Source organism: Eucyclogobius newberryi, unplaced genomic scaffold, assembly GCF_026437365.1.
Source record: "Eucyclogobius newberryi isolate DKJ021-1_F unplaced genomic scaffold, fEucNew1.0.hap1 SCAF_2, whole genome shotgun sequence".
Taxonomy (NCBI): domain Eukaryota; kingdom Metazoa; phylum Chordata; class Actinopteri; order Gobiiformes; family Gobiidae; genus Eucyclogobius; species Eucyclogobius newberryi.
In genome coordinates, this window is record NW_027315834.1 from 9,058,951 (window position 1) to 9,119,898 (window position 60,948).

Here is a 60,948-nt window from a genome sequence, read left to right on the forward strand (position 1 = left end):
AATAACTGGCTTTAGTCATTTTCTCCTGGCACAGTTTCATCACATCATCATTTTATAGCATTACAACCTCAACATTTTACTCTTACTTTAGCGGCTGGACCACATTAAAATGCAGCAGAAGACCCAAAAAAGGTCTGAAAATCTCTGGGGGAAGGCCCCCAGACCCCCCCTGTTCATTAGTTTAAACTGCTAATGTGGCTGTCGACCCTTAACGCCCACAAATACGCCCAAAAACATATCTGGGATGTGTGTTTTTTGTACAGGGAGTAGAGGTGATGTCAGCGGAATACCAAGTTGCATTGTGGGATTTAAGTTATCAATATTTGAGCTTGTGAGGTGTTGAGAATAAACTAACTGGCAAACGGATGCCCTGGAGTTTTGGTGCGCTTTGTTTGCGTTGAAGAAAGTTCCCATATGTGAATTGTTTACTAACAATGGCAATAAAACTGATTCTGATGACGTGGTGAGGGGCCCCCAAAAATGTTTTCGCTTAGGGCCCCCTGAAGGCTTGGGCCGGCCCTGTTTATTCTCAACACCTGACAAGCTCAAATATTGATAACTTAAATCCCACAATGGAACTTGGTATTCCGCTGACATCACCTCTACTCCCTGTACAAATAACACACGTCCCAGATATGTTTTTGGGTGTATTTGGGGGCATTAAGGGTCTACAGCCACATTAGCACATTAGTTTAAATGAATGAACAGGGGGGGGTCTGGGGGCCCTCCCCCAGAAATTTTCAGACCTTTTTTGGGTCTTCTGGTGCATTTTAATGTGGTCCAGCCGGATAAAGTAAGAGTAAAATGTTGAGGTTGTAATGCTATAAAATGATGATGTGATGAAACTGAGCCAGGAGAAAATGACTGAAGCCAGTTATTAATACATTATGGTACTTAATTACTCAATACAATATTGGCTATGAAAAATAATTATGATCAAATTGATTCATTTTAACTGAAAATGTAAAAGTATTAGTTATCCTTACTAATTTATCTTTTACAGCTCCCAACTTTTCCTTCTTGCTAAAGTGACAAAACAAGTTATATTAAATTAAACAAATGGCATAAGCATTGCTTGATAACACTCATAAAACTAGACAGTGCAAACATGTTATTCCCAGAGAATGAACAGAACGAGAAGTGAAGGTCCAAACCTAGCTATAGTGAAGAGACAGCGTTTCTGCAACTTTGCCACTTTTGTATAAAAATATATAGTATTATTCTATAACAGACGTAATAATAATATGTCTGGTTATTTTTCACTATCAATTTATTATAATTTATAACAAATAGTCTAATGATGCTTTTTAAATAAATTGAAAAGTTTTATTGCTCTATCAAAAGTTAATTACAATATAAATGTTTGTTCATCACACACTGGACTCTGCATGAAACAATGCTGCGATGTGATTGGCTGATGGACCTTACACGCATAAACCTTTACGTTCCTCTTATTGCACTTTAAGAAGTCAAAGTAAAACAGACATCACGAGTCACGATTGATCTCACACATGGTGATGTGAGAGAGGGACACAAACTCAAACCCGCTCATCTCTAACTGAGGCTGCACAGGGGCCCGGGACAGGGGCCCGGGGCAGGGGCCCGGGACAGGGGCCCGGGACAGGGCCCGGGACAGGGGCCCGGGACAGGGGCCCGGGACGGGGGCCGCACACTGTTCACTCCAAAGTCTCACGTCAGAGGTTCTGGACGAGACGGCGCTCGTCCGGACCGGATCTCCGCCTCTTAGTGACCCGGGGCATAGACGCCCCTCACCGGCCTCACCTGCAGCTAACACTACTGGGCTGGTGTGAATGTTAATCTTATTATCTTTCATTCAGACACATATTGTGCGCGGGGCAGAGCTCTCGTCGCCTCCAGTCTGAGCGAACTAACGTGACAGAATCGTGTTGTTTCAAACAGCAGCATTAACCGTCTCTTTGTAAGATAAGTTCAATACCTGGAGAGTGTTGTTGAGTTTGCAGTTTATTTACATCGTCAAGAAGTTTCTTCTTTTGTTTTTCGGCACCAGGAGATATATTCCTCTGGACATGAGGACCACGCAGGGACCACGTTCTGTTGTGTTTATGTTTAGCTCTCGTTCTCCTCGCGCACAATGAAGTTGACCAATCAGCGCAGGTTTGGTGCCTTGGTTGCCAGATTGTCATTACAAATAAATGCGGTTTGTGCGTTATATGTTACCGCTGTGTGCGCTGCCGCGCCAGCAGCACTACTACACTAGTGGCGCACGCTGCGCTTGCACTTCGCATACGGCGGGTTGCCAGATTAGGGGGCCCTCTTAACGCCTCGGGGCCCTACGCGGCTGCTTAGTTCGCTTATAGGCTGGGCCGGCCCTGTCCTCGTGGCGTGGATAAATCATTTGTCCTGCCACGTATCAATCATAAAACGCACCTACCGCTCACCTGCAGCCGTGTCAGGCTCGTCCCCACGTTTCCGCGTGCCTAAGTGCATGGATCTATCATAATATAGTTCCCTCAGTGTACGGGGCAAAATGAAGACGGAGAAAGACAGTTCGAGCTGACGCAGAAGTGGACAGAAATCTACGGGAGACGAGCGATGCGCTCCGTTGCGCTAATAAACAAATGCACGTGTGTGTTGTATCAGTCCGCACGGGGAGGCGGAAAAGAATTGTCCATACCGCCTTTAACATTTTGTAAAATTGAGAACTGTAAATTGCCCCTAGTGAATGAATGTGAGAGTGAATGTTTGTCAGTGTGTCTGTCTCTGTGTTAACCCTGTGTTAACTCTGTGTTACCTAAATAGGTCAAAATTGCCGTAGTATCCGACATTTCTGCAAGCTGTAGGAGGCCTGCCGAACGCACGTTTCCGTTGTATTGCGCTCTGGGGGGGAAAGGTGGCGTTAATGTAACAGTTTATGGATGCCAACCGCAATAAACACCAGAGAATAAGAAGAAGCGAGGCAGTGCGAGTGTTGCCACACGGCTCCTTGCATTTGAACCGGAGTTACGGGACATGCGATATTCTTCAATGAAAAAATATTGTTTTATATTGGATTCAAAGGGAAAGGGATTTAAAATACATACATACTTTTATTATATTTTATAAGCCTATGGAGGAGGACTATCGGTCGGCCCCAAAGAAATTCTGGAACACCGTTGGGCGCCTGAGGAGGGGGAAGCAATGCTTCACCAACACCATTTATGGTGCGCATGGAGACCTGCTGACCTCGACTAGGGATGTTGTTGGACGGTGGAAGGAATACTTTGAGGACCTTAATCCCACTGTCATGTCTTCCGAAGAGGAAGCAGAGACAGGGGACTCGGAGGCTGGCTCCTCCATCACCCAAGGTGAAGTCACTGAGGTTGTTGGCAAACTCCTCAGATCCGCCTGGAGTACCTTAAGTCTTTGGATGTTGAACTCCGCCAGGGCTGCCCTTTGTCACCGGTTCTGTTCATTGTTTTTATGGATAGATGTTGACAATGTTGTCCTGATGGCTCCATCAAACCCAGACCTCCAACATGCACTGGGACGGTTTGCAGCCGAGTGTGAAGTGGCTGGGATGAGAATCAGCACCTCCAAATCCGAGGCTAAGGGTCTTGTTCAGGAATGAGGGAAGAATGGAACGTGACTTATTTATGACCTACAAAGCCATAAATGACATGGCCCTATCCTACATCAAAGATGCTGTAGTACCATATTATCCAAACAGAGCTTTTCGCTCTCAAAATGCTGGCCATCTGGTGGTCCCAAGAGTCTCTAAAAGCACAGTAGGAGGTAGAGCGTTTAGCCACCAAGCTCCTGTGTTATGGAATCAGCTCCCTGTCCAGTTTCTTCATTTAAGACCAGACTTAAAACCAGTGGCGGCTGGTGGTATAAATTATAGGGGGGGCTATTTGACATTAATTTTTTGTTTTTTTAAATGTCCAAAATAGACATTTTTAACATTGACTGTATGGATACATATTTTAAATGCACATTTACAACTGAATTAATTAAGTAAACACACTTTATTTCCACTTTTGTTAATGATAAGTTAGAAGTTAAGCGATACTTAATGCTTAGCGTTAGCCTTATGCAAGTAATAAACAAAAAAAAACGGCGTGTTGTCATGGTAACGTAGCACGGGGTTTGACAGATCACATGTCTCGGCTCGGATTGATACAAAATCAGCCGCTTTCAACCCGAATAAAGCAGCAAACAGTTGAGCAGCTCATTTTGAGTCGTTTTGGACGTACCTTTTGTCACAGACGTCTGTAGATTCAGTTTTAAGACGTAAACACGGAAAACAGGGCGTGTGCGCGCACATGTCTGTGTCTCTAGCGTAAAAAGTGTAGATCCATGGCTGGTGGGCGCTTTCAGTCGCTATTTTCCTATGGAGAAAGCTATAGTGACGTAGTCACTTTTGATTGTGATTTGATGGGCTAAAAATCCCCATTGCTTTTCCATGGGGCTCTGGGGTGCTATTCAAACCGCCTCACGGCTATGTAGAAAAGTGACGCAGGCTACGCCAGGCATCAGACCACGCGCCGCACAAACAAAGTATACATTTATATCTATTTATAGATATACATATATATATGGATATATATTATTATTTTACACTAATAAGAATATACGATATTTTTGAATAAATTATATTGTTTTCAGACACAAAAGAAATTGATGTAATTGGCAGATGGACCAGCCGCTGCTGCTTAAAATGTTCCTCTTTGAAATCGCTTATGGTCAGGCCAGTTACTCCCCGCCACTCCACGGGGGGAGTGGGACAGGCACATCGATGATTTGAGTCCCTGGAGAAGCGGTCTCTACTACATATGGGCGGTTCTTCATCTGTCTGGAAGAACTGGTTATTCTCCTAAGTGACTCCAGCTCCACTGTCTATCGTCACGTCCGCCTGTCTGTCTGAAGGATTCAGATCTCTCCTTCACTGTGGAACTCCTCCAGGCTTCTACTTTTTTCCCAAGGAAGTTTGGTAGTTTTTCCTGGCCGAGAAGGAGGGTCTAAGGGGACCCTGGGACATTGCCAAGCCTCTATGAACATTGTCTAATCCGTTTTTCACTATCGCCCTCCGAGGCAAATGCTGTTGTGATTTTGGGCGTTACAAAAATAAATTGAATTGAACTGAATTGAACGTGAGATTGACAGGCGGATCGATACAGCGTCTGCAGTGATGCGGTCGCTGCATCGGACTGTTGTGGTAAAGAAGGAGCTGAGTGGAAAGACAAAGCTCTCAATCCACCGATCAATCTATGCTCCTACCCTCACCTATGGTCATGAGCTTTGGGTAATGATCGAAAGGACAAGATTGCGGATACAAGCGGTCAAAATGAGTTTCCTCCGCAGGGTGCCTGGGCGCTACCTTAGATATAGGGTGAGGAGCTTGGTCACACGGGAGGAGCTCGGAGTATAGTCAATGCCCCTCCACGTCGAGAGGAGCCAGCTGAGTTGGCTCGGGCATCTGTTCCAGATGTTTCCTGGGCGCCTCTCTGGGAGGGTGTTTCGGCCATGTTCCACCGGGAAGAGGCCCCAGGGAAGACCCAGGACATGCTGGAATGGGAGGGAAGTCTGGGAGTCCCTGCTCAGAATGCTTTCCCCGTGACCCGGCCCTGGATAAGCGGTAAAAGATGGATGGATGGATATATTTCATAATTACGTTTTTTTCCCCCCAAGATTGACAGGTGAGGCGCAGAACCTGCCTCCCCTGAATGCACATCACTGAATTACAGTGAGAAAAATAAGTATTTCAACAACTTGCTATTTTGCAAGTTCCTCAACCTCAAAGCTCAAAGTCAATTTTGCGTAATACATGTGTCTTTTGAAATATAATACCTGAATATGTATTTTTTAATGTAATGGTTACTTGCGATCCATGATTGATGGTCTATGGCAGGGGTCGGCAACCTAAAATGTTTTTAATTGTAATGGATCAAGGAAGACAGCTGATCGATTTAAATAAACAAATAAACAAATCTTCATAGAGAAAAAAAAAATCTGAAGCCGCTAAAAATGAAAAGCCTTATATAAGCCTTATATGAAGGGAACACATGAAGTGTATATTAGCTATTTTAGCCTACTGTCAAAATGACTGCTAAAATACATAATGAGCATTCCTCATTAAATGTTTATTTCCCTGCCGTGCACCCTGGAGAGATTGACGCAAATATGCTGTACTATATTTGGTGCTTTAAGTTTAATTACATTACAATGTTAATGTATTATGTTTTGTTGCATTAATGAAAATATAGAAATACAATCAGGAAATCAGATTTTTGGTGTAATTTTTATTTTTAGGATTTGAAAAAAACAAAAACGCAGTCCACTTCAAACCTCAATAACAATACAATCTTCTCTTTCCCCCATATCTGGGCAACAGTGGAAATGAACACATGCAATTATATTTTCAATCATTTCTTCTTGCGCACATTACACAATTCATCACAGGAAATTTAGTATGTTGGAGCTGAATTAATGTCCTTGATTTGCCGATTGGTGATGTTGCCTGCCATTTTAATGACCCTTTCCTTGAGTCTGTCTTTGCAGTGTACTCACCATCTGTGAACGGGTTTCCACACTTTAGGTTGCAACAAATCTAGCAGCAGTAGTTGAGTTTGGAGATGCAAATCGCACAATCCTTGAATCCGGCACTGCGACGCCCATGTGTGCCATGCTGAAACGTGTGTCGCAGGCTATGATGCAAATCTTCGTTGACAGAAATGTCGAAATGTAATATTTATTTTAAACATTTTTACAGCATTGGAAAACGTTAATGTTTGCGTCATGTTTGTCCTACAGAAACCATATTAAAACAACAAATGTATCCCCCCCTTCTATTTATATTTTCATGCATTTTTAAAAAAAGCTCCAGGGAGCCACTTGGAGAGCATTAAAAAGCCGCATGCGGATCCGGAGCTGCGGTTTGCCAGCCCCTGGTCTATGGGGGACTAAAAAAGGCACCTTTATCTCAGCAGGCTGAAAATGAAGTGTAAAGCTGCCTGTAGCAGACAGGCAAAAATAATTCTGTTTACCTTTGATTCTACTGGCTGTTTTCTGAATATGGAATGATGCCCCTCTCCCAAATGAGCAAGAACTATCTCAAAATAGGGGAGGAAGATCTGTGGCCCTAAATAAATGTATTAGGCATAACATATCATAATAATTCAGAATATGTTATGCTGTGAAACTATACATTTATGCACAACTATTGTGGATTTGGAACCATGGGATGCAAGTCAACAGGCAGACTCAATAACATGCACGGATTAAGACACAACTGAAGCAGTTCTGTTAAGTTAATTAAATTATTAATGCTTCTCATTTGCATTAAAAACCTGAACAAATACAGCCCATAGGCCACATGAGTTTTACTTTTATGTGTCAGTCGCTGGGGTCAAGCGGGACTTCTGTAAAGGTGCACTTACCTATGTTTCTCGGTACCGCTGTTCCCCTGTTCTTCAGTGTGAAGCAGAGCGGCCCCGGGGAATACCGGGAACTTTTAAAAATATTAGGAACCGTTGTTTCCCGGTACCATAGTTCTCCTGTCCATAGAAAATGTGAAACAGCGGTACCGGGGAACATAGATACCGAGGAATGTAGGTACGCACCCGGATGATAAACATGAGTTGTTTAGAATACCTTAGATTAGAAATGGGTAGGGCAGGACATCCCACTAATGACCATTATAAGGGAGATTAAGATGTAGAAGCAGGGAGCTATTTATGTCCATATCGCAGATATTTCCACTCTCTGTTGTCTAAAGGACAAACCTGTCTGGTTTTCAACCAGCGGGAAATGCAGTGGAAGTGGAAGGCATGATTGCAAACCCCCCAAGCAACGGGGCAATCCTCAGATGTAGCAGATGCTTGATTAGCTTGACACTCTATACAGAGGTCCATAATGTGGTTCCTGCAGACGGCACAATTATCCATCACAATGTCCCAGGACCACAGCACCACTGCGTTCCACTTTTTGACCTCAAATCGTTTCTTACTTGACCCACTGTTCGTCCCGCTAGGAGTATCAATATCCATTGCTGCTGCCATCTTGACTGTGCGAATGAAGTAAAGTTGACACTGTCCAAAAAAGCTTGAAACCCCCTCTCCTCCAAAAAAAGTTCAGGCTGCCAAGTGAATGACTGCAAACGTTTTCTCCTTTAAAAAAATGGCAATGGCAATCAAAAAGTAAAATATTCTGTCTAGTTAGTTGAAACTAAGTTAGTTAGTTGATGTCCAACACGAGCTGACTTCTTCTTTGGTGTTTTATGGCGGCTGGTATGCAAGTTGTTGTTGTTGTTGTTGTTGTTTTATGGCAGTTGGCATCCAATTGTTGCATTACCGCCAGACTTTATTCCTCAGACTTTTCGTAGTCCTCAGACTGTCGTTGTTGTTGTTGTTGTTGTTGTTGTTGTTGTTGTTGTTTTATGGCAGTTGGCATCCAATTGTTGCATTACCGCCAGACTTTATTCCTCAGACTTTTCGTAGTCCTCAGACTCTGTCGTAGTCCGTAAAAGTACTCCTTCCACCGCTTTTCGTTGTTGTTGTTGTTGTTGTTGTTGTTGTTTTATGGCGGTTGGCATCCGAGTGTTGCATTACCGCCAGACTTTATTCCTCAGACGTTTCGTAGTCCTCAGACTCTGTCGTAGTCCGTAAAAGTACTCCTCCCATTGCTTTGCGTAGTCCGTAAAAGCGTTACAGTATCGCCAGACTTCATTCTTTAGACTTTATTCTTTAAGACTCCAAGTTGTATGTCTTCAAAGCACGTGCCACACCAGCAGCGCAAAGGTGCATTTTCTACTGCTTTGAAATGTGATTCAAAGCGCTGATCACATGACTTTGATGGTTCATGAAGCTTGTCACGTGACTCAGATGGTTCATGAATTGCTGTTGTTTCACGGGTGTTTCTCTTAAGGGATTTTGTCTCGAGGGCTTTAAAGCAGAACTTCTCAACATGCAACAATTGGATGCCAGCCGCCATAAAACAACAACAACAACAACTTTTTTCTGGCATTTGGAAGATGAAAAAAAGTATCCCCCTGCAGCCTCTGGGACAGCGCAGAATTGGCGCTTCAGTGTGGTAAATACGCCGTTTCAAGGAGAAGAAGCGCTTGTGTTATTTCTCGTCACTGTGGATCATTTTTACCACTGCAGGTCAACGACCGTCACACACAGACTGCTTTCTGCGGTGCTGACTCGTTGTTGTTGTTGTTGTTGTTGTTGTTGTTGTTGTTGGTGGTGGTGGTGTGGTGGTGGTGGTGGTGGTGGTGTTACTTTTAATGGCAGTTGGCTGCCAACTGAAAAGGTGCATTTACCACCACCTACTGGATTGAGTGCGGACAGGAGATAAACCGTTGTACCAAAAAGGATTGTAGTGTAACACTACAAAGACGCTCTTAACTCTATAATCTTCCAATTAATTCTGTGTTATATAAGTAAGCAACTATTGCCTTACATGATTTTTGCGACTGGATTGTAAGAAGATTCAGCAGACTGAATTCCTTCTTATTATTTTGAAACCATAAAACTAATTCAGTTCTCTCTCTTTCATATGCTTTATAGTGAATCAGCACATGCTCAACAGTTTCTGGTTCTTGACAGTGATTACATAAACCGGTAGGATGTTTGCCTACCCTATTCAGAGACCAATTCAGTCTAGTGTGGCCCATTCTCCCACGAGCAAAGGCTCTCTCGTCCCCGCGTTCCTAACCATGGATCTGCATGGATCAAGTCTACTTTGTATCTGATACAGATGCCATCAAGTATCACAAAGATTCCAATAATCCTGCCAAAATTTACATACATGCCTCTTAATAATAGTCTTGATTTCAGATTGATTTATTTCAACTATTACATCAATTGATGGCAGATTTAGGGATTTTTTAGCCAGCAAATTAGCCATTTCATTACCCAAATGAAGGAGACCTTCACACCTTTCCTGGACAGAGAGAATCAAATAGAAGATACTATATATAGACTGTCATGTCTACAATCATATTTTCCAGATGTAATGCAGAGACTGTCAGAAGCTAACACAATGTTGTAGATTCAGCCCAGATACGTGAGGCTTGGGCTTGTTATACATCAAGTTTTTTAGGTTAGTTTCAGCTGAAGACAAGCAAGCAATACAGCTCTCATAATAGCCCAGTAAATGTAATTCTGCTAGCTCCCCAGACCTTATCAATGTATATATATATATATATATATATATATATATATATATATATATATATATATATATATATCCATTTTCTACCGCTTGTTCCCTTTTTGGGTCGCGGGAGCCTTTAGGTGGCCTTGGGAGGGATACACCCTGGACAGTGGCCAACTTGTCGCAGGGACACAGAGACATTACAGACAGTTCACTCTCACATTCATTCACTAGGGCCAATTTAGAGTCATCCTCTACCTAACACCGTCTTTGGACAGTGGAATTGAACCCATGAACTCCTTCTTGGGAGGCAAGAGCATTTACCGCCTTTGCCACCGTGCACCCCTTATATATATGTATATGTATATGTATATGTATATGTATATGTATATGTATATATATATGTATATATATATGTGTATATATATATATATATATATATATATATATATATATATATATATATATATATATATATATATATATATATGTATATATATACATATACTTTTATTTTGAAGCGTGCCTATGCAGTATTTCACCAGTGTTTCCTGTGCAGGTTTTACAGTCCCAAGATGGCGCCGGGTGCTTCTTCTGTGACCCAGTCCGAAGACCAAAAAATGTCTAAATCCAGCACTTTAGCAGATTTATTACCCAAACATTCATACTGGTTCGACTTCTGGACCTTCATCCTGTTCGACATAGCGCTGTTCGTCTTCGTTTATTTCATAGTGCCGTAAAAAAGGTAAGAAAGTCCTCCGTAAGTTTTCGGTGAAGTTAGAATGAGAGGGCGGTGGCTACGGAAATATCTGCATTAGTGCCAAATAATGTGTTTATTGATTATTATATTATATACATTTATATATTTATTTATTCTCTATCTGTTTTGTTTGTAGTTTATTTGAGGCAGTTAATTGCTGTCCATCTTCATAATTGTGCCAGCTGTTTCCCCCCATTAAAGTGGTGTTACTTTGGTCACGTAATCAACGGGAAACGTGACTCTGAAGGGAGAGGTGTGGACTGGGCTAGTTTAAATATTTATTCAACATGTGATACACTGATAAGTTTGTTACTTTCTATGATTAGCCCTGCAAGGAGAGAAAATTTGGAGAGCTGCAAATTAAATCACTACTTTCCCTTTTGATTTCCAGTATGTACAGGTTATTCAGTGAGGGGTGTAATAATAAATAATAATAATAATAATAATAATTAAAATGTATGTTATACATCAACATACCATAATAGTATGTAATTTTATTAGACATTTATAAGTCTGTCACGGCAAATTCAGAACAAATTGTTTCGGTCAGACTGCAGGAAACACAAAGAAATAAAACATAACTTTGTGTACTTTAGTTTAGAAGACATGTTTGTGCACAGCAGAGTTTAATTTCGGAAGAAGAAAAAAATATTTAAAAGTGAAGACACAACTTCACAACGCTGGTTTCAGGTGTTAAAAGCGGCCAAAGATACTACACTGTTGATTCCTCCAGACTTTGAAGATGAAATAAAACACACCCTCGTTTTTTCTTTGTTTAATCCCTAACAACTTGAGAGTGCATTGTTCTGGGTTCAGCAGCGTCTGTCGGCCGTCATGTCCTCGTGCTGTAGATCCCTTATGTCTCTTCTTACACAAAAGAAACGTTTTTATTTCCTGTGTTGCTGGGCATAAGTCTTTCCAGGGCTTTTTACATCTCTTACAGAGAAGCGTTGGGCCCCAAAGTGTCCGCTGTCTTCTGAAGTCCACACAGGGATTATTAATGTCAGGCCCGAATGCTCAAACCTGAGGAGTTTTACAAGTCTCTGCTTCTGACTGGAACAATGGGACCACACAAAGGACAAACGGCCTCTCACTCCAATGACAAATGACACTTTACAAGCTCAATTAGACTTTTAAAGTACTTCTCAAACTGTAGGATCCTTTTTGTTTATTTGGAAAGCACAGGTTTGCCCCTTTTTTCTGTTGGTCATTATTTGCATTTTCTCAAGATGTGCGTACTCTCCTTTTTTAGACCTGACTTGGAGTAGATTTCCTACAGTTCATCCATGACTTGTCGATTATAAACAATACTCATCTTGTACCATTTTGATAATCGTAGAGTCTGGACTAAAGAAGCTAAAACACATACGGAAATAACTTTAAAACAAAGACAACTGGATCGTTACATCAAAATGTCAAAAAAGCATCAACAATTTCTGATTTTCATCAATAACACGTTTTTCGTAAATAAATATCTATTCCAAAGCCATCAGTCACCATATTCAAACCTTTATTTGGTTGATAATGTATTAAAAATGTCTCGATGTGCAATAGAATGAATCGTTTGACATAAAAAAGACTACTAAAATAATCGTTAGTTGCAGCTCTAGTCCGTGTGAAGACCTGGTTAAACACTTATCTCATTATGCGGATGAGGACTGTATTTAAATCTGTGCAACCAGTTTGACACAGCGCTAGTATTCACAAGGCAGGGTGGACCGCTCCGTCACTCAGACGTTCATGACTCAGAGTTTGTGATTGACAACATGTTTTGAAAGATCTTCGTTGAGGCGCAGTCTGTGGTAGAGAAGGTTTCAAAGGGAGTCACTTGGACGGACTTTGTTTAACTTGAACTTTAAAACCTTTTTCAAGCTAAATATTTTACAAGTTACTGTACTTTTCGGACTTTTATTTTAGTCGCTACTTTTTTCCCATGCTTTGAACCTAAGCCCCCAGGTCCCAAGTCAAGTCAATGGCAGCTGCGCATGTCGCCAGTTAGCCTTTTTCTCTAGTATTCAGTGGCCCGGAAGTTACATAGGCTCGCGTACGATATGATTACACTGACCAATCAGAGCGAGAGTTACTAGAACAATGTAGAGGCACAGTGCGAGCTAAAACAAAATATTAAAAAAACTGGTTTTAAGAAAACTGACGGATTTGAACAAAAAAAGGAAAAAAGTGAATGACCTTTATAAAAGGCAATATTTAGTAGCTACATGGTGTGCAAAGGGGCAAGGAGTGGCCAAATGACTAGTTTATAAACTTCAAAACATGCTAAAAGTTATTAAAAGCATTTAGGCTACTTGGATCATTTGTGTGTCTACAAACCATTGGTTTTACAGGTAACATTGATGTAACGTAAACATCAATTATTTTGTACCTGGTTGGCAAAATATTCAATTTCCTTGCTTTCCTTATACAGCATTTCTTTGCTTCTTTAGTTTTTATGGCATAAACATTTCAAAACAGCGCTTCTGAGTAGTAGATCCGTGGCCATTAGTTTAACGATTTGTTCTGTTATTAAACCTATGGATCCATAGTTCCACCAAACCTGCAGCTCGTTCTTGGCACTTCGGCTCATTGCACGAGCTGGGCTAGAGCGGCACGCAGTTAAAAAAAAAACTGAGAAAAAGTTAATGATCCGAAAATGTGTCAAATTTGCACCTATATCCAACATTTTTACAAGCTATAGGTGCCCTGTCAGCCAAACACAAGCAGTTTTTCATTACATTGCACTCTCTGGGTCACACAATTTTTTTTGTTGCAGTACCAATGGACTGGCTACTGAGGCCACTAGCAACATGTTTAGGCTAGCAATCCCCTATCCAGATAATATAATAGATCCATGTTTAAACACTGCGGCCAGGACAACGGTGCGTCTAATTTATAGATTTTTACTGGCTAATTGTATCTTTTCTTTGTAAATATCGTTGCTGCAACTTTAATTCAGGAGCGCTCTATAGCCCGAAAATTATGGTAGATACCAGTATTCTCGCTAGGCTGAGGTTGGAGGATGGCGGTGGGACGGCTGTAGGCGGCGCTCGATATGGAAAGCCAATATGATCACACTCCGCCACTTAGGAGCGGCGTATCGCAGTGTATTTTCGGACACCTTTACAAAATAAAGCGGTGCTTTTAACGCAGTGCGCCGTCTGACGTGCGCCGTAAACGAGCGCCGTAATTTATTCGGCGTTCTCTTAAATTACGCCATACGTCGCTCCTATCCATATCTTTTGGGTACCGTGCGAGCGCCGTGGTGCCGTATCTTAATACCTGGTGGTATCTTTTGAGCATGGCGGGGGCCAATGCCAAAACCCTGCAGCGAGAACACTGGATACATTAATGACAAGCAGAAAAAAGTTGGGGTCGCCTAGCTCTAATAACTTTGTTTTAAATCAGTTTAGACTGGGGGAGAATTTTAAATGGGGGGCCACCGTAGACTTCTCTATTGACGGGAAACACTTAAACAAAGGTGCTTGTAATTCATGATCTTTTTATAGCTCATTTATAAAACTTTACGTGGAATTCTTACAAAAAATGTACATAGGCACAGAGCACCAACTTCTTCCAACTTGCTAACTTCTTGTCTCACTTAGGCCAAGAAGAAAACATTTTGTGTTTCCGGTAACCCGCCCGAGCTGGATTTCAAAATAAAGAAAACCCGACCTTAAACATTTCATCGCATATTTACTGGCCATGCGTATCGAGAATGTCAAATTGTGAGAGAGAATCCAAAATATAGATATTGTGCAGGTCTCATTTATAAAGCATGGGTACATACCCATGCTTTATAAATGAGACCTGCACAATATCGCAATATTTGGGGTATTTTGACATCTCTGGTTGGTACACTTGCGTCTTGTACGTTGCCGCGCCTCTTACATTATGTCACAGTCCAGTGTTTTTGCTGTCTGTCTGTAGACTCGGCGGATCCAGTGTGAAGATGTGAAAAACGTGAAGAGCTGCTCCCGTTCACCTTGGAAGAACAAACTTTCGACTCAGAAGAAATGCTTCTGATGCTTCCCGAGATCCCGCGTCCCCAAACGAAGAGAAAGGATCTCATCTTCGGCGACTCCCGTGGACAGTCTTCTGCTTTGTTATCTTTTAATGTAAAGATTGTTCTTCGACTCATTATTGATGTCGTAAAAAGAATGAAATTTACCAAACGTTGACTAGTGACCCATTTTGCCACGTTTTCCATATCCCGTTTTCTTTGATAATGACCAAACTTACATGTATTGTGAAAATGATTCTTTCTAACGTCAATAGTTTTCTATGTCAAAAGTGTTATTAATAAAAGATGTCAGTGCTTTTTGAAACTCAACAATTAACTGTGCACAATGTGACTTTTCTGACAGTTCGCCCTCCGTTGCTTTGCCTCGAATGTTCCAGTATCGCCGAGTCTCGGTTCCTCCATTCAGGAATAATGAGCGAGGGACACTATATTTTGCACATTGGTGTAGAATGAACTAAAGCGTTATGAGAAGAAGAGTTAATTTACCAACATGACAAACACTGAGCTGAACAGGAACAGCAGTGAATGATGTAGAACATGTTTTATAATAAGTGGCATTAAACTATTAAAATGTTGGTTTGACTTTGATTTAAAACTCCAGGAAAAAAAATTATCCTCACAACAGCATCATTTTTGTCAGAAACAGCACCTGAGGAGACTCCTCAACTCCTCTCTCCTCGACCCCTCGCTCTTCAACAAAAAGCACTAAAAATTACAAAAACAAAAAAACTGCAAAGGGGCTCCCGTACCGCAGTCTGAGAACCACTGTTCTAGGTGAATGTTACAAGAGATTTATAATTTGTATGTTTCTTCTTTATGTTGCTTTCCATTTTATAGCTAAGCCTATCCACACTACAAAAGATTCAGATGCCTTTTCAAAATGATTATAATAAAGATTCAAGTCTTTAAGCCCACCATAATAATGAACCAATAATGAGGCTGGTGGAATTCTGAACCGTTGCAAGAATGTATTTGTCAAATAGAAACAAAATAATAACTCCTTAAACATAATAATGGAATTTGGACTTAAGCTATTTTAGGATTTCCCTGAAAGGTGTTGACGAAGTAGAATGAAAATCTTCTATTAATGTGTTAATATAAGGTTATTTTTAAGTTTGAAACCATATTTTTAATTATTGTTTATCTATATTAAGATAGTCAGGAAACTTGTATTATAATTAAACATAAAAAACTAGAATATTAACTACAAATATATATTATTCTTTGGTAACTTTTAAGTCCCACTGTGTGATTTTTGTCAGACATCTCCACAAACCTGACTTGTGCTTGGTCTGGCTGAAGGAGTTTAAACAGGTAAACTATCTGCATGGAGAGTGTTCATAAGTTTGGTTTTAACTTTATACTTTCATGGAATCTTGCTGTTGATGCGCCACCTCCAGAAAGTTCCATACTGTTTATTTTAAGTTCTTGCATTCAATTGTAAGTGTTTTTTTTTTTTTTTTTAATCTTTCCAGTTTTCTCTTTAGAGTGTATTTAAACATTTTAAAGTTGCACTATGTAGTCCTGGAGAACAGTAGTACGCCTTGAAAAACGTGTATTTTGTGTTGCTGCTTAGAAATACCTTAAAAACACGATTTTTTACTTGCTTGTGAGCTAGGTTGCCTCTCCACAGATCTGACCTGTAACTCTGGCCAAGTATTGTCTCCTGCTTGTCTCCATGCAGATACTAGGTACATTTACTGGCATATTACGAAACATTCCAAAGCAATAGCAAATCCATGGAGCCGGAAAAACGAACGAAAACGTTACATACATATAGTATATATACCTCTAAGTCAAAAGTAGTTTACCGTTTGACCTCTGACCTTCTCGTTACAGCCATTCTCTCAAAGATTTAAAGTCCACATGAACCAAAGCTTTGAAGTCTGAGTTAACGATTCAATCATGAGACACAGATGAATGACATGTGACGTACAGGACAATGATTGATCAAACACAAAAAGGAGCTAATGCTTTGGCAACATGAACCAGGAAGTGTTATCATTTATGGTTTTGATGAAGCATTTTGAGTTGTTTTGTGACCTTTATTTGGTGATTTTCTGTGTGCTTTTATTTAAGTTTCCATCCTATTTGTCAAGGTTGTGATTCTTCAAAACAAAAGTATCCTGAAACACCTACAATAAGAGAAATTAAGACAATATTATTCACTGTATTTTAAGAAAAAAATATTTAGACACCTGGTAAATTACTTCAACACAGTAACTCGATAAAGAATGAATTTAAAATGATAATTTCTGAGGAATTACAACAAATTGAATTAAATTAGTTAATGAATGAGACGGAATAGTTAGAGTTCAAGATATGCATTTGTATTTAAAACTAAAATATAAGTTAAAAGTGCACTATGTGTGTAACTTTGCTGGTCTGTCACCTGCTTGCTCCATGACGGTATTATTGTTTTACCTGAAATGTTCCACAGCATGGCATTAGATCTGTGAATAATGGGAGCCGACTAGCTGTGAGAATGAATGTTTACTAGGTATTTTTGAGCTTTAAAAACACATGTGAATTTAATGCCATACTTCAGGACATTCTAGGCAAAGCAAAAATAACATCCACACGGGGAGAAGCAGACAATGGCGGAGCTTCTAGGAGAAAGTAACACCAACAAACTGAACAAAATGAGCTCTTTGTATTAGTGGATGATTGTGAAGAAAATGTATTTATTATTGTTGGTGTTAATAATAATAATAATAATGTGTTTGTTTCCCCCACAATATTTTAACTTTCTTTTGCTGCTGTGACCAGTGTTTCCGGTTCCCTCCTTGTTTCCCGCCGGAGTGCTTATGTGCTGCACCCCGGCTCCGCCCTCAGTCGCGTGTCGCTTCCTGGAGCCGCGTTCACTCACTCCGCTGTAAACAAAAGTTAGAAACGGTTCAAAATCTCCCTCGTTATCCGCCAAAAAGACATGCATATCAAAACAGGTAAGTCTGGGCAACTTTCCCATTTGGATGAGTGCTTTTGTACGCGTCTGGATCGCTATTTTGTCCGCTTTTATGACCACGTTAGCACCGCTTTAGCCGAGTGTCGAGGCTCCCGCTTTCAATGGACTCTTACGAAACTTTGAACGAAGCTAATGCTCTCCGCGCTACATTTAAGGTCGATTACGCGCTCAAATTAACACGACAACAATTTCGTTTAAATGGGAATTGACGATGAGACTCTACCGTGTCGTATTCTTCGGGGAAATGTCGTGTTTGTGAGCGTTTGAGAACACCGGCGATGTCAAAGTGTGCTCCAAGCTCATGGCAGCTTAGCCCTGGCTCGCCAAAGAAAGAACCTGTGCCAAAAATAGAACGCGAGCGTTTGCATCAAAGCGAGACTGTTGCGTCCAACGTGTGTGTCCGTTCGAACCGAGCTAGGATATTTTTTGGCCGTTTTTAGCTTTGTTTCGTCTCATTAAGTTCGTAACGAGAGCGTCACTTAAATCGTCGAAAGATCTTGAGGTCACGTGAACACTCGGCGCCGATGGTTTAATCGGTATCTTTTCACGTTAAATGACTTGCACTTTTTGATTGAAACGAACATTATTTGTTGTGTATTTACAATATATATAACTCAAATGCGATAATATTTAGTTGTGTGTGAGTTTTTAGTTTGACACGTTTACATTTTTGTCATTTTTTTCTGTTCTAAGCTGCCAAAGGGTGATGTTTAAACCATTTTTTGGCTTGTAAGTAGTAGTAGTGGTTTGAGTTGTATATATTTTGTTAATGTGCACATATCTCTTTTAGGTCATTTTAAAATGGAATGTTGACTGTATTGCCTACATGTAAAACTTTGAATACACTGTTCTAATTTAGCATCTTTCCAAAACAATTGCCATTATAGTATACATTTTTATTTATATCTCATCTTACTGAAACATTTTTTGTAAGTTCTGGTTTACATATTATTCAAGGTGAAGTAAAGGGTTGGTGCAAAAATGACGACTAGTTACCCGCCGTACTTTCTTAATTACACCCAGAATGTTTCCCAACATTAAACTGTGTGCAAATGTGCAAGCCTGAAATGCGACTGGCCGGTGGGCAGGAACAGGTTTCTCACACGCTGTAAAACAAGTGGGAAACTAACGTTTTTTTTTAATGAAAACTGAGACCTCAGCGAGTGTTTTTGTGTTCCAATTTCCTCATTTAAATACTGCAGTGGCAGTAACCTTCTGAATCCGATCATGTCGTTTGATGGGATAAAACTGTGCTCATGTGGAGAATGATTTTTGTTTTTATATTTGGCTTTAACAGAAAAATGCCGGTGAATCACATTTTGTCATAATATTGACAGTTTAGACTTCAATTAATGAAAGCTGGAACGACTTAATATTTTTCGTTGGTTGTAAGGTTTGATTTGAGCTGTAGATTGAAAAATGACTTCTAAATACATGATATAAATTATGCACTTATCCTGTTTAAAGGCGTAATGGACAATTTTTCGGGCGATTTGAGAACTCCGGCGGAAGTGCGCATGCGCACTCCCTCCCCGTGCGGACTGATACAACACACACGTGTTTGTTTATTACCGCGACGGATCGCATCTCTCGTCTCCCGTAGATTTCTGTCTTCTTCTGAGTCAGCTCGAACTACCTTTCTCCGTCTTCATTTTGTCCCGTACACTGAGGGAACTATATTGTGATAAATCAATGCGCTTAGACACGCGTAAACGTGGCTGCAGGTGATCGTTAGGTGCGTATTATGATTGATACGTGGCAGGACTAATCGGCAGTCCACGCCACGAGGAAATGAGACTCAGATTTGGGTCAAAAAAAATCATCCATTCAATCTTTAAATGTTGTTGTTTCAGTAATTTGAAGTAGTTTCAATATTAGTTTATTGGAATGTTTCTCTTTTAATGAATATATCAGTTAAACTATTGTGTTGTCAGGCCTGTCTGTAGTTTAAAAAAGCAGTGATTCTATTACAGCAAAAATATCAATTGTGCGTAGAGTGGCGATATATCATTATTTAGATAATGTGTAAATAATATTTGTGCAAAATTTGAATGTTGAGAACATTGCTGGGAAAAGTGCAACAGAAAAGAATGGATTGAAGATTAAAATTACACTTTATGTTCAAATAAGGGTATAAGATGATATTTCTGCCCATTTGTGACTCCTTTTACAGACTTTCGACATGTCTATGTAATACGTTAAAAGAGACATTTGAACACATTTCATAACTACTGTTTTCAGGCTACTGTGTGCAGTGTTTTGGATGAATCTCTTTCATCTGTAAATGTTAGTTTAGGTCAGGTTTAGTCAAGTCTCATCTTTGCGGGTCTTCACTGGCGTCCTAGTGATGAGTAAAACGATTGATTGTTGAAACAAAGAAAGAATAACCTGGACCATCACACTTTGTTTTCATTGATGCAAAAAGTAACAACTAAAAATACTTCAACATATAAAGTGTAGGGCTGTGTTCAAAATATCGATACTGCGATATATCGTCACGGCCGTATCGATACTTTCCAACAACGTTAATTAATTACAAATTGTCCGGCCGTTTAGAATCTCCCTCCTGTAGAGGGCGGTAAACAGCGCGGAACTACTGAGACAGACACACACACACCGTGCACCAGCGTGTACACAGGCCTGAAGAAGAGCTTTTGAGTCGAAACGTCGCTACTGTTACACGCCTCCCTTTTCCATTCTATTTGATTTGTATCGCACCGGGATACGTATCGCACCGGGATACGTATCGCACCGGGATACGTATCGCACCGGGATACGTATCGCACCGGGATACGTATCGCACCGGGATACGTATCGCACCGGGATACGTATCGCACATACGTATCGCACCGGATACGTATCATCGCACGGGTCTTGGCAATACCCAGCCCTAATAAAGTGAGGGGTTATAGGATGTTATTTATACTCTGAGGGAAAGGATTGAAGTATTTGCTCCTCCGTGGTCTGGGTGTGGGGGAGTTCAGTCTGTACTTTGGGTTTGCCAGTCTTTCCTCCAGGGTCATCGATTGATTAAAATTTTGCAATATCGATAAGGCATGAGATGCCATGAAGTTAACCCCAGTAGTCTTGTGCGTGGTGCAGCCGTGGCGCTTTTACGTTCGCTTGTCAAGCGTGCAAGACGCAGGTAAAACTCGGCTCAGCGAGCCGTCCCAACTCGTCTGACGCCTGGAACCATTTCGGATTTAAAATGACAAAGGACTAAGAGGTGGATAAAACCAAAGTGGTTTGCAAAATCTGCAAAGCGGAGGTCAGTTATTGTACGAATACTACAAACCTCACTGATGCACGTTGAACACACTGAACTGAGCCTCACAAGCAGGTCTAAAAACTACTTTATAAAAGTAGTTTTGAGACTAAAATTGCACTTTTGAGACTTGAGACGGTTTTGTTTACAGCTGAAGTTTAAACTGTCCAATTTACAAGTTTGCACTTAAAACCTGTTTTATGTTTTATGTATGGTGAAAAGAACAAAGAAAGTACATTTGTATTTTGTAACACAATTGAGCCATTTTCATTATTTAAGAGCAGATTGATTGAATCAAATCGTGATTAATCGATTCAGGATGTTATGAATCGAAATCGAATCAATTTAGGAAATTAGGAATTTATTTTTTACTTAGAAATATGCTTTTTTACCAGTTCTTCTCTTGTCTTATCAGTGCACTTTAGGTCGAATAAATAACCGGGCCGTAGATATGGTTTTGAGACTTTTTTTTTTTTGCTAAAGCCACGCCCCATTTTAGTCCCTAGTCCCAGGGGACTGTGTTTAGTCGACCGAGAAGTTCTTTGGTCGATTACTGCCCTGATCTCAATGTGGTCATCTCACAATTTCATATTGTGAGCGGGAGTTCTCTACTTTAGGGAGAATAAAGACCAAGTCAAGGAAGATGCTGGATAACCTGATGCTCCTGGCAATTGAAGGCCCAAATAACCCTGATGGTCTTGACTATGAGGCTGCCTGTGTCCAATGGATGAAAAGGCCAAGAAGAGTTGATGTATCCAAATTATTTCAGCATTATACTGCCATTAGCTAAAACTGTACACATTTTCATTATTGTGTATTATACAGTTCCCATTGGTAATGCATTTAAATTACTGTCTTTATGTTTATCGTTTCCATTAAGTTTTGGGTAGCCAATATTCAAATTTCTTGATGGTGAATAGACCTATACACCATGTAGTATGTTTAGGGTCGTGTACCTTTTGGAAATAATGAAGGTACGTTAAACCATCCTTGGAAATGCGAAAAGGCATATTTACCATCCATTTTTAAAAAAATCCTGGGGAGAGCACTGCCAAGGGTTACATTTTTTTAACCCAAAAGGACTAATGCACCTAGGATTAGCCACTTGTATTCTTGCTCAATGTTATTTTTTTTAGTATAAATTATGTTTGATATTTTTTTAAGATAAAACATTTTCAAACAAACACTTCGTAATTTAGAGACTGTCCCTAACTGGGCACCAAGCGGCACTTCCGCCTGTAGCTCCTCGCACCGTGCAGGCGAGCCTTTCGGACTGGCGAGCCGTCGGACTTGGCGAGCCGTCGGACTTGGCGAGCCGTCGGACTTGGCGAGCCGTCGGACTTGGCGAGCCGTCGGACTTGTGGGGGGTAAGCAAGCGGAGTTGAACCAACAAATTCTGGTTGCAACGGGATTTGACAGGGGCTTGAAGACTTTGTCATGTATGATGACCAAGACATTGAGAATGAGGATTCTACTACAGAGGAGAATGCCATAACGTTGATGATGCAAGCTGCACAAGTCAAGACCTGTTATTCCCTCCTTTAGATTTTAAAACAAAGTTCTATTTTTACATAGTGTATTTTGTTTTATTGTGCCTTCTGAAGAGATCCCCTCAAGCATATTTCCAGAATTTGTGTTCCGTGGATGAAAAGTTGATTTACTGTAAAAATGGACAAAAAATAAAATCATTTGTTTTATGTCCAGAAGTAGTTTATTAGTAGTTTAGTAGTAGGACATTTTTTTTGTTTTGTGACATTTCTCCTGATAAATGATAATAACTTGATTTCATAGGCAAATTATCATGGGTGGATTTCATTAACAAATTTGAAATTTTATGACTTCAAAGTTAAAAATAATAAATAAAAAAATAATCTACCTACCCATTTGACAAATGTTGGTAGGGTTACAGCAAACATACAATTAATTTGGGGCAGCCTGAACAATAGAAATTATCGACTAGTCGTAAACGAGTCATTAGTTGCAGCCCAAGTTTTGATCTAGCACAACACCGATCTTCCTCGTTCTTGTCCAGGTTCCTGGGAAGCCGCCACTACAGTCTGTGAGTCCGACCCCCTGTGCGACCCCGCCGTGCTCGTCTCCGCCGCCAACTCCGAGCCCCATATCCGCAACCGGCGCCTGTCCCCCGGCTCGGGCAGCGGTGGTGGAGGAGGAGGAAGCTGCATCCCCGAAAACGCCAATCAGCAACAACAGCAAGCGGCGCGTCAGATCTCCCCCGCAGTCGAACCCAACGGTCCGGCCACTCAACCCCAGAGCCCGGCCATCCGCAAAGAGAAGGAACGCAAGGCCCACAAAGGCAGGAGCTCGCGGCGAGAGAACCAGAAGGCGGCCAAGGAGCGTAAAGCGTCGCAGAAGGAGCGCTGGGTGGAGGACAGTCTGTCACTGCTCAAGCCTCCGCCAGCGTTCCCCGTTCAGGACAGCCCCGCCAAGCTGCAGCCCGCCGTCAGCTACGCCTCCAAAGTGAAGGCCGGGGCCGCCACAGGTCAGTGTTTCTGCGCTTTCCTCACAAATGACAAATTAGAGATGTTGGATATTGTGATGTATTGATGTGATGTTAAAGTTTATAATATACGGGTCGGCCGCAATAGATCGGGCTGATATTTGCCCCTTTAGTGTTTATATCTGCCTTAAATCACAGAGGTGATGACTGCAGAGTTCAGCCATAGCCAATGGACAAAAGTGTACATAAATGTGAATCTGAAAGGTGAAAGTGACCCATATCCTTTGGTGTGGTCCCAGGCGGTCTGGAGGAGGACCGGCCTGCCATTGGCGTCTTGCTGCAGAACCAATGGGGCCTGAGTTTCATCAGCGAAGCTCGTCCCGTTTCAGAGAGCTCCGAGTCTCCTTCCCCGCCGAAGACCGATGCGAGCACGGAGCCACAGCAGCGTCCAGAGCGAGAGCAGAGTCCTGCCGCCACGCCCCTCTCCTCAAACATACGCCCCCCGGAGGAAGATGAGGAGAACAGCACGCTGCTCCTCAGCTGTCGCCATCTAGTGGAGGCTTTGAATTATCACAGTAGAGGTGAGTGTGGCTGTTGGACTTGACATTGAATTGGGTAAAAAATGTGTTTTTGTTTTGCCCAAAATGGCAATAGGGCTTAACAAACGTTTTGATTAATTTAACCTGCAGAAAGTTCTAAAATCAAATGATGAAAAGGTCATTAATCAATAAAAGACTTGCAAATTGAGCATAATTTACAGGCAGAGATGTCAGGATTATTTAATTGACAATCCTGATTAGGCTAGGCAAAATAATGTCTTTTTGCCGTAACACGACCGACCCGCTATGAAACTAGCCGACTGGAAAAAAATATCAGCATTTTGTTGAAAAAACGTCAATCTTTTATTTTTCAATTATTTTGCCGACTCACCGACCGGACTTTCCTAAACCGCCATGTCAAATATTTTTATCACACGGATTTCATTTCCTTTCTTTCATCTAAAAGGACTGAAAACGCATCGCACATTAGCATCTTCATTTTCAGTCCTCCGCATGCGTTTGTATCAAAATAGAATGCGCGTAAGAGCCGAGATATTGCCTTTTGCTTTTTCCCCGGTCGGAGCCACTCTGTGTGCATAGGACATGTGTTTCTCTATCAGGGTGTGAAATTTGACTTGCGCAAATGCATTCTGGGATTGAAACACGCCCAGCAGCGTCATCACAACAAACATGGCAGTGCCCGTGTCCCCCGCATGTTCCCCCCGCTCACCTTCGCTACCAAAATAAAGGATAGCGGCGTACAAAAGGTCGATTAAAATATCTTAAAATCGGGAGATTTTTAGTCTCCCGATCGGGTTGATAGAGACGTTGTCCGTCATTGACTGTTGAAGACTGACCCCTGGTGGTCAAAAAAAAAATGGCAATTTTTTTTTTTTTTTTTTTTTGGCCTTACCTACCGATTGAGCCACTTGAAAAATGTTGACTCGGGTTACAGTAAACAGACAATTTATTTGGGGTAGCCTTATTCAGGGCAAAATATAAGAACCAAAATAATAATAATTGTGACAATTTAAGAATAATTGTGTTTTTTTTATTCAGTCCAGTGCCTATAAAATAGACCTAAATGTAAAAAACTTTATTTTATCTGACAGTTTTTGTCACATAACTTTATTTTGTCTTGTTATAAAGTTAAAATTTCTAAAGTCGGTCACAAATTGAATATCTCACTGTTGTTTAGTCGGTCTAAATCAGTGGTTCTTAACCTTTTTGGAGGTACTGAACCCCACCAGTTTCATAAGTTCATTCACCGAACCCTTAATTGAAAAAATAATTATTAATTAATGATTTTTTTTTTTTCAAATTTAAAATATAGCTATATATTTTACTGGTGCACAAAATGATCCGTGCATCAACATCACTTTTCACTATTTACTGCAAATCAGTGACATTCAGAGACTAGTTCAGAAATCAAATCAAATCAATTTATTTTTGTAAGGCCCAAAATCACAACAACAGTTGCCTCTGAGGGCCACAGGGAGAAATGAATCAACACTGTCTGTGGTGGTGATGAAGTCAGACAATGTCTATGGTGGCGAGGGACAATGTCCCAGGGTCCTCTGTCCTTAGACACTCCTTCTCGGCCAGGAAAAACTACAAAAAAAACCTCTTTGGGAAAAAAGCGTAGAAACCTGGAGGAGTTCCAGTGAAGGAGAGATCCGACTCTCACAGACGGACACGAGAAAGACTGGAGCTGGACCCACTCTTCAGGCAGACGAGGGACCGACTGAGGCGAACTGGACCCACTCTTCAGGCAGATGAGGGACCGACTGAGGCGAACTGGACCCACTCTTCAGGCAGATGAGGGACCGACTGAGGCGAACTGGACCCACTCTTCAGGCAGATGAGGGACCGACTGAGGCGAACTGGACCCACTCTTCAGGCAGATGAGGGACCGTCCACACAGGGCAGGGACCACTTCACCAGGAGAGGGACATCTGGGTCCATAGGTCCTCAGGAGTGAGAGAAAGAAAAAGAAGGCGGTGAACAGTTTGCAAGTGGAATTAAAAAATAAATATTGTTTGATAGCATAAGTAGTCAGAAGAAGAGGATAGTGCTCAAGCGGTCATACTTCCCCCAGCATAGTTACTCTTAGGGCAGCGTAGCTAAAGCTGTGGGTTTATGTTTCTGTCCCAACTAGTCTGACCATAAGCCATTTCGAAGAGGAACGTTTTAAGCCTGGACTTGTCATTTATAGCTTTGTAGGTCAAGAGTAGAAATGTGCCACTCATGTCATTTTCGCAACACAGTCTGTTCCTTTTCTTAATTTTTATGTCCAGCATCCTCGAAGGATTGCTCGCAAAGATATTTTATTATAGTATAGTAGTTAAAGACTAGGACAAGGGAAATTGCCCCAGAGACTGACTTTTTCTTGCCCAGAAAGGTGGGCTTTGATTCAATTTAAAATATTTATTAATATAAAGAAATCACAAGACGTCCCATCACGACAGTCTCAAGTCGACTACTGAGCGCACCAAATTCCCTGCAGCACAGATGGACAAAGCGGGGGCGTGTCATCACAAATGTATGAGTCTGATGTGTGGCTTGACCTCCGCCGAACCCCTGGGGTTCGATCGAACCCAGGTTAGTCTAAATAATCGTGAATAATTGTAACACTAAAAATATTGTATCGTGACATCCCTAATCACAGGAAACGAAGTAAATGGAGAGTTGAAAATCTGATGCTAATCGATACTAAAAATTGTATCAAAGCAAGATACTCATTCACGTAATGCAAGTAGGCCATGTTAAATGTTGAAGTGTTTTCTTCGCGTTGAAATAGAGCTTGAAATCTCTTTATTTCATTCAACCTTCCACAATTTTGACTTTACAGTTGTACTTAACGCAGTTTGATCACGTGCTAGAATTTGAGTGCAGCGACAAGTAAAACTCCACGGAAGATTCCCAGTTTTTGAAAGAAATGTCGAGAGTTGGAGATTCAATTTAGAGAGATTAACCATAAACCAGGTCACTGCATCAGCAAGTTTACAGCAAAAAAAAGCCAAAAGCGTACACAGAAAGGTGTTTAAAGTACAATAAGAAGGATTTACATGCGATTATGACGCGTTGCAGTGAGTAGGCCCCGTCAGTCTGCAGATCCTAGGAAAAGGATATAGACTGTACTTTTGTTAAACTGTAGGAATCAATCAAAAAAACACTTCTGGCACATATATGAGGCACCAATAGCGCTGTAAGAAGCTCTGAAAAGTTGATCTTGCATGATATGGGACCTTTTTAAATGAACCACAAAAGTGCAGAAATGTCACTTTATACATGTAGGGGGATTACACTTGACATTTCCGTTTATTTTTCTAGGTCATTTTCAATTAGTTTGTTTTTAAATAGAGAAGATGGGCTCGATTCCAGAGTTGCCAAATCTTATGTCTTTACAGACATTTCTGAGTGCCACCGTTTTGAGAGCAAATTTTTTTTTAAGCCTTTTTTCCAGTCTGTTTCACAATAATAAACCTTTACTTAAAAACGGGCTGGTAAGTTTATTCATGTTTTGAAGCTGTAATTGATAAATACGGTCTTGTTTTGTCTTCGCAGAGTGGAACGCTATATGTAGCAGAGAGAAAAAAGGTGAGTTGCTTACGTTTGATTGACATTGTGATACATTTAATTATTTTTAATCCAATTTAGAAATTATTATCCTCAACTTTAGTTGCCTGTTTATGTTTGTACTGGATAATATTTTTGGATCATAAAACGGTTAGATTTGGGACAGGGCTGACTAGTTTGTCAACATTCATTGCCAAAACTTATGATTAACACATGTTTTTGACTTCATAAGACATTTGTGGTTGGATTCTAAGCTTCCAAAAACATAATCAAAATAAGGAGGAACGTACAACTGGGCTGTATCGGTGTTAATCATAGTGGGGTGCACAATTTACACAGAACAAAAACAATCATTTAACTAAATAAATGTGTAATTTGTCAAATCAGAACTATTGTGTAGTTCATAGACTTTGTCCTTGTTTACTTAGTTTAGTTGCTAGGTAACAGTTGTGGAAATTCCTCTACATTTGGCTGTCATCTGCTGCTCGGTTCCAACAGGCAAGTGACATAATAAACGTCACCAAAGGGTCAAACTGGAAAAATAAAGCAAATACTTTACAAAACTCTGACTACACATGACCATTATGGATTTAATCTATTAAATTAATTGATTGATTGATTGATTGGTCAGTCGATATTCCTAAAAAAAAATTTCATTCTACCAATTATTTTATTGGGATTAGAAAAAAGTTGCATGGACCAAAGCTAAAATGGAAAAACGTGAGTGTGCCAGAGATTTGGGAAGGAACTAAAAATAAATTCTGCTTTTTAAAAAAATATATAGCCACAATTTACTGATACTTTCCACTTTATTTAATTGAAGCAGTCTTTGGCCCACCTCGTTTCTTAAGGAATGTAAATTTTAGCACCACTAAAGTGGAAGATTCACGGTAGAAGGAATGAATAAATGATTCTTTTTTTTTTCTCTTCCAGATCTCAAAAGAGTAGTTTGGTACAACCCGATTAAGGACAACCCGGCTTAACGACAAAAAAAATCAGAAGTCTCTCCAACCAGAAGCACATAAAAACTACACACAAAAAGGCGATAAACTCATGGATGGACAGTTTTTCTAAACCCTTCACTGTCAATACAACACGGATCCTTTTCGGACAATGGACTTTTTTAACGCCTTACAAAACACCTGCCTTAATCAAACCCTGGTACTTCATTGTTCTTCAATTTTTAAAGCTTGTATGAGTTCATAAAGATGTTTTTTAAATCTCAAAAGTAGCTGTAAGTTAATTTTTCACATTAGTGTTGCAAAGCTGTAGTTTTAACAAATATTTTTTCTCTGTAAAAGCGAGTGGTCAATCAAGCACTTTGATACAAAAAGATAATATTGATACAACCGAATTGTCCGTTTTTTGATTTGGAAGAATGTCTAAAATGTTTATTAAAGTTTAAAGTGTGTGCAGAGGTTTACAAAAGGGTACAGCACAAAACAAATTGCCCTTCACCTGACGATGTTGCAGTTTTTCCTGCTCGTTTCCCTTCATCTGGAGCATGTCATCATGAATCCGACAGGGATTTTACCATGTCCCTTTGTTTTTTGGAAATAATTTAATGAATAATAAAATTTACACTGGAGAAGGAATGTATAAGAACAGTATTGCTTAATAAAAGGAATAAACTTGACACATTTGTTCTTTATTTAAAAATCTGTACAATTTGCAGTTGTATATTTTTCAGGGGAAACCAAGTGATTATTTCTTTTGCACATTAAGATTTTTTTTTATCAAAATAAAGTTTGAAATATGGTGACTGATATTTAAGAATAGATTTTTCGTACATTTTGATTCAATAATGCCGCTGTCTTTACTATAAACTATTTAGTTCAGGTAACTACAATAACCAAAATAAAACTACAAATGTTACATTTGATTTTGACCAAGCTGCAATTTTACAACAAACTGAGGCTTGGTGCCCCAGCTTTAAAATGAATATTTGTTAGTCTAACTGGTCTCAAAGTTTTACATTACAAAAGTGTTTAAAGGAATAATCCTGCTTTAGGACTATCGTGTCAGCGGCATGAAGTTGTTTCAGCGCTGTTGTAATAATTTATTGCACCTCAAAACTATTGTGACTCAAACTCGTTTTACAGATTCATTTCAATCTCTTACACAGTGAAGAGCCAATCATGCAAGCAAGATTTCTCTGCGCAGATTCAAATAATGCTCGAAGCCGAGGACGGAGCTGCTGTTGAGCTTGTTTTTTGTGTGATTAAGTAAAATCCGTACATATATTGTAAAAGCCATGTGCAGTCTGCATTCATTGTAAAAAATAGCTCTGGCCTTTTGAAAAATGCTTATAAACACGTCACCGTTGATAATTAGGACACAAAGAATGCATCAGGAAAGTGAGGAATAAGTCTGAACCGCTAGAAAATCTGTCAACATGAGCTAGTTCTGTTTTTAATACAGTAAAAATCAAGTGCGCCTTCAACGAACAGCCAAACTTGTGTAAACATAATTTCGTGTCAGTCTTTTCCAAAACGTGACCTCTTTCCAGGCCTGAAATCGTAGCAATCCAAGCACCGCGTGAACGTCCGTACAGTGAAAATGAGGTGTTCAAAACTCAGTCTCTCCACGTCACTTCCACCTCGTCCGTCCTGTACCTGAAATCAGACAAAATGTTTCGCAATCAACACGACCATTAACTTCAGATTCCCATTCATTTTTCTCACAGACTTATCAAAAAAACGCAAAGATTTTAACTTGTGACTTTAGAGTAACTAATGTCCATAAAGCGGTTGTTTTAAGTAAAAAAACAACTTACACAGCTGTTTACAAAGATTGTCTGTGGGAGTAGGATATCTCCTTTGCTATGCTTATCAAGGTTTCTACTTTCTTTTTTTAAATAATGTTTAGAGTTAAAAAAGTAGTTTCTTTGGGTAAACTTCTCTGCATAAACTTGAACTGCAATGAGTGCATATTTTGAACATCTTGAAATGCAATTTAAAATAGTAACAGATTAGAGAACATGGTGAATAGGTGAACGTATGCTAACGTAACACCTTCAGCTACATGACGCATAGACAACAAATTGTAACGAACTGTCGTAATTGTCTGGTATGTAAACGTACCATATTAACAGTTATTCAGATAACTATAGCATAGAGAACATGCTAACAAGTTTACCAAAGCATCAGTATAACCCCAAATCACTAAATCCATTGAATTCTTCTTCCTCTGTGTCACATCTAAACAACTCCACAAACTCAGGAGGTAGAGGAAGCGCCAATTCTGCTTCTGTATCGATTAGAGCCTAGAGCGCCCTCTTGTGGTTGCACCCCGGCCAAAACAATGTAAAAAAGTGCGATTTATAATCCGGAAAATATGGTACTGTCCATGACGTGGTTCTTTTCATCCCCGAAAGAACACACGTAAAACTCGCAATTCTTCAAAATTTGTCGATAATTTGGTTGTTTATAAAGTTTTCAAATAAATTCATTGGTCTTGTGCTCATCATTTCCCTTTCAGACATTTATTACACATATTTATTCTGAATCTCGACTGGGAAAATGAACGGACAGAACGGACGCGTGAGAATTAACTCTGACCTCTGCGTGATCCACGAGTCCTCGAGCTGCGTGACCTGCCCCGAGCGAAACATCTCCCAGCCGGCTTGAGCAATCATCGCCCCGTTGTCGATGCAGAATCTGTGGAGTTTAACGGACAAAGGTTTTTATCTCGAGCCGCTGACGAAAGCCCGGCACAAACTCACGCCTTCGAGGAACAATGCTGTTGCACATTTCAGCCGAGATAAGTTAAAAATGTCAAGCTGTTTCATCACACTGCGACGGCGAAGGAACTTTGGTGGAACGAATGTGACTTAAAGCTCCACCGTGTAGCTTTACGGTCTTCATTTCTCCTCAGCTGCAACAGTTTTCCTTCAGACTTCTTTCATTCTTTTAGAATTTGACTGTGAAACAAATCTCAATTTGAACTTTATATTATTAGGCCCGAGCGCCACAAGCTGGCGAGAGGCCTATTAATCTCGTAAGGCCGTGCGAAGCACGGCTGCGAAAGTGCGCACGTAGTGCGCACAAAATCGAGCGCGAAGCGCTCGCCCACTTCCAAACACTCACTAACGCACTCCTCCACTCATGCACGCCCCGTGCATACTAATTAGTTGTAGGAAAATGGAACATTACCGTTGTAAACGGGCGAAGCCCGTGCAAAAGTTCGCACTAAACGAGCACTTTACATTGGGATGACGACCGCGAAGCGGTCGTCATCCCCATATAAAGCACTCATTTGCGCTAAGTAGCTCACGAATACGTTCCCCATCTCTTGCATGTTCCGTGCATATAAGCATGTAAGGCAAAAATTGAACATTATTACTGTATAGAGGGCCAAAAACACAAAGTGGGCGGAGCCCACTCAAAATTATCGAAAGTACCCGTCAGTGACCAGGGACCCACACCATGAGGTAGGAAAGCGCGAGCGCTTTCCGAAAATGTATAGTTTATGATATTTGAAAAATGGGAAACATTGTTTTCGCATCGGAATATTATTCTTTCTTTCTTTCTTCTTCTTCTTCTTCTTCTCGGGACCAACCCCCCTATTTTTCACCCAGTGAACATTGACGAAAAGTCACAAAAATTTGCACGCCTCTAAAAATCGTGCCTCTCTACATTCTGGCTATTTCCCTTTTCTAAAATTAAAAAAATTGGCGCGTCAGCGCCCCCAAATGTACCAAAAATGCATTGAGAGATGGGAAATGACCCAAAAAAAATCTGATCGTAGAATCATGAAATTTGGCGCAGAGGTAGATGGTGACAAGAGAAGTAAAAAATATTATTACGGCAACGCCGTCCGCCCAACCAAATGTCGGCCATATTGCTTCAAAAATGGCTAAACATGACTTCGGAGTTTTTCCAAACGTCGTACTTTTACGAACTCCTCCCAGGGCGTTGGCCCTAAAAAGCTGAAATTTGGTGAAAATGCTACTGAGGAGTGGGACATCAAAAGTTATCCAAATTACATTGATACCTCTCACGGTCTCTGAGCGGCGAAGCCGCAAACTGTAGCTAGAATTTCAGAAATCCCCCATATTTAAAATTTCTGCCGTTTGCGCAGATAAAGTCCGAATTGCGTCAAATTAGAATCAGTTGTTAAACTCTTTGCCCTAAACCTACTTGAAGTGAAATAAATTCATTTGGCGCCACAGCGCCCCCTACAGATTTTATATGGAGGTTAAATGTTTAGTTTTGCGAAATTATATGAAATTTGACACACAACTCAATTTTAGCATCCCCATCAAAAAAGTCAATGACTCATGTCATAATTGTTATGGCGTTGCCGTAACGATGACCGAAACCTTTCATGTTATTCCAATGGGGAAATCGCCAGAACATGTTTACACTTTAGACTTTCACAAACTCCTCCCAGGGCGTCAGCCCTATTAACCTGAAATTTGGTGAGACTCATCTTCAAGACCATCAAAAGTTATCCACATTTTTATTCAAAGAGTCACGGTGTCTGTGCGGCAAAGCCGCACATTTTGCCAAGAATTCAAAATAAAATTGCTTTTTGATGGTAAAACAAAGGGGAGAAGATGTGACAGCGTCACAGATTCAGCAGTAGGCGTAATAAAAGGACAATTGGGGCGCGTTAGCGCCCCCTCCTCTTGCGGCGTGGCGGCGGCGTGGCGAGGGCCGATCATTGCCGCTTGCGGCTATATTTATTATTGATTTCATTTTCAATTCATTCTAAAAAAATACTTTAATATTTTCTCTTTTGTGTCTCTTTTGCCACATCAGTTCAGCTTTCAGCATTTCCCTTGTCCAAACCAGCACAGAGAGAATGTTACTTCCCATGACATTTCAATAATCTGATAACTCCAGAAATCAGATAATGATCAGATTCTGATCTGCATTTAAACGTAACTACTGTGGGAAAACTGCGAGTTAGCAAACGCAGACTTAGGAGCCGTTTTCTCCTGCTCTGAGACGTGATAACAGAACCTCTGTTTGTGCCACATCGGGGACATTGTGTTGTTGTGACACGAGCAGGAGAAAAACAGGATCGTATCAGGATTTAGGCCGTAGTTATTTTATTACTTGTTTTACGGATTTTTAAATAAAAAATATTTAAATAAAAAATGAAATATATTGAACAGCCGGGCGGGCGAAATATAAATATAATTTCAAAAGATTTTTACGTCCGGGTTTTCTCAAAACGCACCAGGGGGAGAGACGCGGTGCGGGTGAGTGTAACAGTAGATTTAGCATGATTTACACTCAGAACTCACACTTCTAAGTGTTCAGCCTTAGTCATGGCAAAACGCGATGGAGAAAACGGGTTTAAAATTTGTTTCCTCCGCCGGTTTAAAGGCAGAGGAAACGGGCGCGCTCGCTCTCGCTGGGACCGCGCAAGTACAGCGCTGCTCCGCCACGCTTTACGCTCTCTTATCTTTTGACTAAATACCGCTTTTTATAAGATATTCCTTTATTGTCCCACATGGGGAAATTTCATTGGTGCAACGCAGGAAGATACAGAGGTAGATACAGAAGAACAGATCACTTATAGGAAGTCTGAAAACCACTTTCAGTAGAAGATCTCCTATAAACAAAAACTCCCATAGATAAATAAATAAATACCATTGCATGTGATCCCGACAGTAATTGCACATATGTGTCACGACAGCACATAGATTGCACATGAATTTCACAGTAATTGCACATGAATTGCACATGAATTCCAACAGCAATTGCACATATGACAGAATTGCACATCAGTATTAGGTTAGGTCAGTATTGCGACGGGATAACGTGACGATCTCCGGGTAAGACGACAGTTCTCCGCAGTTTCATGAGTTCCTCCTTTGTGTAAACGCGGTACGGCGCCGGCCGGGGGGCGGGGCCGGAGCCGGGGGGCGGGGCCGGAGCGGGGCCGGAGCCGGGGGACTCAGAGCCAAAACACATCGCGACGACACGACGAAAACACTCAATCCAGCCGAATAAAGTCAAAACAAGTTAATTTAAAGCGATTCCAGTGCGTGTCTCGATCGTTCGTGAAGTTCCTCTTTCATATAAACGTGTATATAAACGTGTATATAAACGTGTACCGACGACACGCCGTACTTTAGCGCGGCCGGAGGGCGCGGGGGGGGGGGGGCTGGTGGGCTCGCTCGGAGCTAGCTCACGTCACAACAACACAACGAAAAACGCTCAAATCCAGCCGAAAAAAGTCAAAAACAGTTGAATTAAAAAACTATTCCAGCGCGTGTCCCTATCGTACAGTAAAATAGAAAAAATATACTAACTATATTTACAAAATATAGGAGATAAAGCACAATAAGTGTGAGAAAGAAGAGAGAGCGTTTACACCGGGCTGCCAGCTGTACCAGCGCCTTATGACGTATATTTCATTTAATACTATTTTGTGTTGTCGGCGGTACTTTATAAAAATAATTGATAATAATTAATTTTATTTACATTGTATAAATCAATAATCTTAGTGCGGCGGATCCGTAAACCAAGTAATAAAATAACTACGGCCTTACCGCTCGTCTGTGGCGAAGAGTTTGGCTCCTCTTTCTTCACACATCACTCCCATCATCTGCTGCAGGCGGTGGTTACCTGCACCAGACACACTGTCAGTACACCAGCAAGAGGTCCATGTTTAGTCCTGACTGGCACCAGCAGGAGGTCCATGTTTAGTCCTGACTCTGGCACCAGCAGGAGGTCCATGTTTAGTCCTGACTCTGGCACCAGCAGGAGGTCCAGTCCATGTTTAGTCCTGACTCTGGCACCAGCAGGAGGTGCAGTCCATGTTTAGTCCTGACTCTGGCACCAGCAGGAGGTCCAGTCCATGTTTAGTCCTGACTCTGGCACCAGCAGGAGGTCCAGTCCATGTTTAGTCCTGACTCTGGCACCAGCAGGAGGTTCAGTCCAGGTTTAGTCCTGACTGGCACCAGCAGGAGGTCCATGTTTAGTCCTGACTCTGGCACCAGCAGGAGGCCGGTCCATGTTTAGTCTTGACTCTGGCACCAGCAGGAGGCCGGTCCATGTTTAGTCTTGACTCTGGCACCAGTAGGAGGTCCAGTCCATGTTTAGTCCTGACTCTGGCACCAGCAGGAGGTCCAGTACATTTAGCCCTGACTCTGGCACCAGCAGGAGGTCCAGTACATTTAGTCCTGACTCTGGCACCAGCAGGAGGTCCAGTACATTTAGTCCCGACTCTGGCACCAGCAGGAGGTCCAGTCCATGTTTAGTTCTGACTCTGGCACCAGCAGGAGGTCCAGTCCATGTTTAGTCCTGACTCTGGCACCAGCAGGAGGCCGGTCCCTGTTTAGTTTAACTTACATCCGACTCCTCCGACGATCATAACCTCTTGTGAACCACAATGAGCCATGGCCCTCTCCGTGATCTCCACCAGCATCGAGAACAGCGTCTCCTACAGGACGGGGGGGACAAAAACACGCTGACAATTCAGAAAACCTACACTCTGCACACACGTTAAAACAATAACAAGGAACAAAGCAGACTGAGAAAATATGTTGTTACTTAGTTTGGCATTAAAGTGCATTTGACAGGTTTTTATTACTTTCTCATATTGACTTCATTTGGTGTAAATATAAATGCTGAAGCTGCCGTTTGTCAATAAAAGTTGACAAATCTATAGAAAATAACATCAGAGACATGGCTCATTCCAAAGTTTGTGCAGAATTTACACAAAATAAATAATTTTTTTGGGTGCACGGTGGCAAAGGCGGTTAGCGCTCTTGCCTCCCAAGAAGGAGATCATGGGTTCAATTCCCAACACATGATCTCTCTGGGTGGAGTCTGCATGTCCTCCCCGTGTTACCGTGGGTTCTCTCAAGACATGCCTGTGTTGGGCAAAATTGGTGACTCTAAATTGGCCCTAGTGAATGAATGTGAGAGTTAATAGTTGTCTGTAATGTCTATGTCTCTGTGTTGGCCCTGCGACGAGTTGGCCCCTGTCCAGGGTGTACCCCGCCTAAGGCCCAAAGTCACTGGGATAGGCTCCAGACACCCGCGACCCCGAAAGGGAACAAGCGGTAGAAAATGGATGGATGGATGGAAATTATTTTTTTCACCCTCTGAACATGAATTAAAAAAAATAAAGCTATTTTTGTTTTTGGCCCGGTGGTTGCTGGGTAATTTCCTAGGGTGACGTCATCAATTGCAAAACAGGAAGTAAAATTATTAACCTTAAAAATGTGCTAATCTTGTGACAAAATACCGGTACATTCCCTTAACTTTTTAGCTCAATGAGTGGTCCAACCAGTGATTTTAAAATATATTGTATAATCCTTTTACACCAGTTAAGTGGCAGTTTGTGAAAAAATTTGAAGAAAAATGGGTACAATTACGGCGGTAGAACTGTGCTACAGACAGGCCAGGATCCCTTCAAAAATCCTGTTAAATTGTTTATTTCTTATGTCTCCAAGTCATCTAAAACAAATCCTATCTATAGGTAGTTTCAATTAGAGGAGACACTTGATGCAAAATCGACTCGTTTAAGATTCAATATCGCAATTTAAAATTTCCAAAAGACAAAACCCACCGACCTGCAGAGAGAAGCACAAATCCTCGGCTGTGCATTCACCGGTGCTCAACATCTTACTGGTCGCTTCCTGCGAAAGAAAACACTGTTTATCGCGGGGATTTTTTTTTATCGAGAAACATCCGATGCTAGCCTGCTCGCTAACCTCGATGTATGACAAAATGCCTGAGAAGGACACATCCATCCCCTTCACCGTGTACGGCAGCTCCACGTACCGAGAACCTCTGCGGGACCAAAAGAGAAACGCCGTCATTTCGCACAGGACAAGACCGTCGGATGACTTTTTAAAAAGGTCAACACTTACTTTTTGGCCATTTGCTCAATGTTGTAGCCCGGACTTGGGTCATTGGAAATCTAAAAAGGTTGTATTGTAATAAATGAGCTTATCTTCAATGATTATTAAGTAAAGATGATATGATAAGTATTTCTATTGCACGTTGAGACTTTACACTTTTTAAACACTTTATCAACCGTTATGCAGGTTGTAATATGCTGAATAAAGGCTTGGAGACAGAGAATATTTACAAAAGAAGTGTATTATTGATACAAATCTGTAATTATATATTATTTTTGGACATTTCGATTTAATAATGTCACTGTCTTTGTCACAAAAAGGTGTTTTTGGTTGCGTTTTAGAGTCTGTGTAGTTCAGATAACTCAGCAGTTTGTTTAAAATCCATATGAAATGTAATTATACCAAAAAGCAAAGAGGATTGCAGATCATATTTTCTCAATAGATTTAAAATAAAACCTTAATAACTCTGGCGAAGCGGTCCAGACAGTTGCCGACTGCAATATCGATGGTTTCCCCGAATATTCTGTAGCGCCGTTCAGAATACGCGATGACCTGGAGAGCACAGAAACAGATGAAAGTAGTTTTAAAAATTGTCATTTTACAGTAGACAATTTTTACTTTTACTGCACTACATTTGAGAGCAGGATCTGCACTTTCTAATTTTGACATTTTTTTAACAGGGCTAAAAAGTAAAGTCATTTTTTGGGGGGTTTGAGACTGGCATAGAACGTTCACAATGACATTTTACCTGGAAAAACTAAAATAAATAAATAAATAAAAATTACCGTAGATACATTGAGTTATAAATTCAGTGACTTTTGTTGACCAAAAAAACAGCACAATTGCATACTTGTACTTATGTGTAGTGTGTCTTTACACTATATTATTGTCTGACTTAGTATTGAAATTACACATTTTGAACATTGAAACTACTATGCCAATGACACAATAACCCTAAAGCAAAATAATACAAAATACATTCCTTAATGTGCAATATTGTTAAAAAAAAACTTGAGCTGCAATTAACAAACAGCACAACTTAAGCAGTTTGTTGGTGTCAATGTTGAATTTTACAGTTATTTCACTTCCTATACTGGAAAAAGTGACAAGCTTAAATAAGATAATAAGTGTTTGAATTAAGTAGTATTTATCTTGATTTGAGTATTTATGGACTGAAAGATTTTACTGGATTAAAGTAAGATTTTACTAAAAATAAGGAAACGATGAGCATTTTCTCACTTGTTTATTTGCAAATTTTATTTTAACACTGTAAAGATATATACTCAAACAGACACAAATATGACTTAACTCAAGCACTTTTTAATTCTGGATGCTATTTGAAATACATGTCATTTCTCCCAGTGTAAATCTCAAATCAAGAAAACAAACAAATGATAAATACTGTGCTGCAAACACACATACACTGAACTTTTAAAGGGCCTGTAAACCGGCCTCACCTGTGTGTTTCCCCCGCTGACGTAGAGCACCGTGGGGTTGTTGGCTTTGGTGATGAGGCGTCCCATCTCGATGTGTCCGATGCAGTGGTTCACTCCCAGCAGCGGTTTGTCCCAAAGCTGGGCCACCGTCCGAGCCACGAGCGCCACTGTCACCAAAGGAGCCCCCATTCCAGGACCTGAGTACATGTGGGGGCTTTCGTGTTCAAATTTAATTCAACATTCACTGTCAAAATTTACGAGAAACAACAAACAAGGCATTACAAAAACATGTTTTTCTAAATTTGACCCAGATGCCGGTTCAAGAGCACATTTACGGACAAAAGTAGTGTGTTTTCATTCAGTACACTAAATGCACAGATTCTCAATTGTGGCTCATTTTGAGTCATAAAACTTGTTTGGACAAGTTAACGATTGTTCCATTACAAAAGTACGATTTAATTCATTAATCAATGAATTTGTTGCACCTCTACAGAATAGAAACTACTGTATATAAATATCTTAATTCTCTAATTTAGCCATTTACAACAGAATTTAAAACAAATGTGGGACCCTAGTATGATTGTAAAAAGAGTAGAGGTTGAAGATATGTCAAGAAACTATTAAAAATTAGACAATAGTGTAATCTTCAAAAAAGGGTATAAAGTGATATGTCTGCAGTTACATTTAGCACATTTGTTGATGCAAAATATTGACTGAATATTGTTCATAATACATCTATTTGTTGAAACACATTATTTGATTTGTCTATAAAAGGGTGCGTATTCAGGGAAAGGTACAATGTGGAACTGCCAAACTCTGAATTAACATTGTGTCATGTTTCTCACCCTTAGTGTACGCCACGCAGTCGATGTCCCGAGGCTCGAGTCCCGCTTCATCCAAAGCCTCTTTTAAAACAGTGAGGATGACGGCTCGGTGGTGTCTCGCCGTGTCACTGGGCATAAAACCTGAAGACGGAGAGTAAAATAAATCGATAAAAGATGACAATATACAGATTTCATAAATAAAACCAGAGTACGTGCCTTGTCCAGGAGGCGTGATGTAGGTCCTCCTCGGGTTAGAAAGCACCTCTCCATCTCTGATAATGCCTATTCCAATCTTATTGGCACTGCCCTCGAACCCGATCACTATCGTCATGGCAAACTGTGGACAAAGAAATACAAAGTGTGGATGAAAGATAAATATGTTTTTGTTTGATGTTTTAGGGGTTTCTTTTTAATTTTGCTGTTTTCAGTAGAAATTCATTTTAAACGTTAAACATTGCAAAGAAGTGTGAAATATTGTACATTTTAAAGATGTTTTTTACATAGAAAAGAGAGCCTAACTGGTCTTACTCTTAAACACAAAATATTACAAAACATACAAAATCAAAGGCAAGTTAAAAAACACTTTTATTTATTTACATACTAACCTACTTTACTTTTGGGTAGCTCTAGATCTAGATTTTAGCTGAAACGTAGACCCTGGAAATTCCTAAATTTTGGTTATTTTTTGTTATAAAGAATGAAATCATTAGATATCAGATTATTATAATTGGACATGTATTTTGGTCTATTTAATTTTGCCTTTACAGCATTTTAAAAGGTCTAAAAGAGATAAGAAAAATACGGTAAAGCTGGACCACGTATTATTAAAATGTCAAAATGTATAGATTCATCTGCAATAGAATCAATACAATGTATACACACTTTAACTTAAATTGACCGTCAGAACTACATTATGTGGCTAGTTCTCGAAGACACATAAATAAATCATAATCATGCTTTCAATATTTTTGCTCACATTTCATAAGTAGAGACCAGTTTGTCTTGAAAATGTATTAATTCTCTGCTAACTTGTTCTTGCTAACTTCTTGCTAACAACATGCTACACTGTTGTCCCGCTTCAGGACCCAAACAAAGGCTTCGACAGATTTTGCCTGATGAAAAATAACATCAAACTATTTAACAAACCTTCTCAGACTGAACTATAATATGCTTTTATCAGCCAAATTATAAAGCTATTCAACTTCGTTCTATATATTATCATTGTATGTATTTTGAGTTTGGTTTACATTGTATTTTCTGAAATTAGGCAACGCAAACACGTGGCTTGACTGTGTGTTTGAGGAAGTGTTTAAAGTTAATGGAACACTAGAGTGACATCCTTGGTAACCTACAGCAACCGACGTCCAGTTCAAGCAGCCATGTTCTATCCAGGGGTTTTAGAAATATGTGAAATTAGGACCATTTCCATTTAGATTAACTGCCTAAAACGAAATGTTACATATTTTGGATGGGAAAAAGTTTACATATGAATTTAACAGGAAGTTGAATGCCATTAATAAATCTTGAAGACGATTGCCCATTCGAAATATACAGTTTTGTCATCACTTTGCAACAAAACCAACACTTTTTTGTTACAATGTTCTCAAACAGTATGTAATTTTCTGGATTTGATGGTAATATAATTTTAAAACTGAACATAGAGATACGATATAGGTTTAATGCAATTTTTCAGCCAAAAGAACACCATTTCCATAAAGCACGTGGAGGCTCCCCCAGGCAATGTACGAGTCAGGTTTGTGGAGAAAAGGTAAGCACAAATGTTTTCAATGCAACAAAAAATATTACAACAAAAACAATATTATACTTTTAATAGTATATTTTAGCTAAAAGGCGACGTACTGGGAATCAATCCGAACTTGTTTTTACATTATTTAAAAAAAACAAAAACAAAAACTTACAACTACAAGATGGCCGCCGCTGCTGAAACAGAGTATCCCCTCTAGCTCCAATAAAGCTCATTAGAGAGTGACTTTTGTGGAAAACCATCCGAGTCCGCAGTATCGTCGCATCCTGTTGCCAAAGTGCACGTACGTAAGCTTTATATTTGCATGTGTTTCCTTTCTTTCGCTTGGCCGATCCGAAGCTCATTTCACTCGGCCGGTTTTGCATTGACGTTGTGTTGTGTGTGTGAGTCGTTTTGGTGGCGGCGGTCGCACGGTTCATTCATTCTCCGAACACAACGGGCCTCCGCGTCTTTGTCCGAGGAGAGCGGCGCTAGCGGCGTGTTGAAATGAGGCGTTTACGTGCACTTTTACTCTCCAAACACCCTGCAAAAGTTACATCCGTTTGTTCTTGTGCAGTTTGCGTGCAAAGAGCGTTATTACACCTTTTCGATCTAAATAAAGAAGGTCAATACTGTTAATAAACTGATTAAATCAGGGTTCATCCTACTAAATTTAAGCGGAGTTTCAGTGGAGCATGCGTATTTGTTTTTTTTTATTATTATTATTATTATTATAGTAATAGCTTCTTAACTGATGAGATAGTAAATATGTCATTGCCTATTTACTCAAATCCAAGGATCAAATCCACAATTTTCTTGAATTATTTGTTTGTGCTGACCAAAACAATTTAAACACCACTTAAGAAACTGGTAAATAATAAATGTATTCATCGATCCATGTTCTATTTGTATTTTATTTAATACCTCTTTTTCTCCTTGCATGCCTTTTTAATCACAGTTTATATTTTACTAATGATATCACTGAATAATAGTTTTATGAAATTATAAATCGTTTTCTGATTCAGTTTTCTTGTATCTTTGAAATTTGTATTAGCAATGAAATACAATTATCTGTCTAAAACATTTGGTGGAGCCCCCTGAGTTGTCCCCTGAGTTGTCCAAGTGGGATCCAGAGCAAAAAAAAAAAAAAAAAAGATGAATTAAATCAACAAAAGTCTTAAAAGAGGTGGCACAACTTTTCCCTGATCTTTCTAGTGTAACCCATTGAGCAGTGGTCAGACTCTGGACCAAAAGGGTGAACATAAAGCTATAAACATGACTTGTTTTTCTCCCCAGCGTGTTGTGAGCGTGTTGTGAGTGTGTTGTGTGTGCGTGGCGTGCGTTTGTTTGGAGTCAGAGTCAGTTCAAACATGAAGAGGACCAAGAAAGAAGATGGAGCGGCCGAGGGAGAAAACGGTAACGCACAATCTCAGAAGGACTGGCTATGGTCAGTCTCTTTTTTTTTTTTACCTTTTTTTTTAAACTTCTGATTGTAATAAAACTATACTTTGTTTCACAGGTTCCACAAAGAAAGCCAAGCCGGCAAAGGAGCCTGAAGCGCCAATCCTGTACGAGGACCCTCCGGACAAACTGAGCAGTAAAGACGGGAAAGAGGCCAACCTGAAGTTCACCTCCTGGAACGTGGACGGACTCAGGGCCTGGGTCAAGAAGAAGGGTCTAGACGTGAGTTTCAGTGTCATGTGGGTTTAGAGAAGATCGAATGGGTACATTTTTCAGATGACTGGAATTACCAGAATAACCTGAACATCTAAAAGTGAATTATAGATTTAAGTACCATTCATTTAAAAATAGCTCTTTCAACCGTTAACACTTTCTTTCATTTTTGCTGCATTCATTTTCTCTTTTGGCATAATTTTCCTTGGGAAATTTGCACAGGTCTGAACAATCAGAAATAAATCAGATTACTCACCTCAGGAACTGTTTACATGACATTTCAATCATCTGAGAACTCCAGAAATCGGATCATTGTCAGATTTTGGTCTGCTTGTAAACATAGCCACTGACAAAAACGCATATATCACAAGCACAGACGCAGACACCCAAAATAGTCTTTCTTTAAATCACTTTTTCTTGGTTGGCTTGGCCCTTGTATTTTATTTAGTATTTGTGTAACAACAGGGTTTTGCAATGTATGTACCCATAAAAATATTGCCTTAAAGCTTCAAGTCTTTCCTCTCCCAGTGGGTCCGTGAGGAGTCCCCAGACGTCTTGTGCCTTCAGGAGACCAAATGTGCCGAGAAGGACCTGCCTAAAGATATCACCTTGATGGAAGAGTATCCTCACAAATACTGGGCCGTCGCCGAGGAAAACGCAGGCTACAGCGGCGTCGCCATGCTATGCAAGAACGAGCCCATCAAAGTCACTTACGGCATCGGTGAGTAACGTCTATGAGCGTGAGCCCCGCCCCGTGTGTGTGTGTGTGTGTGTGTCTGTGTCTGTGTCTGTGTCTGTGTTATAACTGCTGGGCTATTTGACCGCGCCAGGTCATGTCAAACAATCTATTTCTTCAGGTAAAGAGGAACACGACAAAGAGGGGCGGGTCATCACTGCAGAGTTCCCAAACTACTTCCTGGTCACCGCTTATGTTCCGAACGCCGGGAAGGGACTGGTGCGTCTCGATTACCGCAAAACGTGGGACGAGGACTTCAAGGCTTACCTCAGCGACCTGGACAAGCAGAAACCACTGATCCTGTGCGGAGATCTCAACGTCGCGCACCAAGAAATCGACCTCAAGAACCCGAAAGGAAACAAGAAAAACGCCGGCTTCACACCAGAGGAAAGGGAAGGCTTCAGCCAGTTGTTGGAAGCCGGGTTTGTCGATAGCTTTCGCGAGTTGTACCCAGAACAGCAGTACGCATACACGTTTTGGACGTACATGATGAATGCTAGGGGTAAAAATGTCGGCTGGCGTTTGGATTATTTTGTTTTGTCTTCAGCATTACTGCCGAATCTGTGCGACAACAAGATACGAAGCAAGGCAATGGGAAGTGATCACTGCCCCATTACTTTGCACTTAGCCATTTAAGGTCAGGCCTACAGTCTTTGGTAGCTTTCGCGGTGTTGTAAGGTCACAAAAGTTAGGCTCAAAACTATCCATACTCTTGCTGAATTGGCAGCACAGTGAAGTTTGATTATTCACTGTTTTCTAGACAAGTGGTTTTCAGACTTCACACAAAGTTTTACCTAAATTTTTTTGCTTTTCAAGTACCAAAAGGACTAGACCAGGACTAAACCTGGGTAAAACTGGCTTATACCTGGACTAAACCAGAACTAAACAAGGATCAAGCCCTGGACCTGTTACGATATCATCACAATTGAACTATTACTTCAACTACTTGACAATTACTATTCCTTGAGTTTGTGAAAAGCTTTATTAATGACAAAAGGAAGTTATCGTGAAAAAAACAGCCAGATTAAAAAGTACTTTATGTTTAGGTGTTATTTTTTGGGGCTATGAATTGAATTTTAAAAATACGTAATTTTGCTTTTTAAAATGGAGTTATTTTTGTATACTTATCGATTATCTTAACATCCCTGGACATCCCAGAACAAAGAATTTGGATTTGCAAAAACAACTTCATAAAGAACGCCCACACCAATATTTGACTATCATTTGTAATTTAAATCTTTGTTTATTTTCAAAACAAATGTATCATAAATTAAGGCTGCCACAATTAATCGGGCTAATCGTGACTACTATAAGGACGCATAAGAAAAGACAGAGGAACCATTGAAACAAAATGTCGATACAAAATGTTTTTTTAAATTCTCCAACTAGGCTCCTTCAGTCACCATTGTCACACCTTGATTTGGTCGATAATGTCTCAATGAACTAAAATAATTTGAAAGCCGACTACTAAAACATTTACTTTATTAGCCATCGATGCTGTTATTTTGTTTATTTACTGTGCAGATTTTTGTTTAGCCACTTTTTGGTCATTCGTTTCATACCTAAGTTCATGCAAAACCAGCAAGAATATTAATACATTTGGGCTTGACTTTCTAAAACGCTTTGAAACAAGATCCATGTTAAAGTTCTATAAACATTCTGCAGTTTGTAATTAAGTTTTCCCAACACTAAATGTGTAACTTGTGTAAGCTATTATACTACTGAAGTCTAATTGAATGTGATTTTCATATCGTTGTTACTCAAAGGTGCTACGCTTTCTTTGTTATTCTTTCTGTAGACAAATAAAGACTGTTTTGTTAAATTTTGTCTCATTATTCATTTAGTTTTCATACAAGGACAAAGTTGAAGTGCAGGAAATTACTAGTGGGAGTAAAAACGTATTTTGGGAGGCTACTACCCAAGTAAGAGTAACTGTCTGGACAGATATATAATTTTATAGAATTTGACCAACTTTAAAAAAATAATGCACAAGCTGGTATTTTCACACAAAAATGAAAAACTGCAACATATATGAGCGATCCAAGAAACAAATGTTCAAATAATTAAACATTGTGAAAGAGTTTGTCAATATTCTGGGGTTCAACTAACTCAACCCCAAAGTATTTGTTTCATGGAATAATTGACTACCACGAGGCATCTCAGAATCTGGAACATTTCCAAAATAGAAATATATAGTCATTTCGAATGGGCTCAGAATTGAGTGTAAAAAAGGCAAAAAATACAAACATTGAACACGATATATAGTATTTATTCCAACACAGCACAGAAAATGTAATAACAGATAAACATTGAGCAGAATGCATTTGAGTATTTTGTAAATGTATTTATTTACCCTGTCCAAACCAGTTATGACAGAGGCTGAGCAGTGGGATCAGATCAGAGGACAGGTCGATGGCATCTTAGTTAACCAGATGTTAAGGATTTATTTGAACAGCAGCAGGAAGTGGACGGAACAGTCAACTTTGACTTTTCACTTACAAAGCTGTTTCCTCGTACTTCTCACTATAGTTGTTTTTGCACAGGATCCTAATGATTTTGAAAGTGTTTGTCAGAGTCACACAAGGCAAGCCTTTAGTCGATCAAGAATTTCTTTGGTCGACTACAGACCCATGACGACATGACGACCATCAACCAATATCACATGGTCACACTAAAAGACAGCTCCTCTAAACTTGAATATGTGTTTTTGTTTTTTGGTGCTTTAAAGAAACAATATGTAACTTTATGGAGATGGAAGTCAGCTGTAGAATTCCATGAAACCTTCTGAGCATTCTTTATGGAGATAGACAAGTCTTTATGCTGTGGAATGTTATAGCCAAGGAAACAACATTTCTATGGAAACCAGCAGGAAGAGGCTCCTCCAGGCCAAGTACGAGTCAGGTTTATGGAGATGCAAGCTCGTTCACAGTAAGGATACAGGTTTTTTGAAATTTCGAGTGCTATAAAAACAACCAAAATGAACATGCTTTTATTTTAGTGTATCTTTTTTTCACAAGTGCAAGTTCATTTCTACATCAGGCTTATTGCATGTGTTCTCTGGTGCATTTTGAGATGGTACGACTGTCTGAATCCTTTCCCACACTCGACACACAGATACGGCCTCTCTCCCGTGTGTGTCCTCTGGTGCCGCTTCAGCCTGTTGGCGCTCAGAAAACTCTTGCCACAGTCGCCACACGCGTACGGCTTAGCTCCCGTATGATACCGCAAATGGATTGTCAGGTAACACGACTGGGTGAACGTTTTGCCACAGTGCGGACACTCGAACGGCTTGTGTCCCGTGTGAAACCGCTCGTGTTTCAGCAGCTCGGCGTGTGAGAAAAACCCTTTACCGCAATCGGAGCACAGGAACGGTCGCTCACCGGAATGCGTTAACTCGTGCCGTACCAGCGTGGCCTTGTAGACAAAACTTTTGTCACACTGCGAGCACTTGAAAACGTCCTCCCTGGTGTGGCAACGCTCGTGTTTCTTCATGTTAGGTTCTCGCTTGAAGCCTTTGCCGCAAAACGAGCACGTGAACGGCATTTCTCGGGAGTGGATTTTCAAATGCGCGAGCAGACCTCCCCGATACAAAAATCCCTTACCGCATTGGTTACAAACGTGCGTTTTTTCCTTTTGGTGGACGCGCTGGTGAGAAGTTAGCGCCGCTTTGTACGCAAAACCTTTCCCGCAAATACACACGTGCAATTTCGCTTCGTGTTGCGATTGTATGTGGGCGTTTACGGAGCTTGTCGCATCAAACTCTAACTCGCAATGCGGACATTTGAACCCGTTTTTTCCCGCTTTGGAGCAGGACATCCTCAAGTGTCTAACGAACGCAGACTTCCACGCGAAATTCTTGCCGCATTTGCCGCAAGAATACGTGCCGTTTTGCTTATGCGTGCTCGTATGCGCTTTGTAATCGATCAAAGACGTGAAAAGGTTGCCGCATATCGTGCATTTGAAGCTGCAGCCGGTTTTGTGCAATAGTTTGTGTCTTTCGAGGGATTGCTTGAAGGTGAATCGCCGATTGCATTGAGCGCAAAGGAAAGGTTGCTCGCCCGTGTGGGTTCGAAGGTGAGCGGCAAGAAGAGAGTGAAATTTGAAGCATTTGGGGCAGTGAGAGCAGATATATCGTCCTTCCTCGTGTTTTGCCGTTGCTTCTTGGATAGTTTTTGCCGAGTTTTGTTGGGTAAAGTGAGATGCGTCGGTGTGTTGTTGAACTTGATCTTCTTCTGAACGGTTGAATGAACATAGGGAGGAGGAGTAAACGGCGCCACCTGTCACAACACCTAAAGAAAAGCAAATGTAAAAATTTACTGAGCTTGTTTTAAAAGTGACAACAAACAGTAGACAAAGCTATCGAAACGCAGAATGTAAAAAAAAGTTTTAATAGCACAAAACACTTGGCTGTTATTTGGTTCTAAACTTTAGAGATGCATGGACAACAATAATGTATGCATTATTTGGACTCGTGGATGAGAATGTGTCCAGACAACTACAAACTACTTCATGTCACTGATATAACTCTAAAGCAGAATGTAATGTAATATAATATAATGTAAAAAAAAACAAACTTAAAAAAAATACATAAAAATACAACAAATAACAGAATATAACTCAGCAGTACTTGTAGAATCTATAATATCTATCAATAAAAAGTATATTATAATTAGTGAAGAGGTTATTTATTCAACCTTCTACAAGCCAAATATTACCGTACTACAAAAATTAAAAACGTAGACAAGGTAAATATTGAGCCCCCAAAAACAATTGCTCCAGCAATTAGTTATTGAACGGTAACTTACTGCATTGGGATAAGTGTTTAAACTTACCCTCCTCTCCACCTTTGATTGTGGCTGTGCATGAACCATATGAATGCTCAAAACTGAAGAAAAAAGAATATCAGAAAAATTAATTACCAATAAAAAACAATATTTACATTTTTTACCCACACCTTTAGAGGGAGTGTTGAGAAGAACACTGAGAATATGTATTTAACAACAGAATTCTGAATACCAACATTAAAATGTACTTCTTCAGTCAAATCAGAGAACTTCATTCTGAATAATTCAAGTACTTTTACATGGAGTTACAATGTATTATAGGGTAAAAAAAAAACAACGTAGGGTTAAAACAGCTTCAGTTTGTTGCATTTATTTATCATTTATTTTGAAAATCTGTGCAGTTTGAAGCCTAAATTGCATCATAAATTCCACAATGTATTGTAAGGATTCTTGTAAGGATTCTTTCTCTTCTGTAACGTCCCCAATGGCCCCGTTTATCCAGAAATGTGTTACTGTGGTCAGGAGGGACCAGTGGACTTACAGAAATAAGATAAGATAAGATATGCCTTTATTGTCCACACATGGGGAAATTTAGTGTTACAACGCAGGTAGATACAGAGGAAAAGGACAGATAACTTATAGGAAGTTTTTTTCTTTAAAAAAACACTCTTAATAGAAGAAACAAGACTCTTATTAGCAAAACTCCAGTAGACAGGACTTCTAATATCTTAATAGGGAATGGAGGGATTTTTTTTTTTTTAATAAAGATGAAATAAAATAAAATAAAAATAGCTGGCATAAGACAAATAATAATAATAATAATAATGGTAAAGTAAACACTCTTATTTACATCAGTTATATGCCCATAAATATGACATTAATTGTGTGTGAGTACAACAGTAATTGCACATGAATATGACGGTATTACACATGATTAAGTCAGTCAGTATTGCACAAGTTCAGGGCTAGCAGTGTTTGTTATAAAGCAGGAAGGAAAGACCTGCGAAACCTTTCCTTCACACAGCAAGGGTGGATCAGTCTCTCACTGAAGCTGCTCTCCAGAGCGGACAGAGTGTCCTGCAGGGGGTGGCACTCATGGTCAAGCATAGATGTGAGTTTAGCCAGGACCCTTCTGTCCCCCACCTCCTGCACCGAGTCCAGAGTGCAGCCCAGGACGGAGCTGGACTTCTTAATGACTTTGTCCAGCTTCTTCCTCTCCCTCTCTGTGACGCTGCTGCTCCAGCAGGCCACACCGTACAGGAGGGCTGATGCCACCACAGAGTCGTAGAAGGTCTTCAGGAGTGGCCCTGTCACTCCAAAAGACCTGAGTCTCCTCAGGAGGTAGAGCCGACTCTGGCTCTTCCTGTACAGTGCGTCTGTGTTGTGAGTCCAGTCCAGTTTGTGGTTCAGATGAACACCCAGGTACTTGTATGAGTCCACTCTCTCAATGTCCCGTCCCTGGATGTTCACTGGTGAGGGGGCAGCAAAGTGGCGTCTGCGGAAGTCCATCACCATCTCCTTGGTCTTCCCCGCGTTGATGAGAAGGTGGTTCCGCTGACACCAGTCAACAAAGTCCTGCGCCAGTCCCCTGTACTCCGCATCGTCGTCGTCTGTGATGAGTCCGATGATGGCAGAGTTGTCAGAGAACTTCTGCAGGACACAGCTGTCCGTGTCGTGTCTGAGGTCTGCAGTGTAGAAGGGTGAAGAGAAAGGGCGCGAGGACAGTGCCCTGGGGCGCCCCCACACTGCAGGTCCGAGTGTCAGACACACAGTCCCGTGCTCTCACAAACTGGGGTCGGTCTGTGAGGTAGTCCAGGATCCACTCTGCCAGGTCATACTCCACACCAGCAGTCTCCAGCTTGTCCCTCAGGAGCAGCGGCCAGGGCCGGCCCAGCCTATAAGCGAACTAAGCAGCCGCGTAGGGCCCCGAGGCGTTAAGAGGGCCCCCTAATCTGGCAACCCGTCTTGTGCGAAGTGCAAGCGCACCGTGCGCCACTAGTGTAGTAGTGCTGCTGGCGCGGCAGCGCACACAGCTGTAACATATAACGCACAAACCGCATTTATTTGTAATGACAATCTGGCAACCAAGGCACCAAACCTGCGCTGATTGGTCAACTTCATTGTGCGCGAGGAGAACGAGAGCTAAACATAAACACAACACCATGTGGTCCCTGCATGGTCCTCATGTCCAGAGGAATATATCTCCTGGTGCCGAAAAACGAAAGAAGAAACTTCTTGACGATGTAAAGAAACTGCAAACTCAACAACACTCTCCAGGTATTGAACTTATCTTACAAAGAGACGGTTAATGCTGCTGTTTGAAACAACACGATTCTGTCACGTTAGTTCGCTCAGGCTGGAGGCGACGAGAGCTCTGCCCCGCGCATAATATGTCTGAATGAAAGATAATAAGCTTAACATTTACACCAGCCCAGTAGTGTTAGCTGCAGGTGAGGCCGGTGAGGGGCGTCTATGCCCCGGGTCACTAAGAGGCGGAGATCCGGTCCGGACGAGCGCCGTCTCGTCCAGAACCTCTGATGTGAGACTTTGGAGTGAACAGTGTGCGGCCCCTGTCCCGGGCCCCTGACCCGGGCCCCTGTGCAGCCTCAGTTAGAGATGAGCGGTTTGAGTTTACATCCCTCTCTCTCACATCACCATGTGTGATCAATCGTGACTCGTGATGTCTGTTTTACTTTGACTTCTTAAAGTGCAATGAGAGGAACGTAAAGGTTTATGCGTGTAAGGTCCATCAGCCAATCACATCGCAGCATTGTTTCATGCAGGAGTCCAGTGTGTAAACATTAATTAACTTTTGATAGAGCAATAAAACTTTTCAATTTATTTAAAAAGCATCATTAGACTATTTGTTATAAATTATAATAAATTGATAGTGAAAAATAACCAGACATATTATGATTACGTCTGTTATAGAATAATACTATATATTTTTATACAAAAGTGGCAAAGTTGCAGTCGCAGTCTCTTCACTATAACTAGGTTTGGACCTTCACTTCTCGTTCTGTTCATTCTCTGGGAATAACATGTTTGCACTGTTTTATCAGTGTTAATTGTTAATCAAGCAATGCTTATGCCATTTGTTTAATTTAATATAACTTGTTTTGTCACTTTGGCAAGAAGGAACAGTTGGGAGCTGTAAAAGATAAATTAGTAAGGATAACTAATACTTTTACATTTTCTGTTAAAATGAATCAATTTGATCATAATTATTTTTCATAGCCAATATTGTATTGAGTAATTAAGTACACTAATGTATTAATAACTGGCTTTAATCATTTTCTCCTGGCACAGTTTCATCACATCATCATTTTATAGCATTACAACCTCAACATTTTACTCTTACTTTAGCGGCTGGACCACATTAAAATGCAGCAGAAGACCCAAAAAGGTCTGAAAATCTCCCCCAGACCCCCCCTGTTCATTCATTTAAACTAATGTGCTAATGTGGCTGTAGACCCTTAACGCCCCCAAATACACCCAAAAACATATCTGGGACGTGTGTTATTTGTACAGGGAGTAGAGGTGATGTCAGCGGAATACCAAGTTGCATTGTGGGATTTAAGTTATCAATATTTGAGCTTGTGAGGTGTTGAGAATAAACTAACTGGATGCCCTGGAGTTTTGGTGCGCTTTGTTTGCGTTGAAAAAAGTTCCCATATGTGAATTGTTTACTGACAATGGCAATAAAACTGATTCTGATGACGTGGTGAGGGGCCCCCAATTTTTTTTTCCGCTTAGGGCCCCCTGAAGGCTTGGGCCGGCCCTGGCAGCGGCTGGATGGTGTTGAAGGCACTGGAGAGATCAAAGAACAGGATCCTCACAGAGCTGCCAGGTTTCTCCTGGTGAGAGAGAGAGCGGTGCAGCAGGGAGATGACAGCGTCCTCCACTCCAATGTCAGGCTGGTATGCAAACTGCAGCGGGTCCATGGCTGGGCTCACGGTGAAGCGGAGGTGGTCCAGGACCAGCCGCTCCAGTGTCTTCATCAGGTGGGACGTGAGAGCCACTGGCCTGAAGCTGTTGAGGTCTTTGACGCGCGGTGTCTTGGGCACAGATACCAGACAGGAGGTCTTCCAGACCTGTGGTACCACCCTCAGCTTCAGGCTCATGTTGAAGACATGCTCCATAACTCCACACAGTTCATCTGCACAGGACTTAAGGAGCCTGGGGCTGATGCCGTCAGGTCCTGCTTCCTTCCTCACTTTAATCCTCTTCAGCTCTCTCCTCACCTGTGCTGCTGTGACAGTCAGTGGATGGCAGGGGGACTGTGGGCTGGGGGGATGGGTGAGTCCAGGTAGAGTGGTGAGCTGATGGACCGGAGCAGAGGTGTGAAGAGGAATGGGTGTAGGCCATTGTCCAGCTGTGGAAGAGGGAGCATGCAGCTGTGCAGGTGGAGGGGCGGGCGATTGATCAAAACCTCAGGAGAATTCAGTTCATTCACACACTGTAGGTCCCCTTCTGTCTGGACAGGGGGGACTTTGAATGTTCTGCTGCTGCAGATGCTCCTCTATCTTCCTCTTGTAGTTGGCTTCCACCCGCCGGATCTCCCTCCTCAGATTCTTCTGCACCGTCCTCAGCTCCTCCTTGTTCCCTGACCTGAAGGCGCTCCTCTTCTCCTTCAGCAGAGCCTTCAGTTCACGGTTAATCCATGGCTTGTTGTTTGGAAAATAAATCACTCTAGACTGAGGCTGAGCTGTTTGGTTCAGTTAGCAGCAGGCTAATGCTAGTGGCTATGCTAATAAACGTTAGCCTACTTGCAGACAGTTTTAAGTTAAAACTTTTAACGAAACTCATTTAAACTGGTGTTATATTACAGGATCTCTGCTTTTTAAGTGTCAAAGAATCAAAACCCAGAACTTCTGTCTTCTTCAAGTATCAACCCTTTTCATTTTCAGTTTTATGCTCTGTTTTTCATGATTATCTAACAGCGAGAGGCAACAGCATGTGTAACGTCTGCAACATGTGACAACAAAAAAGACAGAAAACCATGGATCGCTCTGATTTTCGGCATGCAACTATATTCTGACACTGTAAATTAATGTGAAACTAAACCAGAATACAGTGTTTTATGAATATGTACTTTTGATACATTTATTTACTTCCCGAAACAGACGTTTCTTACCTTTTCAAGAGCTGCACGGTCGTCTTATCCCCATTTCCCTCTTCTTCTTGTTTCCGTCTTTTACTCATCTTCTGTAAATTACTCACCTGCACCTTCATTGTGGGCTTGCGTTTTCTTGTGCTTGTTCTTACTTTGACCAGCGAAATCACTTCATTCACGAGCTGCGCATCGATCACCGCGTTTCCAGACGTAATCGCTTCAACGGTTCTACTTTTGCCTTGCTCGTCCGTTGTTTCAGACGCCTTTTCTTCATTTTCTCTCTCTACAACCTCTGTATTAACTTCATAATCTTTATGCGTTTTGAAATCTCTTTCCAAAGCTTTCTCTTGGTCAATATTCGCGCAGCACTGTTGACCAGTAAACTCTTGCCTTTGCACATTCCTGCCCACCATTGAAGAAAATTTCCCGTAACACGTCGCACTTTCGTAGCTTTTTCCCGTCTTGTGCGTGTGCCTGTGTCTTTCTAGAGATTGTCGGAAGGAGAAGCAGCGTCCACATTCGCCGCATCTGTGAGGTCGTTCGCCGGTGTGAATGACTCTGTGCGCGACGAGAAAAGACGCAAATTTAAATTTTTTATCGCAATCGAGGCAAGCGTGATGTCCCGGAGCGGTTTTAGGCCGCGAAATGTTGGAAGTCTCACTTTTCTCTGCGACAGCTTGACTTTCTTCAATGTTTTCGGTAATATTTTGAGATTGTACATTTGTTATTTCGTCTTCGGTCACTGTACTGTTGTGACTTGTAGCTTCCGTAACCTCGTCTATGTCGGCGTTCGTAGTCAGTTCAACCTCTGCGTATTCAGTTACTGTGACCGTCTCCATCGCAACGTCTTCAACAAACGATATGTGAGGCAGGTCTTCATTTGCAATGTGAAATTGAACAGATTCTGCCTCGGTGTTGCATTTTTCTTCATGTTTTGTTGCCCTTTTTTGGAATGCGGTTGAAAGGTACAGCAAGATGTGATCGCCCAAACTAGAGGGAGAAACTGAGAAAAGAAAAAAGGTTCAAAACAAATGTCCAATTATTACATTTTTTAATTAAATTAAATTAAACAAATCACAAATATCATAAAAACTTGAATTCATATACAGTGTAATTTATTGTCAAAAGAGATTCCAAAAGGCAACTTAAAATTAAACAATTCAACTAAAATATATCTCATTGTCAATCTGAAAAAATTTAGATTTATTAGATTCACAAAATTTACAGAGGGAATTTGGAATTTTTCATTAACTAGATCTGACTGTAAATTGGCATGAAATTTATTTTGCACATTTCTTTTTCAGTTAAAACTTGAATAAATCAGGCTCAAATTAAATTCAAACATATCCTTCGGTTTGATCAGTCAAAATCTTGTCAAGTTCAAGATTTTAAAGTTTGGTGTGCGTAGGAGCTACTTTAAGGGCTGATCTTTAATTCACTGTGGGAGGAAAATGTATTTGGAGAAAAAAAACTTTGACGTTACAGTGTTTCATATAAACGTATGGATTAAATGAAATAATAAAACCAATGTTGTTGTTTTGCCAGTAGTTTCTTGCTTTAATTGTAGTAGTGTTTATAGCCAAGTGAATAAATCCTACCATGTTGCTCTAAATGTCCAAGATGTTTGTGATGTTGGAGCAGATTCTTCATGTTTGTCGGCTCAAACAGAAAGTTTTCAAAAACACAACTTTCTCCGAGCCAGGAAACAGTCTGTTGGAAATGAAGGAAAAGTCTAAAGGTTTGCTAAACAATATACATTTGGAGTTTATTGTTAAACACTTAATAAACCCAATGTTAAAGCCGCACTGTGAAACATTTCAGACTAAACTAGACTAAACCTGCTGGTCAGGTCAGATGAGAGTAGAGCTGGTTGTGATAAGGCCATTTATGGAGGATCCACTGTGACAATACAAAATAATAACATTATTATTAAATTCGTAAGTAAAATACTTAATACTTAATATAAACATAAAATGTATTCATGGTCACACTGCACCATGAAATTTTCTCTTTTTAACAATCCTTAAAAATATTTAATTATTTATTGGTACATTTATTTATTTAATAATAAAATTAAAATAACAAAGACAAAACCAAGACTAAATCAAGGCTTTAGACAAAAGTAGAAAGTTTGTATATACGTATAGTACAATAAAAAAAAGTTAGTCAATATTGCAAATGTGTTTTTGGGCAATCAAAACCTCTTTAATTAAATAAATGCTTTAAATTTAGTCATCTCATTGGCAGAAATGTTACGCAGTTGGGATTTAGCAGCAATAAAAAAATATTAATTTAATATTATCACCTGATGCAGCTCTGGTGCAGGCAGAAGTTTATTTAATCGACACAGAAACTCCCAGAACAACTTCTGCAGATCTCGGTCAAACACTCCAGCCTCTGCACTCCAAACTTCCTTCAAGCAGCAAAAGAGCACAGTTTTATCAAGAAATTATTCCATTTTAGGTTCGCTTGGATAAAAATCCATCCATCCATCTTCTACTGCTTTATCCGGGGCCGGGTCGCGGGGGCAGCAGTCTAACCAGGGACTCCCAGACTTCCTCCTCCCCAGACACTTCCTCCAACTCGAGCCCGAGCCACCTCAGCTGGCTCCTCTCGACGTGGAGGAGCAGCGGCTCTACTCCGAGCTCCCCCCGTGTGGCCGAGCTCCTCACCCTATCTCTAAGGGAGCGCCTGTCATATGTGCACATGTGTTGCGACACTAGACCCGGATGCTTTACGGCAAATACACTATATATTGGAGTGTGATCACCTGCATGGAATCTGTAATCAAACCTGTGTGTGACAAGGATTACCTCATGCTTGCCTGTGTTCTGCAATAAAGCCACGTTTACAATTAAACTACCGCTCGTCATTTTACATGGTGTCAGGAGTGAGATGGACCGGACAATCGTCGTAAAAAAGAGACTTTGAAGCGCAATGGCAAAATTGAATCCACCCGTGAACGTTCCTCCCTTTGACAAGCCGACGGAATGGCCTGGAAACAGCGGTTTGAGCGATACAGGATCGCCAAAAAAATCAATAAAGAAGAGGGACCAGTGCAGGTGAGCTGCCTGATCTATGCCATGGGTGCTGAAGCCGAGAACATTTTTAAGTCATTCACGTTCGCTGCAGACGGGGACCGTGATGACATAAGGATTTTATTGGCAAAGTTTGACGAATACTTCTTTCCGCGGAGGAACGTGATACACGAGAGAGCGTGTTTTCACCAGCGCGTCCAGCGGCCCGGCGAAAAAGCGGAGAGCTTTATACGAGCATTGTACGAACTCTCGAAGCATTGCGAGTTCGGAGCCGCCAGAGAGGAGCATATCCGCGACCGGATTGTGGTGGGGATCTTGGACAAAGACATCTCACGTAAACTGCAGCTGATGTTAGAGCTCACGTTAGCGCTCACAATCCAGAGTGTGAAGCAGTCCGAGGAGGTCGCGGCTCAGATAAGTCTGCAAGGAGACGCCACCTGGCGGAGGAAACTCATTTCGACCGCTTGTATCCGCGATCTTGTCCTTTCGGTCATTACCCAATTCTCATGACCATAGATGAGGGTAGGAACGTAGACCGACCGGTAAATAGAGAGCTTTGTCTTTCAGCTCAGCTCCCTCTTTACCACAACGATCCGCCTGTCGATCTCACGCTCCATCCTTCCCTCACTCGTGAACAAGACCCCGAGATACTTGAACTCCTCCACTTGGGGCAAGGACACCCCACCCACCTGGAGAGGGCAAGCCACCTTTTTCCGGTCGAGAACCATTGCCTCGGATTTGGAGGTGCTGATTCTCATCCCAGCCGCTTCACACTCGGCTGCAAACCGTCCCAGTGCATGTTGCAGGTCCGGGTTTGATGGAGCCATCAGGACAACATCGTCTGCAAACAGCAGAGATGAGATCCTGTGGTCCCCAAACCGGACACCCTCCGACCCCTGACTGCGCCTAGAAATTCTGTCCATAAAATTTATGAACAGAACCGGTGACACAGGGCAGCCCTGGCGGAGTCCAACATGCACTGGGAACAGGTCTGACTTACTGCCGGCAATGCGAACACAGCTCCTGCTCCGGTCATACAGGGACCGGACAGCCCTGAGCAAAGGGCCCCGGACCCCGTACTCCTGGAGGACCCCCCAAAGGACACCCCGAGGGACACGGTCGAAAGCCTTCTCCAGATCCACAAAGCACATGTGGACTGGTTGGGCAAACTCCCATGAACCCTCGAGCCCCCGAGTATAGAGCTGGTCCAGTGTTCCACGACCGGGACGAAAACCACTCTGCTCCTCCGGAATCCGAGATTCGACTATCGGTCGGATTCTCCTCTCCAGTACCTTGGAATAGACCTTACCGGGGAGGCTGAGGAGTGTGATCCCTCTGTAGTTGGAACACACCCTCCCCCTTCTTGAACAGAGGGACCACCAACCCGGTCTGCAAGTCCAGAGGCACGGTCCCCGACCGCCACGCGATGTTGCAGAGACGTGTCAGCCAAGACAGTCCTACAACAGAGACTTTAGGTACTCAGGGCGGATCTCATCCACCCCCGGAGCCCTGCCACCGAGGAGTTTGCGAACAACCTCAGTGACTTCAGCTTGGGTGATGGGCGAGCCAGCCTCTGAGTCCCCTGTCTCTGCTTTCTCTTCGGAAGACGTGACTGAGGGATTAAGGGATAACAAAATATCCAGAAAAACAAATAACAAACGTGCTTACTTGAAAAAATTGATGTCTTTCTTGGCTGTTCTTCAAAAAAACATGAATTAACTCTGCGAAGTCCTCTACAGCTTTCTCCTCTTCTAACACCTAAAACATGTGCATAAATATGATATAAATATAATCATACACATTAAAACAGCATTGACTTTGTAAATAATATTCATCGTAACAATATATTGACACTTACTTCACTGAGCTGAGTCGATGTCTGTGTTTTAATCTTTTCCAGATGAGACTGAATTAACTCTTGGTTCTCTCCATTTTTGCACAACTCAAGAATGAACTACAAGCAATAAACAAATTAAATATTCAAATGAACAATTCACAGCCTCCATCAAATAATATTTCCAAATAATAAAACATTATAAACAGTTTAACACCGTGCTTTACCCGAGTTCTTAGTCCTAGCGTGAGTTGTGTCCAGTGTTTGCACAGAAGCAGCTCTGGCACGTCCCCCATCACAAACGACACAAACTCAGATACTTTCCAGTAGCTCTTCACCTCCTTCTTCTTCACAATCTGCCACATCGACGCAGAAAGAAGCTGGAGAGGAGGAACCAGGAGGCGCAGGGAGGCCAATGGGAGCGGCATGGCTGAGAACATTCACAACAAACAAGAACATCAGGACTAAACATGGACCGGCCTCCTGTACTTTACATTATTATGTATGTGTTTATTTGGATGTGTTGTGATTTTAATACATAATTTCCTGTTTTGTAAAGCAGTTTGTACTGCATTGTGTACAAATTCTGCATAATAAGCCTTGCTGCAGGTTGCACTTTTTGTACTAATGAATGTAATAAATAAACAAATACATAATTGTATTGTCCTAATCTAAGGAGAAATATACTTGGTCATGTAACCGTCAGAACTATAAATTAATACATTTTATTAAATTATATTAACATTACTTTTTACATTTACATTACATTACATTTCACACTATTTAAAGATAATGTTATACAATAATAATAATGATGATGATGATACCATTAAAACAAATGTAGTTAGGGTTTAATTCAATGCTTCTTGTGCCGTTTTTAAATTTATTTTGCATTTAATTATGAAAATTAGGAGCATAAGTTGATGTTCCTGAACGTAGCAGAACATTAGTGCTTTTGAACACAGTGCGTCTTGTTTTTAAGAGCTGCGTTCAAAACCCCTACATTATCTTTACGTCGCACGATATGTATCATTTGCGAGCGACATTCGATTAAAATGACATGTGTCATGATTTATTTTAACTTACAAAGACTAATCGATTGGTTCAATGCGGTTATTCGATCATTAAAACGAACCTTTTGCAGAAGGTAACGCCGCTGTCTTCTGCAGCGCCATGTTAAAGTTTGAGCAGCTGCCATAAATAGAACACTAGATAATTGTCGCCATGGGAACCGATAGTAACCGACGTTTAGGGGTAGACGCCATTTTGTGACTGTAAAATTCACTGGTTTCCATGGTTTCAGTTTCTATCCTTATTTCATGCTATCTTATTTTACAGTAATAGTAATATAGTAATAGCAATAGTCCAGCTTGTGTCCATTTTGAGACACATTGTTAAACTGGATTTCATAATTGTGAAAAATTCGGACTGTTGCCATGGCAATTGACAATTTTAAAATAAAATCTTCTACATTTTGAAAGAGGAGTAAATCCTCCAAATGATGCCTATTCCTGGGTTTCTGGCAAATAATTCCTTCCTGATTTGAAAACTTTTGTGAGGACCTTTTCCCATTCAAATGATTTTTTCATTTTATTTTAATTGCACTTTTGCTGTAACAACAGAGGATCGTTGCCATGATAAATCCTTGATCATCAACCTGATCATGTAAATATGTTCTGTAACCTATTTTTTTTTTTTGCTGGTCGGTTGCATTTCTGTAACGATGATAATTTTCCATCAGGGATGAATGAAAGTAATTCTGATTGTAAAGGTCAATATGACACATTTATGTTTTATGGTAAGGTTTTTGCTTTATTTTGGTAACTTCCTGTGTAACCGGAAGTGATGGTAAAACGGAAGTCTACTTGACACACTGGAAAAGACGAAAAGTAAATGGAACAACGGAAAACGGACAAAAACGGACAAAACACGGACAAAACACGGATAAACTCAAGGATCTAGCTACAGTCGACAGGGGAACAAGGTCTGTAGTGGAAAACGATTGTATTTATGAGATATTTGAAATGTTTTATGGATGTATATGTTGTGAAAATATAGTACCAATGTAATGAGTTAGAAATACGGGGATTTATGTCCAAAATGTAATTGTCTTTTTATTTTATTCTGTCTAGCTCTTACGTTGGTTGAATGACACGGAAAGGAATTATTAAAAGACATTTAACCATCAGTTCTGGCCTTCTCAATTCGACTGGACGCTACAGTAAGAGCT

At 40.9% G+C, this 60,948-nt stretch overlaps 5 protein-coding genes across 6 annotated transcripts; 2 read left to right on the forward strand and 3 right to left on the reverse strand.

The window, feature by feature from the left end:
• Nucleotides 1-7,607: 7,607 nt before the first annotated feature.
• LOC140367229 (E3 ubiquitin-protein ligase RBX1-like) lies at nucleotides 7,608-8,051 on the reverse strand. The gene has a single exon (XM_072453586.1). It carries the CDS (start codon nucleotides 8,016-8,018, stop codon nucleotides 7,689-7,691), a length of 330 nt encoding a protein of 109 aa, XP_072309687.1. The 5' UTR covers nucleotides 8,019-8,051; the 3' UTR covers nucleotides 7,608-7,688.
• A 9,631-nt stretch (nucleotides 8,052-17,682) lies between these two features.
• LOC140367119 (uncharacterized) lies at nucleotides 17,683-29,336 on the forward strand. The gene is made up of 5 exons (XM_072453455.1): nucleotides 17,683-17,839; nucleotides 23,157-23,624; nucleotides 23,882-24,163; nucleotides 27,689-27,721; nucleotides 28,634-29,336. The coding sequence occupies exons 1-5, from the start codon at nucleotides 17,824-17,826 to the stop codon at nucleotides 28,681-28,683; spliced, it is 849 nt and encodes a 282-aa protein (XP_072309556.1). The 5' UTR covers nucleotides 17,683-17,823; the 3' UTR covers nucleotides 28,684-29,336.
• On the reverse strand, nucleotides 25,550-40,885 carry osgep (O-sialoglycoprotein endopeptidase). 2 transcript variants are annotated; one of them, XM_072453453.1, is made up of 12 exons: nucleotides 40,769-40,885; nucleotides 40,009-40,129; nucleotides 39,814-39,933; nucleotides 38,990-39,165; nucleotides 37,989-38,084; nucleotides 37,542-37,591; nucleotides 37,383-37,461; nucleotides 37,242-37,307; nucleotides 36,013-36,103; nucleotides 35,211-35,286; nucleotides 31,261-31,359; nucleotides 29,106-30,315 (listed from the first exon to the last, which is right to left on the reverse strand). In XM_072453453.1, the coding sequence occupies exons 2-12, from the start codon at nucleotides 40,121-40,123 to the stop codon at nucleotides 30,276-30,278; spliced, it is 1,008 nt and encodes a 335-aa protein (XP_072309554.1). In that variant the 5' UTR covers nucleotides 40,124-40,129; nucleotides 40,769-40,885; the 3' UTR covers nucleotides 29,106-30,275. The 2 variants fall into 2 exon arrangements, 1 of the variants encoding a protein (XP_072309554.1); XR_011928107.1 differs by lacking the exons at nucleotides 40,009-40,129; nucleotides 40,769-40,885 and adding an exon at nucleotides 25,550-27,238 and having other exon boundaries at nucleotides 30,200-30,315; nucleotides 39,814-39,929.
• Nucleotides 40,886-41,822: 937 nt separating this feature from the next.
• On the forward strand, nucleotides 41,823-44,802 carry apex1 (APEX nuclease (multifunctional DNA repair enzyme) 1). The gene is made up of 5 exons (XM_072453944.1): nucleotides 41,823-41,840; nucleotides 42,844-42,952; nucleotides 43,056-43,219; nucleotides 43,739-43,931; nucleotides 44,068-44,802. The coding sequence occupies exons 2-5, from the start codon at nucleotides 42,907-42,909 to the stop codon at nucleotides 44,580-44,582; spliced, it is 918 nt and encodes a 305-aa protein (XP_072310045.1). The 5' UTR covers nucleotides 41,823-41,840; nucleotides 42,844-42,906; the 3' UTR covers nucleotides 44,583-44,802.
• A 1,461-nt stretch (nucleotides 44,803-46,263) lies between these two features.
• On the reverse strand, nucleotides 46,264-59,894 carry LOC140366945 (uncharacterized). Its single transcript, XM_072453203.1, has 9 exons — nucleotides 59,854-59,894; nucleotides 58,946-59,148; nucleotides 58,743-58,838; nucleotides 58,553-58,642; nucleotides 56,152-56,259; nucleotides 55,445-55,556; nucleotides 53,868-54,849; nucleotides 48,779-48,831; nucleotides 46,264-48,235 (listed from the first exon to the last, which is right to left on the reverse strand). The coding sequence occupies exons 1-9, from the start codon at nucleotides 59,891-59,893 to the stop codon at nucleotides 46,977-46,979; spliced, it is 2,943 nt and encodes a 980-aa protein (XP_072309304.1). The 5' UTR covers nucleotide 59,894; the 3' UTR covers nucleotides 46,264-46,976.
• Nucleotides 59,895-60,948: the final 1,054 nt, after the last annotated feature.

What these genes read in the sequence shown, in the direction of transcription:
- apex1 (XM_072453944.1), top strand. Translation starts at nt 42,907, where the DNA reads ATGAAGAGGACCAAGAAAGAAGATGGAGCGGCCGAGGGAGAAAACG. An exon ending in TCAAGAAGAAGGGTCTAGAC is followed by an intron (nt 43,220 to 43,738) that starts GTGAGTTTCAGT and finishes TTCCTCTCCCAG; the next exon opens with TGGGTCCGTGAGGAGTCCCC. An exon ending in CAAAGTCACTTACGGCATCG is followed by an intron (nt 43,932 to 44,067) that starts GTGAGTAACGTC and finishes CTATTTCTTCAG; the next exon opens with GTAAAGAGGAACACGACAAA.
- LOC140367119 (XM_072453455.1), top strand. An exon ending in TTTGAATTATCACAGTAGAG is followed by an intron (nt 24,164 to 27,688) that starts GTGAGTGTGGCT and finishes TTGTCTTCGCAG; the next exon opens with AGTGGAACGCTATATGTAGC. An exon ending in ATGTAGCAGAGAGAAAAAAG is followed by an intron (nt 27,722 to 28,633) that starts GTGAGTTGCTTA and finishes TTTCTCTTCCAG; the next exon opens with ATCTCAAAAGAGTAGTTTGG.
- osgep (XM_072453453.1), bottom strand. Translation starts at nt 40,123, where the DNA reads ATGACGATAGTGATCGGGTTCGAGGGCAGTGCCAATAAGATTGGAATA. An exon ending in ATTGAGCAAATGGCCAAAAA is followed by an intron (nt 37,462 to 37,541) that starts GTAAGTGTTGAC and finishes TTGGTCCCGCAG; the next exon opens with AGGTTCTCGGTACGTGGAGC. An exon ending in GCATTTTGTCATACATCGAG is followed by an intron (nt 37,308 to 37,382) that starts GTTAGCGAGCAG and finishes TTTCTTTCGCAG; the next exon opens with GAAGCGACCAGTAAGATGTT.
- LOC140366945 (XM_072453203.1), bottom strand. Translation starts at nt 59,893, where the DNA reads ATGGCGCTGCAGAAGACAGCGGCGTTACCTTCTGCAAAAG. An exon ending in CTGCACCAGAGCTGCATCAG is followed by an intron (nt 55,557 to 56,151) that starts GTGATAATATTA and finishes CATTTCCAACAG; the next exon opens with ACTGTTTCCTGGCTCGGAGA. An exon ending in TGGACATTTAGAGCAACATG is followed by an intron (nt 54,850 to 55,444) that starts GTAGGATTTATT and finishes TTCTTTTCTCAG; the next exon opens with TTTCTCCCTCTAGTTTGGGC.
- LOC140367229 (XM_072453586.1), bottom strand. Translation starts at nt 8,018, where the DNA reads ATGGCAGCAGCAATGGATATTGATACTCCTAGCGGGACGAACAGTGGG.